The 64,452-nt window shown below is 33.6% G+C and overlaps 1 long non-coding RNA gene across 2 annotated transcripts; it reads right to left on the bottom strand.

Moving 5' to 3' along the window:
• Positions 1-19,038: 19,038 nt before the first annotated feature.
• On the bottom strand, positions 19,039-38,627 carry LOC112662028 (uncharacterized). 2 transcript variants are annotated; one of them, XR_003138176.1, is made up of 3 exons: positions 38,523-38,627; positions 22,261-22,359; positions 19,039-19,319 (listed from the first exon to the last, which is right to left on the bottom strand). It is a non-coding gene; the product is annotated as an uncharacterized LOC112662028 (long non-coding RNA). The 2 variants fall into 2 exon arrangements; XR_007401831.1 differs by lacking the exon at positions 38,523-38,627 and adding an exon at positions 25,320-25,437.
• Between the last annotated feature and the right edge of the window lie 25,825 nt (positions 38,628-64,452).

Below are 64,452 nucleotides of genomic sequence, written 5' to 3'. Positions count from 1 at the left end.
TCCAATTTTATTGTTTACAATTGAAACAATAACCCCTTTAAAGGCATAAATAAAATACACTTTGGTTTCTCTTTTGGAAATTGAGGACAGTTTAGCATAGAAGGTAATATTAGAAAGCATCGTAATTTTATCATTAGAGATAATTTAGTAAAAGGGAAAAAAGCAAAACAGGAAAATAATGATAACTTTTCATAATTATATGCTGAATCAATTTTAGTAATGGAATTGTAATCATATTTTGCATTTGCTTACTCAAAGTCTTACTCACTCCATAAATTCTTTGGCTTTTTTGGGGTAGACAAATTAACATTATACTCTCTCCACATTTAAATAGTGAACAGAAAGAATCATCTTCTTATTTAGCATAGCAGAAAATTATTATTATTATCCTACAGGATTGTTAAGACTGTAGACTTAATTTAAAAACAGAGGAAAAATTCACTGCCTTAGATGATATTGTGTTATTCTTTGTGGTGTGTAGATTTGGTTCATGGAAATGCTGAGATGTTTCCTTCTTTCCAATATATGAATCTAGCCATTCATGTGTACCGTGTGTGTGTGTGTGTGTATGTGTGTGTGTGTGTGTGGTCAACATAAATAAATTAGTGAAGAGACTGCTAATGCCCCCACATATTTGTTCTTTCTTTTCCTTACTAATATCCCCCACCTGTTCTCTGGGTACAGGATGGGAAGAATAATAAAGAAGTAACTTGGGTTTCTCCTGAATACTGACCTTCTCAAACTGCCAGAATCTGTTCATCATCCCAACCACACAAACCTCAGAAATAAAAAGAACAAGTAGACATAAAAAGAGACAAACAAACAGACTCTTAAATGCAGAGAACGAACTGGTGGATACTGGAGGGGAAGAGGGGAAGTGTGTAGGAAGATGGGTGAAATAGATAAAAGGAGATTAAGAGTACATTTATCATGATGAGCACTGAGTGTTATACAGAGTTGTTGATCATTGTATTGCACACCTGAAACTAATATGATATTATATGTTAATCATATTTTAGGTAAAAAAAAAGTCAAGAAGGGCAATGTTACACTTACTAATTTCAGAACCAGGCAACTTGGTTAGAACTGTACCCATAAAATATGTCCTGTACTCCCGCTCTCTCCATGAAATTTGGTTCTGAATCAAGAGAATCTCAAGACGGTTTTGGAAATGTAGTTTTTAAAATTAGTAGCCTCTGTATGGGAGAAGAGATCTGCAGTAGCTAATAACAGAAATTTTATAAAGATGTTCAAGGTTATTATGTAAGGAAATTAGACATGTCACACACCATTCTTATGCCATTCTTAATGCCATTCTTAATTTTCCAATTAAGCCACTAATCTCTGTTACCCCACACACCAAATAAGATGAAATTCTGTTTCTAGTGCTTGAGACTGGACCCTTAGAAAATAAAAATGAGGGGGAACACTTACATAGTGAAACACAACTAGCAAAAGAAATGCAGGGACCATCTAGAATTACAAAGCATTTTATTTTGAAAAAAAATTTATTTACTTGTCAGAGAAAGAGAGAGAGCGCACAAGCAGGGGGAGCAGCAGGCAGAGGCAGAAGCAGGCTCCCTGCTGAGCAAAGACCTCCCCCTTCCAATGAGGGACTCAAGCCCAGGACCCTGGGATCATGACCTAAGCTGACAACTGAGCTACCCAGACATCTCATAGAATCCTAAAGCATTTTAAACACCTCCTTCTTAATTCCACATGGTTAATCCCCAATCAGTCTCCACTTCTCTTTGACTACTTTGATAATACTATTATTAAATTTCTTGATGTATTTTATGTCTAAAATGACACTGGCAATTGTACAAATCATGTATTAAACTTACTAAGATGATGAAAATGAATGGGATTCTATCTTATTTAAAGTATAAATGACATCTTCCTAGTACAAAAAAAAGTATGTCAGGAAACGTTTATTATTTACCTAGAAGAGTGAAAAATAGCAAGTGTTTTACTAATTCCTTGATTCTCATTTTTCTTGACTTCTAATTATATCCAATGTATTGCAACAGAAAGATGACCAAATTTAGAAACATATCTATGTCTTTCTCTACATAATATAAAGAACATCTGCCATGGCCCAACCAATTCATCACTTTGACTGACTTAGTGGTTAGTTCTGATTCACTCTAATGCCATATAAAATGTGGCATTTTATATATATATAAAATGCCACATCAGGTTTTTATTTGTCAAGAGATACACAATCTATTAACAAACAACTTTTGGTAGACACCACTCAGAATCTAAAGACACAGAATGAGTGTTCCCCTTAGGTGTTTAGCATTACCACAGCTTCCCAGAAGCCTAGATACTTGGATACTTACACACTGAATCTGAGACTACCCCTCAAAATCTACTTTATTCTGAGGAAACAAACATATTGCACTATTGCACTATGTATTTCAATTATACTCCCCTAAAGCCACATCTTCACTATAAATCACCAGTTTACTACTCCAAGATTCTGCTTTTTTTTTTTTCTCTCAACCTACATCTGGAGTTGTCAATCATTTGTCCAAAATATTACTATTTGAGCATTTGGGATAGAAGTTGAGGGTGGGAAAGAGTACCTGCTGTTTTTTGGAGCCCTCACAGCACACTGCTAATTATTTCTGTTTCTGTCTGTTGCTCTGAACCAATTCACATTAATAGGTGTTCCTCTGCTTTGTTATCTTGCATATGTGTCAAGTCCCAGGAAGGGGAATGGATTAGGGGTTAAAAACAAACAAAAAAAATATTGATATTGGGTTCAAAATCTTTATAGAAAAAAAGTAAATTATAAAAACTTTATAAAAACTGTACTATAGTGCACTACATGATTTTGTTAATCAAAAATGATGCATGTAACAAAAAGATTTAGTTTCTGTCTCTTGTTCCAGAGAGATAAGTTTTTGTGATGATTAATTTTATGTGTCAAATTGGCTGCGCCACCATGCCCAGACATTTGCTCCAACATAACTCTGGGTGTTTCTGTGAAAGTGTGTTTTGAATGAGGTTAAGATTTAACTTGGTGGACTTTGAATAAAGCAGATTTACTCTCAGTATATGGGCAAGTCTCATTCAATCAGTTGAAGGCTTTAATTGAAAAAGATTGACACTCTTGGAGAAAGAGGGAAATCCGCTAGAGTTACTGCATTAGACTCAAACTACAGTTTGTTCCTGGGTCTCTACAGATTTTAGGCTTGCCAAGTTTCCACAATTGCATAAGCCAATTCTTAAAAATAATAAAAAATCTTTAAAAACAGTTTTAAAATGTATGTTTTATTTTTATATGTTTTACTTATTTATATATATACTTTTAAAATATATGTTTTATTTGGTATATCATAATACACATTACAATTTACTATATATTATAAAATATATGCATTTTGTATAGTTTATGTTTTAAACTATATATACATATATTAAATATTTACATAAATATATATATATATATATTTAAAATTGAGAGAGGGAGAGAGACAGACAGACAGACATCCTCTTGCTTCTGTTTCTCTAGAGATCCCTGTCTAATATAACTCTAGATTTTGAAGCTTTATCAATGATAAGAGTTCCTTTGTTATTCTTGGTGGGCCCTCTGTTACACTAATGAGATGATTCATGATGGGGCCCTAGATAGTTTATACTAACCAGATGATGGAGTAGAGTGCTGGCAGAGCCAGAAAGACCAATTGTATGATTATAGAATTCAGGCTTTGAGCCACATGATATCAGCTGGACCTCTAGCTGGAGATTGAGTCACATGGACAATGGTTCATTCAATCACACTTATATAATGAAGCTCAATGAAAATGCTGAACACAGAAACTCAATTGAGTTTTTCTACTTGGCTATATTCTTTAAGTAATGTCACATATTAGCACTAGGAGGGAATCCTTCCCCGAAAATGATGAAAACTTCAAATCTAGAATCCTTCCAGACTTTGTCTATGAGGTTCTTCTTTTGACTAGTTATCATTGTTCTTTTTGCCCAAATTCAATTGTAATTGTGAGGGTAGTGCTTGAAGTGAATCCTGGGTAACTTTCTAGCAAATTATAGAATCTGAGAATAATTGTGGGAACCCCCAAATTTGTAACCAGTTTGTCTGATGTGAGGGTGACCCTGGGGGCCCCTGAATTTGTGGACAGTATCTAAAGTGAGAGCAGTCTTATGACTGATTATGTCATTGAATTTTACTTTGGCAAACTCATTGCAGTCAGAGATATGCTACATTAACTTTTAAGTAAAATATGTTCTTATTTAAATTTCCAAATTATAAAGATTACTTTATGTTTTAGGCTTCAAGGGGCTTACGTTCAGAGATATGAGTTGAATAAGAATTTATAATGTTCTGACTGCAGCATGCCTATAGAATCACTCTTTTAGTTTTCACCTTAAATTAAAAACTTGTCTCTTCCATATTCTAGCTTTCTGACCTTGCTGAAACCATTAACCTATTTCATGCTCAAATTTTTCATGTGTAAAATAAGATAAATATCTACTTCATTTCTATAAGGATTTCATTAGATGATGTATGCAAAGTAATTAACAAATGATTTGGTTCATAATAAGCTCCTGATAAAATAACAACTCTGAATGTTATTTTATTAATATTTAATGATAAATAAAGCTCTAACACACAATTGAAAACTCAAGTTATACCAACATAGCGTTTCTTTATAGGCAGACCTACACAGGAAGTAAACAATATCATTTGATGTTGGCTAAAGAAAATAGAGGAAGTTAAATAATCTGAAACTTTAAAGACGTGAAGTTATGAATAACTAATGTATTTAGTTGAAGAATGGGTGGTATTGATTAAAGGATGATAATACATTCTGCTTTTTGGGACAGTGTATAAATGAATGCTGCCCATATCGCAATGTTTATTTTTCTTTTTGTTATGTATCTATTGTTCATCAATATTGCTCCAGGGAAGATTGACTAAAAAAAAAAAAAATGAAATATACAATCTAATTAAATTGTATGCTAATCTAAAGGTAACTTTCTCCCAATTCAGTTGATACTGTATACAAAATTCCTGCATGTTCTGTTTATCTAAGATAAATCCACCCAGGCCATGCTCTTGCACATAGTTCACACAAGTGGTTTCCCATACATAAAGTGAATTTGGCCATCGAGGGGGAAATAAATATATGTATCTATATGACTTTATTATTAAATTTTAATCTGCATTTGAAAAAATTTAAATAGAAATGAAATATAAGCATGTTAATAAATGATATCACTCAGATTACTTAACAGAGTAGTATATAAACAAGAGTGATTCAAAGTACAAATTAAAAATTTGTCTAAAATCATATTGAATCTGCAAGTTTAGTTAAATTTTCTCTAATATATTTTTTAAGATTTTATTTATCTATTAGAGAATGAGCGAGCAAGTGAGCAAGAGAGAGAGCATGAGCAGGGGGAGGGGCAGAGGGAGAGGGAGAAGCAGACTTTGGACTGAGCAGGAAGCCTCATGTGGGGCTTAAACCCAGGACTCCAGGATCATGACCTGAGCCAAAGGCAGATGCTTAACTGACTAAGGAACCCAGTTGCCCCTTCTTTAATATTATTAAATAAACTAGTGGCATCCCTGTATATTAGATATGCTAATGTGTATTCATACATAAATATAATAAATATTTTAAAGTCAAAACCAATATTTTTCAATAATTATGATAAATTATACTTAAAATAAATAATTCCGTTAAATTAGACTTCACAATTAGTATTGGTTTTAGTACAATGTTAACTTGTAATTACAACAGATAAGTAACAAGAAAACTGATATAGTTTAAATTTAGGGAACATTTTTGCTGATTTTAATGGTAACGCAAAACAAAATGAAATAAGCATACTAAACAAAGCAAAAAACAACTGCCCTGTAAATTTTCAGAATAAACCTTTAAAATTCAGTATCAGAGATAAAAAAAAAATATATGCAAACTACCCCCCTCCCCAAAATAACTCTGGGAGGTAAGAGGACCTTGATCGCTGATTTTTAACATAATAAATGATTTTTAATATAATGTGACTTACTTTGTTTGATGTTTTTCTTTAAGAACATGGATTTTTAAATTATGAAAAATATCTATTGGAAGTTAGTAACCAAATCCAAATAATCAACAGGCATAACATAATACTGACATCCAGTGGCCACTTGGGCTAATTGCAGAATGATGTTCTTTTTCAGATTATTTAAAGCAGAGGGTTATAAAAGATTTGTCATGATTACTTAACTTCATGTTATCCATGTGAAAAGCAATTTCCTTATTGATCACAACATAAGTAACAAATACAAGGTTAAGATTGCTTGATATTAGTAATATGTCTTTTTCGAATAATTCCCAGTAATTAACCAACAGAGTAGTAAAGAAACAAAACCAATATAAAATAGTTAAACCTCCCCCAAGTTAATTCAATATCTACATATATATATATATATATTTGACAACATTTCACTTTTATTAAAAGTGATAAAGAATATCAAAATATTTATTATTTTATTTCATAAAAGAGCCTGTAGATTTTTGTGAATTGATATCCATAGGAATTTTGGGGTATAATAGGCAATCAATTCTGAATTGATTTATGAAATTGATTGTGTGAAAAACAATGGAATTAAAGAATGAAATAAAAATATTGAGTTAAATAAATAAAGTTGGAATTCTGGGTTTTAGTCCACAGCTAAGTACATGTCATTCTGACTGGTAATAAAAATGTATATTCTTACTAGTTAGTTTCATTCGAAGTTTTTTAATCCCATAGATATGTTTTGATTTTCAATTTGTTTTTATAGACTTTTTCACGTTCCCCTTTGAATGTATGTTTCTATTTGTAGCTGAGGTACATGTTTCAGCCAGGATAGGTCGGATTATATGGTTATAAATATCAATGCACACATTTATTCTTTGTTGAAATAACTGATCAGTGGAGGAATTGTGTTCTTTGGAATTACTTATGAGTTTAGACTGAGCAGTTCCCATTATGAAGTTGCTATTTGCTGTGAATATAGAAAGAGTAAAAGAGTGAGAGAACCTTGAAGAGTTTCATCATGTCAATTAAATTTTATCGTTCACAGTGGCCACAGACTGTATTGGTGGGATCGGTGAGCCAGCACCACCAGTAGCAGGGCCCAGGAAGTGATTCCTACCATGTACCCAGACAGGGAGGAAACAATTGGAAATCAGCATCTGTGGAATCCCACTTCTCTATCTTTGTTCTTCTGCCTTCTTTTTTCAGTCCTTCTCCAACATAATTCTAAATGTTCAACGCCTTTGGTTTGATTCCGTACTTTAAATAACATTCACACTGATGACTTTTAAATTTATATTTTAAGCCTATACATTTCTTCAGAACTCCAAATCCATTTAGCCAACTTGATATAGCCACTTGACACTACCAAACCACTTAAATGCAAAATTCTACTATGTTAGTAATTATAGTAACACTCCTGAAACATTTTTTTTTTCTCTTTGGAACTTTCCTATAATGTTAAAAGACATCCTCCATTTGGTTAAGCTGACACCAAATCTAGTAATCATCCTTGAAATCATGGACTAACATTGACTTAAAAAGGCATTTATGGTTTTGTTTTTTTTTCAACAAATGCTTTTTCCTTAGGTTGAAACATAATTCATATACAGTGCTATATGTAACACTTTCAGGATACAACATATTGATTCAATAATTCTATACATTACTCAGTGCTCACTATAACTGTAGTCACCAGCTATCATTGCACATTGTTGTTACAATATCATTGACTATATTCCCTATGCTGTAATTTTCATCTCTGTGACATTTATCTCATAACTGGAAGTTTATACTTCTTAAAATTTTTTTATTTGAATATAGCTGACTAACAATGTTACATTAGTTACAGGTGTATAACATAGCACTATATGTTATGCTACATTCACCATAAGTGTAGTTACCATCTGTTAGCATTTAACAGTATTATAATACCGCTGACTGTATTCCTTATGCTGGACCTGTTATCCCTGTGACTTATTCATTCCATAACTGGAAGACCGGATATCCCTTTCCCCTTCACCCATTTTACCCATCCCCCTCCCCTCCTCCCCTCTGGCAACCACCAGTTTGTTCTCTGTATTTTTAGGTCTGATTTTGATTATTCATATGTTTCTTTTTTGAGATTTCACATGAGTGAAATTATATGGTATTTGTCTTTCTCCATCTGATTTATTTCGCTTAGCATAATACCTTTTAGGCCCATCCATGCTATTGCAATGGCAAGGACTGAAACACTTTCTAACACTGTACACAAAAATAAACACAAAATGGATTAATGACCTGAATGTGGGAACTGAAATCATAAAACTCCTAAAGGAAAACATTGGTAGTAATTTCTTTGGTATTGTCCATAGGAACATTTTTCTAGGTATGTTTCAAGAGAAACAAAAGCAAAAATAAACTATTGGGACTACATTAAAATAAAAAGATTTGCACAGCAAAGGAAATCATCAACAGAACAAAAAGACAAGCTACTGAATGGGAGAAGATATTTGTAAATAATATATCTGATAAGGAGTTGATAACCAAAATATATAATGAATGTATACAATTCAACACCAGAAAAACAAATAATCCAATTGATAAATAGGCAGAGGAACTGAATATATATTTTTCCAAAGACAGCCAGAAAAAAAACAAAAACAAAAACAAAAACAAAAACAAAAAACAAAGACAGCCAGATGGCCAACAGACACATGACAAATGCTCAACATCACTCATCATCAGGGAAACACAAATCAAAACTATGATGATATATCACCTTGCACCTGTCAGAATGGCTAAAATCAAAGAGACAAGAAATAACGAGTATTGGTGAGAATGTGGAGAAAAAGGAATCTCATGCATTCACTATTGATGGGAATGTAAATTAGTGCAGCCACTGTGAAAAACAGTATAGTTTCCTCAGAAAATTAAAGGTAGAAATCCCAGGTGATTCAATATTCCACTACTGACTATTTATCTAAAGTAAATGAAAACACTAGTTGGAAAAGAAACATGCTCCTCTGTGCTTATTACAGCCTTATTTTTAGTAGCCAAGATATGGAAATAATCTAAGTATCCATTGATGGATGAATGGATAAAAAGGTGTGGCATTCACTGTTTTCGTTCACCCTAATGACATTCCCCTATCCACAGGGAGAGATTTGAGGCTAGGTTCATGAAACAAGTTCACTTCACATCCTACTGGTAATGCTAGAGTAGCTAGCTGTAATGACACTTGGCAGATTTGAACCTGGGAGACTAAAACAGCATCGACTGCCATCAAATCTCCACATGGTCTGAAAATAAAATAAATGCATTCAGGTAAAGAAAATCAAGTCAACAGATACAGTGAATCCGAATCTTCCTGTGTTTGTTTCAACACTGAATACAGTCATGCTTAAATGTAACTATAGTCCTGGATTTTCATCTATGTAAGTGAATATATTTCTATTATGTTTAAGGCAGTTTGATTCAGTTTTTCTCTTTTTTTAGATTTTATTTATTCATGAGAGACACAAAGAGAGGCAGAGACATACGCAGAGGGAGAAGCAGGCTCCCTGTGGGGAGCCTGATGGAGGACCGGATCCCATGACCCCAGTATCACAACCTGAGCCAAAGGCTGACAGATGCTCAACCATTGAGCCACCCAGGTGCCCTTGATTTAGTTTTTCTATCATTTGTACCCAAACAAGTTCTAAACGAAATGTTATTCTCACACATAAACACACATATACTTATAGCAGTACTGTAATATTTAAGTAACTTATATATCTATAGCACATAATATTGTGATATACTGCATCTTGTACTATTGTGATATATTACATTTACAAGAACATGAAAGTATTTAGAAAATTTCTATAAAGTTTTACTCGTGCATGTGTATATGTTTTTTAAATAATAGATGGGTTATTTCAAGTTGAGATATATTGGCTATTTATGAAATACCCACAGGATTACAACAGAAAACCAGTTGTGATTACATATATTTAGAAGGGCTTTAATTGTAATTGAGCCTATGGTTTAAGCTTCCACTTTAGCAATCACATGTATAGGATTAATAGTCTCCAAAGTGATCCTTTTCTGTATGTTTCTTTACACACATAATGCTTTTACACTTACATGTACGTCAGGGATATGGTGGTCTCTATAAACCTATCTGTGCCATCACTATTTATCTGAGCATATGACCTGAGGTAGAAGTGGAAGTTCCAGCTGCCCAATAGACATCCACTTTTATATCACTTGAGTGAACCACACAAGGAAATAGTACTCAAATTTCTGAATGAAGTCTGAGGTTTTCTTGTATATCCCTGTTTAAGAATTTATCTTTCCTAACTCCAGTCATTTTGTATTGGTAGTTTGGTTATTGGAAAAAGAGCTAGGCTATAGAGAAAATTTTAAAATGATACTCTGAAAAGGGTTTAATAAGGATTTGTGCAAGTTTTTATTCAAAATGTTTATCATTTAGACAGAAGGAGTTCCTTTACCTATCCCTGATGTGGTGATTCAGCTTCACAAGGAAAATAAAGAACTCACAGCTAGCATACAACAGATCACTTTTGTCTTTTCAGTTTTTTTAAAGTTATCTGAGGGCCACAAATTCCTGGTACCTAAAAAAATATCTTCCTTTGTCTCAAAGTCAGTGTTTCTAAAATTGTAATCCATGGGCCATAGGTCTCTTAGATGCTCTGAGTAGAGTTCAGTTAACTGCATTTTAAGAAATGCACCCAGTAATACTATTTGCCATCAAATTAAAAATCTTATACTCCAACTTAGTTGTTTTAAAGATCCAAAAGAAAAAAATTCTATGTACTCATCATATTTAATATCAACAATATTATTGGTTGAAATCTTGGGAAGTTGAGAAATCTATTTTATTTGTGTGTCTTTCTTTTCTTATTAATTCATTCATACTACAAGTAAAATTCTGACAAGATATAGATGGCACTGATGACATGAAAAAGTTGACAAATAAATAGAACTTTGGGAGAAATTTTACTACTGAATTTCCTAGTACTGTTTTCTTGAGCTGTTTAGTAAAACAAAATTTCATCATAGTAGGCTAATGTGATCAACCATTTGTTCACACCTCCTATTGTAAAACTGATTACCTCTAGGAGTTAAGCTAGAGGCTCAGTATCAATTAGTAATTGTAATTGAAGCTGCATGTAATTAATTATATAATTTGGGGATATTAATGTTAAATCCCATTCTAATTACATGATGAAATTGAATCATTATGAAGAATTTACTTAGGTGTGAGTAAAACTCTGTAAGGGATATGTTGGACATTTTTATTAAGAAAAACAATAAAATTACCTGTAGAATACATGCTCCACTGCAGGCAGTTCTTAATTATAGTAAATGAAATTTGTCTCTCTCTTCTCATATCATATACTCTTCTGTACTCCTTAACTCTTCTTTATTTTATTTTATTTTATTATTTTATTTTTTCATGAGAGACATAGAGACACAGGCAGAGGAAGAAGCAGGCTCCCTGTGGGGAGCTTGATGTGGGACTCAATCCCGGGACCCTGGTTCACTACCTGAGCCAAAAGCAGATGCTCAACCACGGAGCCACCCAGCGCCCCTCCCTAACTCTTCTTAAATAAATTTAAGAAAATATAATTATGATTGAGTGAAAAAAAATTTCCTTTCTCCTTCCTATAGTTAATAATTTTAACATTTTAATTCACATAACTATTTTTTAAAAATAACAGCATATAGTAAGTAGATTAGGTTCAACATACATAATACATAAGAAATCTATGAACACTCACCCATTCTTTACCCATGGCTGATACTACAAGTTTGAAAAGGAGATTTTTACACTGTATATAACATTTAAGTGATATTTTTCATTTAGAGCTCTAAGCAACCACTAACAATAAATTGGACCAAGCAAATTAAATGAAAACTATTTGCCAACCCATCATTAGTTTAATTGCTATTCAGATAAAAGGAAAATTTCCCATTAATTTTTGTATTCTCAATGCCCAGCACATAGGGCCCTATATTATTTATGCAGAAAGATAATATAAGGAGATAGAAACTTATTTTTGCATTATCTGTCTTTTACATAGTCAGATGATGATCACTGAAAGGAAAAAGACTTGAGTGGAAATGATCATTTTAAATACAAATTTAACACAACTACTTCTCTCCCTGTCTTCTTTGGACCTCTATAACTGTTCCTCTTGGTTTATGAACTTTATTCTCCCATTGAAATCACTGGATCTTTGGGTAAGAACATATAATTTACCTGAAATAATAGTGACAAGAATTTTTATTCTTGTTCAATGTTTTTGCTTTCTTTTTTCTTCAAATATATTTTTAAAAAGCTTAAACTCCCCAAATCATGGTTTAATAATGTATGAAAATTAATATCTCTCATTTTTAAAACCATTCTAATACAGAACCAAAAATTAAATATGATAGGTGACAGTCTTAATTTTGTGATTACTTAAGCACTACTTTTAGTTTGAGACTTTATTCAGTGAAGGCCTAAAAAAAATATAAGTGGATTAGTTATAATACAGTTGTTATATCTCCTTACAAGAAAACTATTTTAAAATAAGTATCTATCGTATTTTGTGGTCTGAATCTGAATCTCCATTGCCTGGGTAATGTTGAGGATTACAATTATATAAGATATTTAAGTAGCATATTGTCTGTGTGACTATTGCCTATCAATAAAATATTTTAAAAGATTATAACTGAAATAATTTCCCTAACCACCTCTTTTCATTCTGTATTTTTCTGTATTTTTACTATGCTTTAAATTCCTTCATTTTATAATCTCATATAATACAGAATTATTTATGTATGCATTTCCTCTTTCTCCCATTACAAAGTGAGCTTGATGAGAGAGGCTGTTTATTTTGTCTTTGTTATATCCACTCTGTGTAAATGAAACAATTCCTAGAATATAGTATATGCTAAACAGATAGTTCTTGAAGAAATGTGTAGTTAATGCCAATTTGAAAATGTGCAAAAAAAAAAGTTTTAATTAAAAACTAACCTAATTTTTATCACATTTTTTTAGATATGCCAAAAAACTAAAATGATGAGATTATTCTAAAAATCTACATATAAAATTGGGCTAAAATTTTACAATCCAATTACATAATGATATTTATTAAGTAAGCAAAATTATTATCTTATAAAACTTAAGAGGGGGGCCCTGAGTGGCTCAGTCAGTTAAGCATCAGACTCTGGATCATGGCTCAGGTCTTGATCATGGGGTCTTGAGTTCAAGCCTCACATTGGGCTATATGTTAGATTACATGCTGGGCATGGAGCTTACTCAAAAAAAAAAAAAAAAAAGTCTTAAGAGGAAAATGGAATTAGAATAAACCTCATCTTTGTAGTTAAAATATTAATGTATAATTTAAAAGACACACTAAGGCCATTTTCCCTTTAAACATTTTGAAAAATATATGACTAATCATTTATGTTTTCCATTTCCCTAAACTCATGGCATATGTAAAGAAAAGCAGACACTAAGGTTTGCATGAAATGACACATTCCTATTCTAACTGAAGAAAAAATATTTCTTTAACATTCATTATCCAAGGAGGTAATGTTAGGCATGGCTAACACCATTAGGAGGTTGTTGTGTTGTGGTACAATCCTGTTCAACCAGGAGTTTGGATATTTAACAATAAGCCCTGCAGCAAATTTTCACCTAGGGTTAATAGGATTGTTTTTAAGGAGTAGTTTTAACATGGTCTTTTCTTCTTTCTTTATCACCCTTTGTAGCTTTTGTTCAATACTATTTTATATTCCTGGTTAAAAGCTTCTGGGAAAAAAGCTCTAACACTAGAAAGTTGTTTTTCAACCTGGGTTACTTGGCCACTGCTTGTTCAGACTTTGTGTTATAGTAGGGACAAGAAAAGGAAGACAAGGAACACTTGAGGTTTCCTTTTTAATCCCAAGTGAAGATAATCTTGCTAGCAAGTTCCTTAGTACATCTTGTTACAGAAACCAAAACTTACATTAGCATGTGATCATGCTTATTTCAAGAAGCATGAAAGGAAGTCAGATAAAGTTTTCAAAATTCAAATTTTATTATGATCTTTGTGATGTCTACAGCTACAGACTGCCAAGAAATTAATTCCATCACTGTATTCTGCTCAACAGTTTTGTTGCCACTTATAGGGAATGTGGTAGGCAGAAGAATGGCCCCCTCCAAAGATGCCCATGGGCTAAAACTTGGAAAATGTATGCTACGGTTTGTGGAGAGGGAGAATAATGGTTGCTAGTGGAATTAAGGTTGATAATGAGCTGAACTGGAGATGGGGAGATTATTCTGGAATATCTGGACAGGTCTAATATAATCACAAGGTTTTTTTTTAATAAGTGAAAGAGTATTACAGGTGTGTTAATGACACAGTGATGTAATAGGAGGGATACTTGACCGATCACTATCTGCTTTAAATTGAAAGGGGGCTGTGAGCTAAAGAATGTGAGTAGCCTATATAAATGGATTACGCAAGAAAACAGAATCTCCTATAGAGCTTCCAGAAAGGAACATAGCCAGGCCAATGCTTGATTTTAGCCAGACGAGACCAGTTTTGGACTTCTGACGTTCAGAACTCTTATGATACTAAATTTATTTTAAGCTACCAATGTTATGGTATATTATTACAGGAACAATAGGAAGTGGATATGGATTCTTGATTGAATTGATAGTTTTTCCTGTACCAAAGTTTATAGTATTCAAAAACACAGAGTTCTAAATGACTTATCTTTAACATTTAATCTTTCTTCAAATAGGACTATATGAACCAAATTCTTTTTTAAAGAATGGCAAAAAATCATTGGAATTTATGTTGTGGTGAAAAGTTCCTAGACTTGATACCAAAATCATATCCTTAAATGGAAACTTGGAAACTAAAAACTTTTGCTCTGCAAAAGATCTTGTTACTTGGGTAAAAAGACAAACTATAGACTGGGAGAAAATATTTACAAACCAAATACTCAACAAAGAACTAGTGTTGAGAATACACAAAGAGCTCTCAAAACTCAATATTAACAAAAATCCCCTTGGAAATGAGCATATGCTATGGTTAAACAACAGATCCCAGTATTTGAGCATGATAAAATTTACAATTATTATTTCATGACTACATTTGAAACCTTTAGGTATATATCAATTCAAGATTATTGGTTTACCATATCTTTAGTGCCAAAAACCAACCACAAATACAACCAATTTTGTTTTCTTTAAACACATACACATACTTTTATTGGTTTGGACATGGTTTCTAATAGCATAATTTGGCTATTTTTTGGAGCTGGGCTGCCTCACTGTCTATGAATTGAGGTATCCTTCAAACCTGGTTTCATATCAAAAAAAATATTCTTCTCTGTTCCTAGAGATGTGTGAAGTGGTACTTAATCCATTCTCCTGAGAGTAACTACATTCCTTTCTTTTTTCTATATTCCTGCCTTCCCAGATGGTGGCACTATGGCCTTTTTAGTTTCTTTTGGTTTCACCATTCTTCAAAATCTCCACTCCTCAGTCATACAGATTTAAAAAATATATTAGAGGGATGCCTGAGTGGCTCAGTGGTTGAACGTCTGCCTTTGGCTCAGATTGTGATCCCAGGGTCATTGGGATCAAGTCGGCATCAGGCTTACCGCAGGGAGACTGCTTCTACCACTGCCTATGTCTCTGCCTCTCTTTGTGTCTCTCATGAATAAGTAAAAATAATATCTTAAAAAAATAAAAAATATATATTAGAAATGAGCCCATGATTTAAAATGGGCCAAGTAAATGAAGAAAAAAAAATATGGAAGGCTGGAAAGTGGACCCTCAAAGATATCCACATTCTAACCCTAGAATCTATGAATATGTTACCTTACATGGTTAAAAGGACTTCGTAGATGTAATTAAATTAAGGATCTTGAATCAGAGAGATTACCCTGGATTATCGAAATAAGCCCAATGTAATCACAAATTTCTTTGTAAGACAGAGGCTGAGGGAGATTTGCCCACAAAGAGGAATGTCAGAAAATGCCACGTGAAAAAAGACTCAACCAGCCATTGCTGATTTTGAAAATGGAGAAAATGGCCACAAGCAAAAGAATGCAAATGACTTCTAGAAGCTGGAAAAGGTAAGGAAATAGATTATTCCCTCTTTTGGGTCCGGAGGGAACCATTCCAGCTTCTGCCTTGACTTTGGTTAGCAAGACGTATTTGGGATTTTTGACCTTCTGGTTATACATTTGTGTTGCTTTCAGGTGAGTGTGTGATTTGTTCCAGCAGCAATAGGAAATTACCTGGAAGAATATGATAGAAATAGTTACTGAGGAATTAGAGCTGGGGTGAATTTTAGAAGAAAAAAAGATCCCTAAAATATAATTATTATAATGAATCATCATTCATATTTGTCATGTTTTAATATAGCTCCATATTGTTTTGGTGAATCTAATTCTCAATAATTTATTATAACTTGAAGACAACTTTTTTTTTCAGATTTTAACTAGCAATTTTCTATATTATATACTTGTGAAGGTGTTATTTTCATTTTTTATCAAGTTGTCACACAAGTCAAAGTAAAAAATTTAAGGAAAACAGGAGGTTCATCTTAAGGTAGATGTAACTTTGAAATACCATCATCATCTTTTGGATGTGAGGTTTGTTCATAAAATTTTGCTTTTAATATTTATTCTCCAAATATGAAGATAATTATGTTTTGATCATTTTGCTACTCAAGCTGAGATGAAATTCATGCAGTTAATTTTTGTTTATTATTACACTTGTATAACTGACATAATTGCATTTTTAATAGTGCTATACTAAAGCCCAAAGCTAAAAGAAATCCCTACATAAATAATAGCTTTATATATCTTTAGAGATACTAACTGAATTACATTTGAGTTAAGATATTGAAGCATTTATTTATTGCCATCATAAACAGAATATCTTTAAAAACTCACTTTTAATGAGAACTTTTTAGCATATAGTTGATTGCACATAAAAATATAGCTTTCTTTGCATGAGCATTATAAACATTTTGAATGGTATTTTATAGTGTTTGAAGTTCTTGAACTAGAGTTTCAATAAATTAAATTTTATCAGGGCTTATCATAAAACTATATATTATACAGCTAAAATTCTACAAAATCGTTTTTTACTTTTAGAATTAAAGTGTAATAAACATATTGTAAACAACACACATCATAAGTCTGTTGTAAGTGAACTTTTGCAAAGTGAACACATCCATGGAAACTCTAAATATCAAGATGGAAAAATGTTCTGAATCTCAAAAGCTCTAACTTCTAACATCATAATTTATTTTTGCATATTTAAAAGTTGCATGTGTGAGGCAATTATACAATATATAGATATGTCTGACTTATTTCATGAAACATAATGTTTGTAACTTCATCTTGTTACCCGTAGCAGTAGTTTGCTTTTATTCTTATATTGATCTTATCAATACACTCTTAGGTAGTGGCTAAATCTGCTCTTGACTGCTAGCTGTTCTTTTTCCCCCCAATTTGGAACAACACTACTCAATGCATGTATGTATGTATGTATATATGTATATATGTATGTATATAGGTATGTATTCTTGTGTATGTCTTCTGGAATAATCTTGCTCATCTGTAGGTATATTACTAAAAGTAGAATTGCTTTGTCTGAAGTAGAGTATGCTGATCAGTTTTGGTTGACATTACTAGACAGTTTCCTAAAATGGGGATGCTAATTTATGTACTCACCCACATTACTGATATTTCTAGTTTTTTGTATTATTGCCAAACTTGATTTTGACATTTTCTTCAAAGTTAACTAGTCTATTTGTTAGTATTATGTTTGTTGGAAGGCAATTTTCCATGAATGTGTAGAGGCATTACCCATCTAGGTATTATCTGAAATCTTTGTGTAAGTACGCAGCTCTGGAAACATAGGGACAGGCAATCTCTCTGGAGCAAAATTATTTCTGGACAGTAGAGATAAAGACAGTACCTTCTCCCAAAGATATTTAGAGACATCACTCCTAGAAGAAATTTGCTTATATTTCAGGGCAATTAGCTTAGGCATATCTTCCTTTCCTCCCCAGAAACAGTGTCTTATATTTCAAGATAATCCAAATAATGTTTGTCTTTGCACAGGGCTGGGGAGAAGAGGTGGGAAAGATTGTGAGAAGTTTATGTATAAGATCAGAGTCTTCCAGGCTTGTGGTTTCTATTCTGTAACCTACTGGCACTGTAAGAACAGTTATCAACTATAAATCACTATACCACCCTGTGGGAATTGGGATTCTAAAAATCAGCATTATAATTTTCTCCAGTTTCTGTTTGCTGTAAGTAATAAACTTTGTATTCAAACCAAAGATGTTCGATTTTCTGTCTCTTTCTCTTCCTTCCATGTATGTATGGCTACAGAAAAGAGTGATAAGGTCCTGTTTCCAACATAGTGAGAAGTCATAGGTCTGGGAAACAGATGATGGAATGCCAATGGACTCTCTCATTATACCGAATCATTCATTTAGGACATTTTTGTTCATATCTTCATGGCACTGGGCTCAGTGGGTATCTATGAACCTAAATATTCCTAGTACTCAAGAAATACTTCTATCAGGTAACCTATCAGCAGAATTAAAAGCTTTTTACTACATAGACATCTTAGGCTCTACCGACTCTAGTGGGTAGAATGATTTATCCAAGAGGAAATTGAATAAATGTTACACCATGAGGACAAAAATCCTGAAACCAGGGAGTCTTGTTAACACTCCCATTGCTAATATTGGCTAGTAGAAAAATGCTTAGGACCAGTAAAGAGTTGGATTTTGAGAGTATACATTAGGGTCATACCACTTGACAGCTAACATGTTGCTAGAAGGTATAGGAACGGGAAATGGGTAGTCCAGGCAGGAAACTATGATTATCAACATAATCTCTTGTGACCAATAAATAGAAGATGAGATTAAACAAGCTATACTTTAGGTTAATTCAGTTTTACTCCTCTTAAATCTCACAATATTTCTTGCTAACAACTTATATAAAGGAATTGTTGGTTGTTAACATTTTAAGCTTTAAATGGGATTTTTATTAGTTTATAGGGGTTACCATAACAAAGTACGATGAATGGAATGGCTGAAAACAACATAAATTTGCTCTCTCACAGTTTTGGAGGTTAGAATTCTGAACTCAGTATGTTGGCAGGGCCATGCCCCCTTCAAAGGTTCTAGAGAAAGAAATCTTCCTTGCCTTTTCCAATTTCTGGTGTCCACAGGTGGTCATGGCTGATGGCACATAATTCCAGTCTGTCCCTTTAAAGACAAAAATTAAAAGCAAGGGACTTAATTCCAGTTGAAAATAAAGGAAAAGTTTCTTTTCCCCTCCTTTTCTTTGGCACATCTAATTTAGAAAACTTAAGATTGTAAATATTTTCTCCTCTGTGAAATTTAAAAAGATCATCTTGAAAACTAGAGTAGATAGGCCTCATGTCAGTTATATGATCCAGGAATGTCTATCTTAAATAAATGGAAGCCATCTTTGAAATGTAAGCCTCAGAGAAGATAGTTTGCTTTCCCTCTGGATAAAGCCATTTAGCTGACAGAAGGTGACTTCAATTACCACATAAAGTTAGTATGAACTATGTGTGACAAATCGTACTATCAAGGCTTCTTACTTGAGGACTATAGTTTATCTTGAAAACATGTATATAATGGTTATATCTGCTTGGCTAAATAAAAGAGTGAAATTTCTTTCTGTCTTTGCAATCTCCTGGTAGATTATCTATTTTGCACATCACATTCCTATTTCATGCTCATTCAATTTTTTAAAAATTAAAAAATGTCTCTATTACCTATGTGGAGAGGATTTCTGGGTTTGTAGATTTTTTAAATTATATTTACTCTGCAGTCTTCGTATGACCATCTTCCTCTGTGTCTGTGCCTTCATATGACATTCACTATATATGTTTTTTTTTCTTTTGTACAAATTCCTCTCTTACAAGGACATGAGTCATTTTAGATTAGGAATCTGATGGCCTTATTTAACTTGATTATATCTTTAAAGACCTATTTCTAAACAAAGTCACATTCATTGGGAACCAAGCATTAGGGTTTCAGTATATTTGGGGGAGGGGAGGAACACAATTCAATCCATAACAGGAGTATATCTGAATTGAACTCACTGTATAATGCTATAGTAGCTGATAATATTCTGTGCCTTTGAGATTTGGAGAAAAAGCTTTTCATTTGGACAAAGCCTAACTGTGGAGACTGTGAGACTCATCATGAGAGAGGTGTTCTGAGTATCCTTTTTTTTTTTTTTTTTTTTCTGGATTTGTTCTCTGCTCTGCATCCTTGGCATTTGATTTCTATATATGGCATTATCTGGAATCACATGACATCTGTTTCTAGTCAGGTTCACATAGCAGGAGGAAGTGGCAGGATTAACAATGATGGGAAGATAGGTTAAATTATTTATTACTGTTCTTCCCACATGCCAGTGTCTCTGTTTGTTTACCAAAGTCTACAAATACCATCCAGTAGTCATCTTCTACAGATACGGTTCTTGTTTCATTCTGATGGCTCCTTCTGCATCCTTCCTTTAATTCCAAGAGTGATAAAAGTTTCTCATTGCTGCTAGACTAGAATTCTTAATCATCACTTTATAGTTCTCCTTCACCCTATCCACATTGGTAATCCTCTCCTTTAAAGTCCTCTATCACCCCTTTTAAGCATGATGTTATTTCTTACCAAGATCCTGTTACACTTACCTTCATTTAAATAATACAATACATCTGTAAATCTGCTTCTACTTAAGCTTATCAGTAAATGATTTCTTCATGCCCTAGGATGAAAATAACCTTTCGCCTCTTTTCATAGAAAGACCAAAAAGGGAGAAAAATGTCTTGTAACAATGTTTCCAAACACAGGAGCCTAACTTTCATTTAGGTGAACTACCAATGTATTTCTAGGAAATTCTTGATGGAAGGTTGCAACTGAGTAGAGTTGGCTGCAGTATACTATCTATGTGCGTAACAAACACTGTATAGGCCAAGTAAGCTACTGGATCCTCATCTCTCCTGACTCAGGTACACAATGACTCTTTGTAAGCATTATAAAACAGAAGCTCTAGGCATGTTCTAAACCATGCATGAGAGCCCAATTTTTATTGTAAATTACACAATGGAGTTTTTATTTAAATGAGATAATTCCTTCCATATTTACTTATGTTTTTATGTTTCATGGTCTTTATGTTTCATGGTCATACTATCAATTTCAAGTTGTTTATAAAAACAGATTCTACCCTAGAGAACAAGGAATAGCCCCATCCCCTTACTGTGCTCCAGTATGCCCTAGGATAAAATGTATTTCTCTCTCTCTCTCTTCTCTTTTTTAATTTAAAAATGGTATATAATTTAAAGTGTTTTTATTATGAATGTCTTATATTTTTGTATGACTTTCTCATCTTGTGATTCCCATACTTAACAGACATGGGATTAATACAATAAGAAAACAAGCAGAAGTATCTTTAAAGATATCTCCTTTCCCTCTATTTTATTATTTAAGATTGTTTTTTTCTTCCCATCATTCCCTTGAATCATCTTTTCTTCTACTTTAGTCAACAATAATTTTGAGCACTTCATCTACCACTTACTGAATTTTTAATTAAAAGCTTCTTGTTTTCTGTTTTGTAGACTATGCTTGAATAGCTCTGAAAATTTATATGCAGGTTTTTGATTCATCTCATCCAATTCAAAGAAATAAATTTTAATTTGCATATAAAATTCCTTGATAATGAGATTTTCTTCTATCCATGTTACTTTCCCCATAAGTACTGTACTATCTTACAATGATATTTCATTAATTATGAATATAAGAAACTTCTAAGAACTTTCTATATATTCAAGTTTTTCAAAGATAATACTTTAAAATGAATGTCTTTGTCTATTTATGGAAAATATATATGAAACGATTGTAGTTAATATTTTATTAAAATATTGTTCATGATTTCAATTTTCTATTGAACCACATTTTATGTAATAAATGAGGTTGTAAAACTGTTTACCACTTCATAAACTAGAGTTGTGTCTCTGAGCACTATCATTCAATAAAAGACAATATTTGACCTAGTCTTACGATTAATTTCTCCCTCAAAACAGTATCACCTTGAGAAGCAAAAAAAACTATAGCTAAATATAGAAAGAGAAATATCCAAGTATTACACAATTGGCTAGTATTTTAAAATAATACTGACCTTGTAGTCCTAGTCCATAAAAGTGAATGTATCTTCAGAGAATTTCTTTGTATCCCAAATATTCATCCAGGGAATTGAATTATCTCTGGACAGCTCCTCCTTAAAACCAAACAAGAGTCTTTCTTCAAAATTCAGCCTTAGAATGCCATTTTCTGGAGTATTTCAAAGGTATAGATTATGGATATATTCCTATAAAGACATATACTACCTGCATGTTTTTGCTTCCATAATATCTCTGGAAACATGATGCTTGTTGGGAAAATAAATCTAAATTGATCACAGTCACATTTCCTGGGTTACAGAGCAGCTGACTATCATACTTCTACTTTCCTAAAGTATTTTTCCTGATTTGGTTACAGAAAGAAGAGTCATCTGCTATTATTCCAAATTATTAATTCAATAGGTATTAGTGGGAATTGGGGACAAACATCACTGGGACACAATTCTTTTGAGTGGTTTGCCACAGTATGGAAATTATTTTGAATAATTCAGTGAGCTCATGCAAACACACCATTGTTCTGTTTCCTCTAGGCTGGGAAATCCACAAACAATCAATGTCTGGTCCAGAGCAAACAATCAATAAAAAATTGTCCATGAAAGATGGTAGATTTGTTGTTCTTGTATGACTCTAAAACAATTTCTATATTTAAAATTTTTCTTAGGCTGTTGAGTGAATTTCATCAATTACCCTTGACTGTGCTCCTTGGAGTAGATGCTATATAGGGAACTGATTAAGACTGTGTGCTCTGTAGTTCAACATATCTGAGATTGAGACTGAATCCCTGTAGTATCACTGAAACTCTATTGGGGACAGATAAACTAGATGGAAGGCAGTGGGGAAAGGTAAAAATCTTTCTTGATGCTTTTTTTCATTATAGGCCTTCTGTTTTTATATAGAATACCAGTTGTTTCATGTGGCTAATTGACGCTGAAGAAGATTCAATAATACAAACGTTCCTTTCTATCAAACTACTCATTGATGATGCCCTCATTTTTAAGTTGATCAATTGTGAGCAGACCTAAGGAAAACTGGTGTTCACAACTGTCAACTTCTTGTAGTGAATGCTTTGTGTAAGCAATATATAAGTCAGTACTGTATATCTTTTTTTCCACAATCTCACTAACATGTCATTTATGAAAATGTAAGAATGCCTCAGATGAAATTCATCCAAGCAGGTATACAAGTGTCATAAAAGTTGTCCTTGAATACTCATGAATGTCCCTTTCTCATTGTTTTAAGTACTCTGACAAGAACTTTGCTTCTAGAAATACATAGCAATATACTGAAAGCTGTACCCATGAATTTTCTAGTCTGACCAGAGGAGAATTCTTTATTTTTATTTATTTATTTATTTATTTATTTATTTATTTATTTATTTATTTATTTATGATAGTCACAGAGAGAGAGAGAGAGGCAGAGTCATAGGCAGAGGGAGAAGCAGGCTCCATGCACCGGGAGCCCGACGTGGGATTCGATCTCGGGTCTCCAGGATCGCGCCCTGGGCCAAAGGCAGGCACCAAACCGCTGCGCCACCCAGGGATCCCAAGAAGAATTCTTTAGAGTGGGATATTTAGAATTGAATGAAATTCTAAACCAGTGCTGGCCAATAGAATGTTTGGTGATGATATTATTGTATATTATTCTCCACTTAGCTCTTTATTTTTTTTAAGATGTTATTTATATATTCATGAGAGACACACAGAGAGAGGCAGAGACACAGGTGGAGGGATAAGCAGGCTCACAGGAAGAAGCCTGATGTGGGACTCGATCCCAAATTCTGGGATCATGCCCTGGGCCAAAGGCAGTAGAAACTACCCAAATCAAAGCAAAGAAAGGTAATGGGCTATAAACTACAAATGGAGTCTCAAGGAGGCTGTGACAATAACAGCTTGTTTAAATTATGTGAAAGAGGAGTTCCAAAAGGAAATGAGAAAATGGAAAAATATATCTGGTTTTAAGAAAAATAAGGACTTTTTTTTTTTAGTCTGGTAAAAATCCTAAACTTATACATCCTAGAAGCTTACTCAGCTACAAACAAGATGAATATAAAGGAAGAAAAAAATTCATTCAAAAATAAAGGGCAACTGAAGGTCTGTCTAGGTAAATAAAACATAAGTAAATTCATCTCCAGCAGACCTGCATTAAAAGAAATGGCAAAGGAACTGTCTCAGGCAGAAAGAAAATGAAAGTAGTTGGCATGGCAGGGTTACACAAATGAGTGAGAGGGCCATAACTGGTAGTAGTGAATGAATTAGATTTTACCTATAGTTATGTTAGCTCAATGATTGCTAGAAGAAATGAATGTTAAACAAAAAGATGGGTATGGGATAAATTTAAATAAGCAAGATATATGTAATGCAGATATTAATGGAAAGAAACAGTAAATCAAAACTGTGATACTGTCACCAAGACAGATATATAGATCAGTAGAATAGAATAAGGAAGGATATATATGAGTGAGATACATATATGTATATACACACACAAATACACATATACATATATATACACACACAAATATCTCACTCTAAAGGATTTTCACCTTGGTACCAAGTTCATATAATGGGGAAAGGTCAGTCTTTCAACAACTGAAACTGGGGAAACTGGTTATACATATGAAAAAGAATGAAATTGGACAATTACTTTAAAAAATTACACTTAAAATACAAAATTTAACTTAAAATAAAGATCTAAACATAACAAGTATAACCATAAAGATTTAGAAGATGATAGAGAGCAAAAGGTTCACAACATTTGATTTGGCAATAACTTCTTGGATATTGCATTAAAAGCACAAACAAGCAAAAATTAGACAAATTGGACTTTATCATAATTAAGACATTTTGTGCATCAAAGTGCATTATGATTTGAATAAAAAAGCACACCAAAGAAGGGGAGAAATATTTACTAATCAGTATCTGATAAGAGATTAATATACGGACTATTTAGAGAACTCCTAAAACTCAACCATAACACCACAACAAAATCAATTTGAAAATGCACAAAACACTTGAATAGAGATTTCAACAAAGAAAATATGCAAATAGCTAATACTCACTTGAAAAGATGCTCAACATGACAATCAATAGAGAAATGCAGATCAAAACTACAAGGAGATACTACTTCACACCATTAGCATAGCTATTCTTCCTTTCTTGTCCCCAACCCCTACAAAAAGAATTTAATAAGGTTTGGTGAGGATATGGAGAACCCGAACTGTTGTGCATTGATGGAATGAATGCAAACTAGTGCAACCAATGTAGAACACGTTACGGAGGTTTCTTAAAAAACTAAACAGAATTATCCTATGATACAGCAATTCCACTTCTAGGTATATACCCCACAAAATTTAGAGGGGGCTCAAATAGATATTTGTACAGCAAGGATCACAGCCACAATATTCACGATAGCCTAAAGGCACAAGCAACCCACGTGTTCATCAATCTATACACACATATATATGTATATACAGACAATGGAATACTCAGCTTTAAAAAGAAATGGAATTCAGATACATTTTACAACATGGATAAACTGCAAAATAATTATGCTAGTTGAAATAAGCCAGACACAAAAGGAAAAAATATTATATGATTCTATTCATGTGGGATACCTAGAATAGTCAAATACATAGAGACAGAAAGTAGAATGGGGAGGAAAAGATAGGGAGTTACAGAGTTCGAGATGATGAAAATCTCTAAAGAATAGTGGTGATAGTTGCACAGCAGTGTGAATATACAAATGCCATTTAATTGTATATTTTAAAGTGGTTAAAATGGTAGATTTCATGTACATTTCACCACAAAGAAGAAAAGAAAAGAAAACAGAAGGTGTCTTATTAGTATCAGATAAATTCTTAGGCTAAAAATGTTATCAGAGACAAAGTGGTAAATTTTATGGTGAAAAGTATCAATTTATCAGGAAGGACTACATGTTTATCTTAAATGAGAAAGCACCAAATGAGAGATGTTTCAAATAAAAAGTAAAAACTTCCAGAACTTAAAGGAGAAATAAATTCACAATCATATTTGGTACTTCTAAGACTTCTCATTCAAAAATGGATTAAATGAGTACCACCAGTCACTTTCACTGATTTGCCATTTATAGAATACTACCCAACAGCAGCAAAATACATGTTCTGTCCAAGAACTCATTGACCATTGAACTAGATAGACCATATATTGGGCCAATAAAGGAGTCTCCATAAATTTAAACAAACTGAAACCATCTATACTACGTGATTGAATACAGAGGATCTGCATGAGAAAACAATAACAAAATGATGCATAAGAATTCTCTAAATATTGAAAACCAAGCAGCACAACTCTAAATGATACAAACATCAAAGAAAAAAGTTCAAAATGAACATTAGAAGATATTTTTAACAGGAAGCAACAAAACATATCAGAACTTGTGGGATGTTGTAAGGCAGTCACGTAAGGCAGTAATGAAACCAGGAGATGTTTTTGGAGATATCAATAAAATTGATAAAATTCTAGCCAGACTGATCATGAAAAAATGGGATAAAACACATTTCTAATAGCAGGAGTGTAAGAAAATGTCTCTAGGTTGATATGGTCATTAAAAAGATTATAATAAAGATCTGCTTTGAAAAGATTATTCTAATAAGTTTGATATCTAGATAATTGGAGCAAATTCCTTGAAAGACGTAAAACTGAGGGAAAAAAAGAACATCTAGATAGCACTATATCTATTAATAAACTGAATTGGCAATAAAAAATTGACTACACTTTTGCTTATTTCTGCCCCCAAAAGAAAAGATTTAGGTGTTTTCACTGGTAAATCCCATCAAGAAGGGCAGGGCAAGATGGTGGAGGAGTAGGGTCCCCAAGTCACCTGTCCCCGCAAACTTACCTAGACAACTTTCAACCCATCCCAAACACCAGGAATTCAACCTGAGAGCTGCAGGGAGAGCAGCCGGAACACGACAGACGCGGCGGGAAGGGGGCAAAGATGAAGCCGCCTCCAGCGGGGCGGGGCCGCGACGGTCCCCGGAGTCTTCCCGCCGGGAGGGCGCTCGCAGGGAGCTCGGGCGGGACCGCAGGAGGCAGCGGAGCCGCTAGCGGGAGGGCGCCCGGGGGAGAGCGGGCCGAGCTCGGGGAAGGGCCGGAGCCGCGCCGGGGGGCCTCGGGGAGGAGCCGGGGGGCGGGCGGGGGCTCCGGGCGGAGGGGGCTGCCCAGGGCGCGGGGGACACAGCCCGGGACCCTGCTCCCCCGGGACAGGCGGCGCGGGGAGGGCCCGGGACAGCGGGGACGCTCCTGCCCCGGGCCCCGAGCTGTGCGGGGCAGCGCCCTCCGCCCCCCGAGCATCCAGGCCCCTGCGGACTGGGAGCTGCGGTGGTTACGGGGGAGCTGACTCCAGGGCTGGGGGGCGGCCGCCGCCAGTGGTGGTGTCCCTCCTGGTGTCACCCTGTGCCTGGGAGGGGCGGCCGCCAGGGAACAGGGGCCTCGGGGTACACAGCTACCCGGAGGGGGGGCATCTCCCCAGGTGCACACACCTGAGAGTCAGCACAGCAGGCCCCTCCCCCGGAAGACCCGCTGGAAGGACAGGGGAAGAGCAAGTTATTGACCAAGCAGCGCTGGAAAGCTCCAGGGGAAGCCAAGGGATTTATAGTATATAGAACCAGAGGATACCCCGTCCTTGTTTTGTTTTTTCTTTTCTTTTTTTCTTCTTTTTCCAATACAACTCGTTTTTAGCCACTCTGCAGTGAGCAAAATAACTTGAAAGAAGAACTCACCACAAAAGAAAGAATCAGAAACAGTACTCTCTGCCACAGAGTTACAGAATTTGGATTACATTTGATGTCAGAAAACTATTTCAGAAGCACAATTATAAAGCTACAGGTGGCTCTGGAAAAAAAGCATAAAGGATTCAAGAGATTTCATGACGGCAGAATTTAGATTTAATCAGGCCGAAATTTAAAATCAATTAAATGAGATGCAATCCAAACTGGAGATCCTAACGACAAGGTTTAATGAGAAGAAAGAGTGAGTGACATAGAAGACAAGTTGATAGCAAGGAAGGAAGCTGAGGAAAAAAGAGAAAAACATTGAAAGACCATGAGGAAAGGTTAAGAGGAAATAAATGACAGCCTCAGAAGGAAAAATCTATGTTTAATTGGGGTTCCAGAGAGCGTCGAAAGGGACAGAAGACCAGAAAGAATATTTGAACAAATCATAGCTGAGAACTTCCCTAACTTGGGGAGGGAACAGGCATTCAGATCCAGGAGGTAGAGAGATCGCCCCTAAAATAAATAAAAACCATTCAACACCTTGACATTTAATAGTGAAACTTGCAAATTCCAAAGATAAAGAGAAAATCCTTAAAGCAGCAAGAGAAAAGAGATTCCTAAATTATATGGGGAGAAATAATAGATTAACAGCAGACCTCTCCACAGAGACCTGGCAGGCCAGAAAGGGCTGGAAGGATATATTCAGGGTCCTACATGAGAAGAACCTGCAGCCAAGAATACTTTATCCAGCAAGGCTCTCATTCAGAATAGAAGGAGAGATAAAGAGTTTCCAAGATAGGCAGAAACTGAAAGAATATGTGACCTCCAAACAAGCTCTGCAAGAAATATTAAGGGGGACTCTATAAAAGAAAGAGGAAGTCAAGGAAACAATCCACAAAAACAGGGACTGAATAGGTATCATGATGACACTAAATTTATATCTTTCAATAGTAACTCTGAACGTTAATGGGCTTAATGATCCCATCAAAAGGCGCAGGGTTTCAGACTGGATAAAAAAGCAAGACCCATCTATGTGCTGTCTACAAGAGACTCATTTGAGACAGGACACCTACAACCTGAAAACAAAAGGTTGGAGAACCATTTACCATTCAAATGGTCCTCAAAAGAAAGCAGGGGTCCAATCCTCATATCAGATAAATTAAAGTTTATCCCAGACTGTAGCGAGAGATGAAGAGGGACATTATATCATACTAAAAGGATCTATCCAACAAGAGGACCTAACAATCATTAATATTTATGTCCCTAAGTGGGAGCTGCTGAGTATATCAATCAATTAATAACCAAAGTTAAGACTTAGTTAGATAATACACTTATACTGGAAGACTTCAACGTGGTGCTTTCTGCAAATGATAGTTTTTCTAAGCACAACATCTCCAAAGAAACAAGAGCCTTAAATGATACACTGGACCAGATGGATTTCACAGATATTTACAGAACTTTACATCCAAATGCAACTGAATACACATTCTTCTCAAGTGTACATGGAACTTTCTCCAGAATAGACCACATACTGGGTCACAAATCAGATTTTCACCGATACCAATAGATTGGGATTGTCCTTTGCATATTTTCAGACCATAATGCTTTGAAACTAGAACTAAATCACAATAAGAAAGTTGGAGGAAATTCAAACACGTGGAGGTTAAAGAGCATCCTACTAAAAGATGAATGGGTCAACCAGGAAATTAGAGAATTAAAAAGATTCTTGGAAACCAATGAAAATGAAGATACAACCATTCAAAATCTTTGGGATACAGCAAAAGAAGTCCTAAGAGGGAACTACATTGCAATACAAGCATCTCTCAAAAAATTGGAAAAAAAAAAACCCTTAAATACACACACTAACCTTTCACCTAAAGGAACTGGAGAAAGAAGAGCAAATAAAACATAAACCAAGCAGAAGAAGAGAGTTAATAAAGATTTGAGCAGAACCCAATGAAATAGAGACCAGAAGAACTGTGGAACAAATCAACAAAACTAGGAGTTGGTTCTTTGAAAGAATTAATAAGATAGATAAACTATTAGCCAGCCTTATTAAAAAGAAGAGAGAAAATACTCAAATTAATAAAATCATGAATGAGAAAGGAGAGATCACCACCAACACCAAGGAAATACAAATGATCTTAAAGACTTATTATGAGTACCTTTACGCCAATAAATTAGTCAATCTAGAAGAAATGGACGCATTTACGGAAAACCACAAACTACCAAAACTGGAACAGGAAGAAATAGAAAACCTGAATAGGCCAATAACCAGGGAGGAAATTGAAGTAGTCATCAAAAACCTCCCAAGACACAAAAGTCCAGGGCCAGATGGCTTCCCAAGGGAATTCTATCAAACGTTTAAAGAAGAAACAATACCTATTCTACTAAAGTTGTTCCGAAAGATAGAAAGGGAAGGAGTATTTCCAAACTCGTTCTATGAGGCCGGCATCACCTTAATTCCAAAACCAGACAAAGACCCCACCAAAAAGGAGAATTACAGACCAATATCCCTGATGAACACAGATGCAAAAATTCTCAACAAGATACTAGCCAATAGGATCCAACAATACATTTAGAAGATTATTCAGCATGACCAAGTGGGACTTATCCCCAGGATGCAAGGTTGGTTCAACATTCATTAAGCAATCAATGTGATAGATGACATTAACAAGACAAAAAACAAGAACCATGTATGATCCTCTCAATAGTTGCAGACAAAGCATTTGACAAAATACAGCATCCATTCCTGATTAAAACTCTTCAGAGTGTAGGGATAGAGGGAACATTCCTCAGCATCTTAAAAGCCATTTATGAAAAGCCCACAGCAAATATCATTCTCAATGGGGAAAAACTGAGACCCTTTCCCCTAAGGTCAGGAACACGACAGGGATGTCCATTCTCACCACTGCTATTCAACATAGTACTAGAAGTCCTAGCCTCAGCCATCTGATGACAAAAAGAAATAAAAGGCATTCAAATTGGCAAAGAAGAAGTCAAAATCTCCCCCTTCGCAGATGACATGATACTGTACTTAGAAAACCCAAAAGACTCCACCCCAAGATTGCTAGAACTCATATAGCAATTTGGTAATGTGGCAGGATACAAAAATAATGCTCAGAAATCAGTGGCATTTTTATACACTAATAATCCCATTTACAATTGCACCCAAAAGCATAAGATAACTAGGAATAAACCTAATCAAAGAGGTAAAGGATCTGTACCCTAACAACTACAGAACACTAAAAGAAATTGAGGAAGACACAAAGAGATGGAAAAATATTCCATGCTCATGGATTGGAAGAATTAATATTGTGAAAATGTCAATGTTTCCCAGGGCAATTTACACATGTAATGCAATTCCTATCAAAATACCATGGACTTTCTTTAGAGAGTTGGAACAAATCATCTTAAGATTTGTGTGGAATCAGAAAAGACCCCGAATATCCAGAAAATATTGAAAAAGATAACCAGAGCCAAGGGCATCACAGTTCCGGATTTCAAGTTGTACTACAAAGCCGTGGTCATCAAGACAATGTGGCACTAGCACAAAAAGAGACACAAAGATCAATGGAACAGAATAGAAAATGCAGACATGGGCCCTCAACTCTATGGTCAAATAATATTCAACAAAGCAGGGAAGACTATCCGTTGAGAAAAAGACAGTCTCTTCAGTAAATGGTGCTGGGAAAATTGACCAGCCACGTGCAGGAGAATGAACCTGGACCATTCTCTCACACAATACGCAAAGATAAACTCAAAATGGATGAAAGATCTAAATGTGACAAAAGAATCCATCAAAATCCTAGAGGAGAACACAGGCAACACATTTTTTGAACTTGGCCATACCACCTTCTTGCAAGATATATCAATGAAGGGAAGGGAAACAAAAGCAAAAATGACCTATTACAATTTAATAAAGATAAAAACCTTCTGCACAGCAAAAGAAACAGTCAACAAAACTGAAAGACAACCTACAGAATGGGAGAAGATATTTGCAAATGACATATCACATATAAGGCTAGTATCCAAGATCTATAAAGAACCTATTAAACTCAGCAGCAAAGAAACAAACAATCCAATCATGAAATGGGCAAAAACATGAAATCTCACAGAGGAAGACATACACATGGCCAACATGCACATGAGAAAATGCTCTGCATCACTTGCCATCAGGGAAATATAAACCAAAACCACAATGAGGTACCAGCTCACACCAGTGAGAATGGGGAAAATTAACAAGACAGGAAATAAGAATTGTTGGAGAGGATGTGGAGACAGGGGAACCCTCTTGCACTGTTGGTTGGAATGTGAACTGGTGCAGCCACTCCGGAAAACTGTGTGAAATATCCTCAAAGAGTTAAAAATAGAACTGCCCTATGACTCAGCAATTGCACTGCTGGGGATTTACCCCACAGATACAGATGCCGTGAAATGGCAGGACACCTAATATCCCTAATCAATCTTTTTATTTGAAAATAGATTATTTATAGGGTACCTGGGTGACTCAGTTAAGCCACCAACTTTTGATTTCAGCTCAGGTCATGATCTAAGGATTGTGAGATTGAACTCCACATCAGGTGTGGAGCCTCCTAAGATTCTCTCTCTCCCTTTCTCCCTTTGCCCCTCCCCTTACCCCATGGCTCACTTGTGTGGTGCTCTGTCTCTCCAAAAAAAGAAAAAAAATAAATAAAAAGGAAAAAAAATAGTTTCTCAAATGTAGACTAACATAGAGAAGACAAAAAAAATTGGCAGGAGAAAATTAAGAATTTTTAGGGAAAAAAATATTTTCTTCGAAGTAGAGCCACTTCAAATCTCTTTTAAGGCCATCACTGAAGGTATCTCAATTATCTTATTTTTTCTACAAGTATATTTGTATAACATGCAAATTAATATGAACTAAACAATGGATATGTCTTTAACCTTTAAAAATTCAACCTTATTCACAAAGCATATTCAAGACAATTAAAATTTTTGTCCTGTCAGCAAGAGCTACTTTATATTAAAATACATTGTAAGCATTTAATTAAGTCTTGCAGTTGTTATATGGAAATTATAAAGCAGTTACCCATTTTTCACACAGCTGTACTCATCAGTAGTTCTCTACATGCAGATTTATATTTAGATATCTCCTGCTGTTTTGTCTGCAATATTAAAATCTAAAAGTTATACAAATCTATTTGGTGATGTTGGAGATTTTTTATTTAAAATAAAATGTGTTAATGTAAATTAGAAAACCATCTTTTACTCTTCTCCAAACTGCAGGTTTCAGCATTGCATCTCTACTTTTTTTTTTTTTTTTTTTGAGATTTTATTTTTTATTCACGAGAGACACACAGAGAGAGGCAGAGACACATGCAGAGAGAGAAGCAGGCTCCCTGCAAGAAGCCTGGTGTGGGACTTGATCCCAGATCCCGGGATCATGGCCTGAGCCCAAGGCAGTTTATTTATTTTGCTCAACCGCTGAGCCACTAAGGCTTCCCCGATTTCTACTTCTGTAGTCTTTATTACGGACCTATTTTCTATGTTAAGCCATTAAGATATAATTTCAATATGCCAGGTGTTTAATGTTTTTAAAGCAATAGACTCTACATGTTTTCCCTTCATATTGTTTTTGTCCCTTTAAAAAAATTCCGACTGTAAAATAATAAATAGACACACACACACACACACACACACACACACACAATCATGACGTAATTTTTTTTCACTATAAATATGGTTTAAGAATATTGTAGGTTGGGATCCCTGGGTGGTGCAGCGGCTGGGCGCCTGCCTTTGGCCCAGGGCGCGATCCTGGAGACTCGGGATCGAATCCCACGTCGGGCTCCCGGTGCATGGAGCCTGCTTCTCCCTCTGCCTGTGTCTCTGCCTCTCTCTCTCTCTCTCTCTCTCTCACTCTCTGTGACTATCATTAAAAAAAAAAAAAAATTTAAAAAAAAGAATATTGTAGGTTAAATCTTTACTAACTCATTAATTTATTAGAGATCAGATATTAAATTAATTTTCTAAAGCTAATAATCTATGCTCTATTAAATTTATGACACACTTTGTTGACAATGCAGATAGAGTAAAATATGTTTCATTAATTATTTACACACACACAAATAAAACTTCAATTCTTTTCCTTAGATAATTTGCTGATCATCTCTTTCTTTCTCCAATTGATAGAAGGCATTTCATCACCTGGCATCTATTAATCAACTTAGGCACAATGTTCTATAAAATGTGCTTTTGTTTGTTTGTTTGTTTGTTAAAGAGAAAAAGAGAGAATGTACAAGTATGGGGGGAGCAGAAGGAGAGGAGAATGAATCTCAAGTAGGCTTCACACTCAGTGTAGAACCTGATACAGGGCTTGATCTTGGGACCCTAAGATCATATTCTGAGCCAAAATCAAGAGTCTGACACTTAACCAACTGAGCCACCCAGGTGCCCTTGTTTTTCACTGATTTAAATTTACACATATTTTATGGTTTAATTTTAAATACTCATGTTAAATTCATTTGGATTTAAAAAATACATGTAAAGAATTTGAACACTCAAAAGTAGAAAGAGTAGGGATGCCTGGGTGGCTCAGTTAGTTAAGCATCTGCCTTCCTGAAGCTCAGATCATGGTCTCAGGATCCTAGGATCCAGCTCTGCATTGGGCTCCCTGCTCAGGGGCCAGCTCCCTTTCCCTTTGTGATCTCTCTTGCTCTCACTCTCTCAAATAAATAAATAAAAATATTTAATTTTTTTAAAGTAGAAAGAGTATAATACTCTCATATGGTCATCATTTAAGCTTTAAAAATTATCAGCATTTTGCACAAACACTTTTTATTATTATACTATTCTTATGGTATATCTTTCCCAATATTTTCCCTTTGTTCTTTCACTAAATATAAAGTGACATAATATATAGTAACTTAATATAATTTTTCCCATAAATGTTTAGTAAAGTATTGCTGTATTTTTTAGTGTGAGTTGTTCCATTATTTTAATTCTATAAGTAACTATAATAATATTTATTATTTCTACTTTTATTAAAATATATGATTTTTAGAAGATTTTATTTATTTATTCATGAGAGATATATAGAGAGAAGCAGAGACATAGGCAGAGGGAGAAGCAGGCTCCCTGCAGGGAGCCCCATGTTGGACTTGATCCTGGATCCCCAGATCATGCCCTGAGCTGAAGGCAGATGCGCAAACGCTGAGCCACCCAGGCTTCCCAAAATACATGATATTTTGACATGTACGTATACACAACATAGCAAATGCTATTTCAGATTTTTAAAAATTATTTAAATTTGATTTAATTTAATTTTTATTTAATTAGTTCTGTTTTAGGGGATTCAGTTGTACAAGTGAAAATGCCATTGGTTCTTGCCTAGATTATCTTTTTTTTTTTTTTTTTATTTATGATAGTCAGAGAGAGAGAGAGAGAGAGGCAGAGACACAGGCAGAGGGAGAAGCAGGCTCCATGCACCGGGAGCCCGATGTGGGATTCGATCCGGAGTCTCCAGGATCGCGCCCTGGGCCAAAGGCAGGCGCCAAACCGCTGCGCCACCCAGGGATCCCTTGCCTAGATTATCTTAAAATCATCTAAAAGCTTTTTATATATCTCCAAACAAAAACCAAAGTCCTGGCTTCTGACCTCTGATATTTCCTCTTCTTCCTCTTTTGTATTATTCTGCATCAGTCTCATGGTCTTCTTGCCCTTTCTCAAACTCCAATGTTCTGAATCAGGACTTTTTCAGTCCCTACTCTCTCTACTAAGAATGCTAATGGCTTACTTCCTTACCTCCTTCAAATCTTTATTCCAATTAATATCCCCCATTGAGGCCTTCTTTCAAAGTAAGTTAAATATAACTCCACATCCATTCCAGAACTCCAAGATATTTTATCCTCCTTCCCTGCCTTATTTCTTTTTTCTTGTCCTTGTCACAATCTGACCTACTATATTGTTTATTTGTTCTGCCTAATGTCTACTTCCTCCCACAAGAATTTTGGAGGAAGTGCATATTTATTGAGTTTTTTTATTCTCATGACTCCAGAATGTTACCTTATGGCTCTTCCCACTAATTCTCACTCATATCCACACAAAGTACTCATATTTCCAGTTTTTTCAATTGTTTTGAAAATACCTGGGCATGATAGGCAACCAATAAATAATGCTTAAATGAACTGAGTAAATAATCAAACTTAGTTCTCCATTTAGGTATTAAATTTGAGATTATCAAAACTGTGGTCCCTTATGATGGAGAGTCTTTGCAGATTATGTTGATTTGTAGAATTGGTTGTTTTCTTCATTTTTACCTTAGTGCAGAGGCAGAATGCTACCACCTTGCTTCTGTTGGTATGATTTTTCTTTTCAATTTTTCATTATGAGCAGAGTTAAAGGAAATTTACTGTGAATACTTTTAAAATAACCACCTTGATTCTACCACCGATATTTATCTTTACACTTCTGTTAGCAAGTATCTACCTAACCATTTCTCTATACGTCTATTCATCCATCTTACAACCTGATGTATTTGAAGTAAGTTTCAGTAAGTTTCTGGAAATACTTCAGCATGCCTATCATTTACTAAAGCTCAATATTTTTAACATATTCTTCCATTTGACGTGGAATTTACATACCACACATTGAGCAAAGATTAAGTGCATATTTAATGAGTTTTTATATACTCATGACTCCAGAATGTTACCTTATGGCTCTTCCCACTAATTCTCACTCATATCCACACAAAGTACCCATATTTCCAGTTTTTGAATATACAATAGCCTTCTCTGTTCTAAAATATCATATAAATAATCAGCTTATACATTTTTTGCATAAAGTTTATTTTACATAGCATAATGTTTTTGAGATTCATCCAGGTTTTGGGGGTGTATCAGTATTCCATCTCTTTTCATTGCTGAGTAATAATTCATTATATGGATATACTACATACTAATTTCCAATATTCTATTAATGGACACCAGGACCAGTGCAAATTTCTGTCATGGACATCTATCCAAGTCTTTTTGTGGGTATATATTTTCTTGTCTCTTATATAAATACCTAATAATAGAATGGTTGGGTTATACTCTATGTTTACTTTTATAAGAAGTAGCCAGAGCTGTTTTTGGTTTTACTGTTTTGTATTCTCACCAACAATATATGATCTTATCTTTGGCAACATTTGATATTTTTGGTCTTTTTAATTTTAATTATTTGACTACTCATGATTTTTCTCTTTTTCTGATATTATTTGCATTTTTCTGATGTCTGATTATGTTGAAAATCTTTTACAAGTGTTATTTATTATTCATATATCTTCTGTTGTGAAGTGTCTCTTGAAATTATTTGCCTTTTAATTGTTGAGTTTACGAGTTCTTTCTATGTTCTGAGATAAACGTTGAATAAGTATTCTCTCCTAACTTGTGGCTGTTCTATTCATTTTCTTAACAATTGATTTTGACAAACAGAAGTTTTTAAATTGATGAAGTTTCATTTATCAGTACTTCCTGTTATTTTTATTGCATTTTATGTGTTTCTAAGAATCTTTGCTTACCTATAGATCATAAAATTTTTTTTTCAGATTTTATTTATGCCTTTAGTTTTTATGTTTATGCCTATGATTAATCTTAAGTTGACTTTTGTTCATGGTATGAGGTAGAGGTCAAAGTTCCTTTTTTTTTAAAAAATGAATATCCACTTACATAAGTACCATTTCTTGAAAGGACTTTCCTTTTCTCACTGAATTGATTTGACAGCAATTAAAAAAATAAAATGATGATACAAATGTGGTTGATTTATGAGAAATATATTTTACTTATCTCTTTGTTAAATTTTATGTCAAAATTACACCTTGATTTCTTTGGCTTCTTTCTAGCTGCTTCTTCTTCTTCTTCTTCTTCTTCTTTTTCTTTCTACTTCTAATTTATGCTTTTAGTTTGAAGTCAGACAATGAATATTTTCTACTCTTTTCTACTTTTCCAAGACTGACGTTGCTATTCTAATTCTTTATTATAAATCTTAAAATTGGCTTGTCAATCTCTACAAAACCTATTAAAATATTTTTTTCTTTTTTTTGTGTGTTTTTGCTTTAAAGAACTTCCCAAGATTACAGACTTACATTTCCATTTAATTATTAACCTGGTAGAAAAAATATTTAATCATAATTTCTTTTTTTTTTTAATTTTTATTTTTTTATGATAGTCACACACAGAAAGAGAGAGAGAGGCAGAGACATAGGCAGAGGGAGAAGCAGGCTCCATGCACGGGGAGCCCGACGCGGGACTCGATCCCGGGTCTCCAGGATCGCGCCCTGGGCCAAAGGCAGGTGCTAAACCGCTGCGCCACCCAGGGATCCCTAATCATAATTTCTTAGTAAACTTTATGTTTGTGGCTTTAGCTTATATTAAGAGTACTTTGAAACTAATGGTCTTGTTATTTCCTATTAAGTAATATAAGGAGATTTTAAGCTACCAAATATAAGAAAGTAGAATCTCAAAACATATTTAATAAAAAAAAACTTACCCACAAAAGCCATTTTTTGATCCAACAGCTGCCTCAGTTCTCCAATGTCATTTCTTTCTTTTTTTTTTTCCAATGTCATTTCTTAATACTGAAATTTTAATTCTGGAGATTAAAATTAAAAGCCATAAATGAGCTATTAAATATATTGAGATCTATTTCAAAATTAGCTATTGTTATTTTGTTTCTCTGCCATTTGCAAATGATATCTGTTAATGATGTCAGGATAAATTATTCTGCATCTGAGTTATATTTTATTGTAAGTCACCATAGTGATATTGAGAATAATAAAGAATTTAATAAGTTCTCTCATAGCTACCTTGTAATTTTTTTCATCCTAAGGTGGATCATTTTATAGAGTTATAATGCATACTAAATAATGGCATGGTACCTTTCCAATTTACATTTTACTAGAAGTAAAATGATATCCATTTTTGTCAAATACTCATTGATATAAAAAATCACTTATTTTCATTAAAAAAGAATATTCTCAATTACTTAAAATTGTTTTCAATTATATGGAATCATTGGTACATTAACTAGGTTTGCTAGTTTTGCTATCATGTGACTGCTATCAAAGGTATAATTAAATCTTTTCTAAAGAGCAGAAAAACCTCATTTTAAGAAACTATGAAAATAATTGTATTTAGGGAAAGGCAATTGTTTGTTTGCTTTTAGCTTTGTAATGTTTGATAGATACATTTTAAATTTATTTATACTTCTATCTTAAATATTTGAGAAATGTCAAAATCATCATATAAATCTATTTCTATGGACTCAAATTGTTAGTAACATGAATATGCTAACTAATTTTACAGTCTATTAAGCTCTTATTATGCACTGTGTTCAGCTTTTTTTTTTTTCAAACATGAATAAAGTAGTATGGTTGGAAAGAAAAATACATAAAGCAAAGATAGTACAAATGGCAGACTGTGGCGTATGTAATATGAGTAGTGAAAAGCTGAATTCTAGGATGCCCCCACTGATTTCACACACTCTTGTGTACCTGCCCATATAATTCCCTGGCCTGTAAAATGATAGATTTTACTTCTATGATGAGATTTTATAACATGGCAGCAATGAATTTTAGAAAGAGAGGGACTATAGCTTTTCTAATTAGTAACGCCAAGCTGGCTGTACAGGGATGCATCCTAAGTTTTGCTATATCATATTGCAAATTTTTCCTGGATTCTGATTATATGTCACCAGTGGATTTTTGCCTACTTAAACATGAGGCTTAGGAGACAGAGAGCTCAAGGATCAGATTCTCTCTACTGGAAGTTGATATCTGGACCTTCTAAATCTCTGTTTACACCCTAATCCAATGCACAAGGAGGCAGGCACTTGGCTACCTACCTTGTACCTGTCTCACTGAGTTTCCCTCCAGTAAATTCTCAAGTCTGCCTAGTGCATTTTCTTTTGTCTGCATTAAATTAAAGTTCAAAACTCATAAGAAAAATTGATGCTACTCTCTGAACCCCAGAAACACTGCAACACATGTTTATTAAAGATAAAAAGAATTGGATGAATAATTTCAACTTTACAAAAATATTAGATCAGGGGTAAATGAAATAACTGTATTCACTTATGCATAAGTCCTATAAATACCAATCAGTGATGTCTCAAGACATAGGTTTTGTTCCTCCATGTAACTTGTAGTAAATAGAGTAATCTGAAAATGTGGAGTCAAATTATGCCCAGAGCAGTGGACCTAGAGGCTCTCTATATTGACCACCTGCCAGAAAACTTCACTTCTATAATACAAACACCAAAGTTAATCTGTCACCTTTTTATCATGGCTCACTGCTTTGCTCTTGCTAGATTATAAAGGAATATGCAACTTCTCTTTCAAGTAAATGTCTCCTGACATGTTTTATTTTACATTTTACTTTTACATTTACATTTGTATACTTCCTGAATGTCTCATCTTTTCTTTATAGCTAAACTTTCATGATCTTATCTCCTGATGGCTCCGTGTTTCTTTTGTTCTAATATCTCTGTTTTCTCTGTCTCTCTCTCTCTCTCAATCTCTCTGTCTTTTCTAATTTATTTGACTCCTGACCTCATCACAGTCCTAAGAGTTTGAACCTTCTGTTATCTAACCACAGTCTATTCTGACTGTCTATTCTGACTTCTAATTCCATTTTTTCTTTAATCACTGTTTTCTGGGCACATTTCCTTTGTAACCCTTAACCTTCATTTTCATCCTTGTCTTAGCTCCAGGTGTCATACTTTGTCTGATCTGTAGTCTGTATGCCATATATGATATGGGTTTAAAAGTAATGTACAGAGTTGTCACTGTCACCAAGTATTTCCCAGGGGATAAATCATCCTCAATAGAAGTCATTTCATATCTTCATTTTAAAAAAAGCAGCAATAAAACAGAAAACTTCTACAAAGACATCCTTAAGATATATTATAGTATGCATGAAGAGTGAATGAGGTTAATAAAAATGCCTTAAAAATTCGATGATGGATGAAATAATTCAAATAATTTAATGCATTCTTAGAAGAGAATCTGAAATTATCACTGACTACTGAGTGTAAAGATAAACAATACCTAACATGAAAATGTATGTTTCTGAAGGGGTAAATGGAAGGAATTAACTTTTTTCTTCAAATAATTATTAACTTGAACCTAAAAAAAAAAAAAAAAAAAAAGATCCAAAACCAAGTAATCAAGTCAAAGAACAGACTCCCACTTTTTACCATAAAAACAGGAGATGTTGTGTACATTTTAAATTATTATTTCTATCAGAACTCCTCCTTCTTTAATTTTTTTTTTTACCTCCTTCTTTAAAAACATAATTTTACCTCTACACAACATTGGTAAATGATTTTATGCAGATAATAACTATGTGTTGGAAATTTGAAGTAATACTTCATTTTAAAAATAATTTTATTAAGGTTGCATGTATTAAACTGAAATTTTGGAATATATAATTTCCTAAATATTGACATATGTATACATTATGAAACCATTACCACAATCAGGTAAATGAACGTATGCATCTTTAGCAAAGTTGTTTTCTTTGATTCCCTTTTGTCCCTGTACTAGGCAGCCATTGACCTGCTTTTGTACTGATCACCATAGATCAGTTTGCATTTTGTAGAATTTTATATGAAAGGGATCATACTATACAATATACTATATAATCTTTTTTTTGGTCTGGCTTCTAAAACTCATAAAAATTATCCATGTCATTGCATGTATCAGTAATGTGTTCATTTTTTCCTGATAAATCAAATTCCATTATATGTATATGTCATAATTGATTTATCTACTCAGCTGGTTTTGGTTTTTTAAAATTGTTTTCATTTTCAGCTATGATAAATAAAGTTACTATGCACATTCACGTATAAATCTTTGTGTGGACATTATATATGTATTATATTACATATTATATTACATATATACATATACATATAACATATGTATATGTTACATACTTAGGAATAGAATGGCCAGATCATATGGTGGGTATATTTAAAATTTTAAATTTAAAATATATTATATTATATTATATTATATTATATTATATTATATTATATTTATATTTAAAATATTTAAATTTATATTTAAAATTTTTAAAATTTTTAACAAACTACCATTTGTTTTCCAAGGTTGTACATTTTACGTTCCACCAACAGTGTATGGGTGTTCTAATTTTCTAACAACCAAGTCAATGGTCAGTCTTTTTAACTTGGACATTGTAATAAGTATGTAGTGGTATCTCTCAGGGGTTTTAATTTGCATCTCCTTTATAATGAATGATGTTAAAACACTTTCAAGTACTTATTTGCCACTTGACTATTTCTAGAGTAAAGCAATTCTTAAAATATGTTGCCCATTTTTATTGGATTATTTGTTTCCTTACTGAGTTTTGAAATTTAAAAATGTGTGCATATATAAAATATATATTTAAATATTAAATATGTCTTTTATTTTAAAAGCAATAAATATGATTTTTTATATTTATATGTATTTGTGCATGTTAAAACATAAATGTGCCTGTGTGTTTATGTTTTATTCTTTTGCAAGCCAAATTTGCTCAATGAATTGTGCAAAAATTTCTCATAGGGCTCTATACAGGAAAAAGAGGATACTATATATAATGTCTTTATCAGTAGTGCTCTTTATCAGGCACTCAGTAAATGCTTATTTTTTGGTTATTTTTGCTATTGTTGCAAGTAAACACAAATTCTAAATGTCACTACTATATTGAAGAAAAGTAAGCAATTATTGCAAGTTTTCTATGCTGTGTTATGAGAATAAATGGTTATACTTCTAAAAGGAAAAAAAAGGAGAACTGAAAGCCCACTTGAAATCCTATATATAGAAAAATATTTTAGGGATTTTAAACTGATTCTAGGCTTATCTTTTCCTCCAAAAGTTATAACATTATAGTGGAAAATTAAGAAATATTAGGAGAAATCAATACATCTACATTTTACCTAGAGAAAAAAAATTAGGCAGAGAATAGGATAGATGGTGAATGAGAACTCTCTTACTCTGCTACATTTGACTACAAAATGAGTATATGAAAGTGGAATTCATATTTTTTCATTATCTCTAATTTAGAGAGTTATTTTTATATAATTTAATATGGTGTAAAGACTGGCTATTCATTAGGGAGCTATTTAGCTATATCTATTTAGTGCACTTGACATTTTAAATAAACTCAAATTCATACATTTTCATAGAACATTCTCTTGCACCAACAATAAATCTAATTTATATCATTTTGCTTCAAGTGAGTTAGAAGACATAATTTAACTCTCATCACAAAAATATTTTCAAAGAGTATATCTATCATGATGGGTGCTGAGGAATGTATAGAATTGTTGAATCACTATATTGTGCACTTGAAACTAATATAACTGTACATTAACTACATTGGGAATAAAGTAAAAATAATAAAAAAACTTAGCTAAATTATAAAAGAAGAGGTGAAGTATAAAAAAGGAGAGCAGCATAAAGGAAGTAAATACATTTTTTTATTGCTTTAACTTTTTTTGGGATAATTTTTGGCTGTAAAAAAAATTGGGCAATTGTACAGAATTCCTCTCTATGCTTCACCCTGTGTCCCTAATGTTAATATGTTTCATAACTATTTTAACATTACCAAAATGAGGAAATTAACACTAATAAAATATTGTTAAACATTCTAAAGATCTTGTTCAAATTGCAACAGTCTGGTATTGTTTTCCTGGCTCAGAACCCAATCCAGGTTCCCATTCTATGTTAATTTTCAATTTTCATTAATATCTTCCAATCTGAAAGAGTTCTGCAGTGCTTTATGATCTTGTTATTCTTTTCTTTCATTTTTTTAAGATCTTAATTATTTATTCATGAGACACAGAGAGAGACAGAGACACAGGCAGAGGGTGTGACACAGACAGAGACACAGGAAGCAGGTTCCAAGGAGGGAGCCCAACGTGGGACTCAATCCTGGGTCTCCAGTATCATGCCCTGAGCTGAAGGCAGAGGCTCAACCACTGAGCCACCCAGGCGTCCCTGATCTTGTTATTCTTGAAACAGAATGTCCCATTACTCTATAGAATATCCCTTAATTTGTGTTGTCTAATATGTTTCATGATAAGATTAAAGATATTAAATTTGGGGCAAGAATACCAGAGAAATAATGTTCTGACCTATTATACCAGGAATTACATAATTCATTAATGGTGATGATATTCATTTCTTGGTTAAGATGCTGTCTGCCAGCTTTCCTAACTATAACCTACTTTCTTTTTGTAATTAATAATTACCTTGTGGGAGGATAATTTGAGCTATATTCTTTGTCATCACTGTTTCATCCAGTAGCAATAGCAATCATGAATAATCATCGCTTTAACAAATCTTACTGCGCTGTGTGCCTTCTGATGAATTTTTATTTATATCTTTCCTTCTGTGTTTTTAAATAGGAATTCCACTATTAGGGAGAGCTATCTCCTCTGTCCTAATTAATTAATTATATTTCTGTAGATTTGAGAACATTTATTTATTCTATATATTATAATCCATTAATATCCATATTTATTCTGCTGCTGAATTTGTTATAGGTTTAGCCATTGGAAATTAATTAAAGTTGATTCTTTTGTCCTGATAACATTTCTTGAACACTATGTTTATGCCCTTATAGTATGCCCTCATCCTGCATTTTTGTTACTCCAGCTTATCGGTAATTTTTCTAAGGGTTTATTTAGAAAATATTATTATTTAGATATTAAAATCTGGGGGCACCTGGGTGGTTCAGTTGGTTTAGCGCCCAACTTTTGATTTCAGCTCAGGCCATGATCTCAGGGTCCTGAGATCCAGCTGTCGTCAGGCTTCAGCCTGCTTGGGATTCTTTTTCTCTCTGTTCTTCTGCACCCTCTCCACACCCCTCCCATCTCTCTCTCTTTCAAAAAAAAAAAAAAAAAAAGAGAGAAAAAAAATCTGGGCATTAAGTGTGCTTATTATTTCTGGAGTATAATGACTTCTATGTCCTTATGGTGAACAGAATGGGAAATATATTTATATATACGTACATCTATCTATGTCTATTTCCATACTTATCTGTGTATTTATTTTCTTGAAGCTATGTATTCATGCTAATACGTCTAATTTGAATTCAATGCCACAAGCTTCACTATGGCCATCATCCTTTCCTTATCTTTTTCTTTTTTCACCCTTTCCTTATCTTACATCCTTTCTTCACAAGTGAGATACCTGGCACTCATTCTTAACAATAAATATACTGATTCATTCAAACTAAAATACACATAATTCAGTTTAAATTTCTTAACCCACACTACGAAGGGGAATTTGCTAACTAAAGTTTTACTTTTAATTGGGCATTGGATTCTGTTTACTGAAATTTTATTTAAAGTTTTGCATTAATATTCATAAACAATATTGGTCTTTTTTGTACTATTTTTGCACTATATCGTTTTTCAGAATATGATATTACACAGGTTTTATAAAAAGATTTGGAACATTTTCTTTCATTTTCAATATCTGAAACAATTTGTAGAGTATTGGAACCATCTGTTTTTTACAGATGTCTTCTGTGAACTATCTAGGCCTGGTGATTTTTGTGGGTGAATTAATTTTTTGAATTGTGGAAACTAGACTATTTAAATTTTCTATTGTGAATGACATTTGTTGGTTTTTTTATTTTTGTTTCTGTTTTTCTTGTTAATGAATGATCTATTTCTTTGAGTTTTTCAACATTTATTTATATAGATATTTGCAAATGAGTAACTTATCTATTATTTACTCTTTCAACAGTTATTTTCCACTTCATAACTCTTATTTTCTGTACATTTGTGATTCTATTTTTTACAAAATTGTTGATCAATGGTTTACAAAAGACTCCATAATTCTGTCTTATTAGCTGTGACTACTTTTCTTCTATTCTCTTTCTCATTATTTTCTTTCTTTTGCATTCTTTATGGTTTACACTGTTATTCTTTTCTAGGTTTTTTTCTTTTCTTTTCTTTTCTTTTTTTTTTTTTTTGCAATGGACATTTACTTAATTAATTTTAATTATTTTATTTATTTATTTGTTTATTTATTTATTTTTAGTAATAAAGTTATTTAGAACTATGCATTTTCTTCTGGGCATTGCTTTAAACTTATTCCATAGATTTCAATACATTTTTTTTATATTGCATTTTAGGAAATCTGTTACTTTAATTCTTATTTCACCTTCTACCCTAGAGTGTTTTGATAAAAGGTTTAATTTCCATAAAGCAGAATCATGTTAGTTTTATTTTAATTAGTGATATCTTTGTTGAATTAAATTATTTCCCATAAATTTGATTTTTTTCTGGAAATCTACATATGACAACTCCATTTCAGCATTTTTTAAGCTATTAAAAATTGTGGAAGTGATATGAGGTATTGACTCTTATAGGCATGTTAAATTTTTGGCACAAGTTATATTGGCTGAAGAAAAAACATCAATTAAAAAATCAAAAGTAGGGCTCTTCTGACAAAATGTGAGCATTATGATATATATTATCTAACATAGTAGCATTTTCAATAGAAATGAAAGATATAGTGTAGCAATAAATGAAAAAAAAAGTTCAGGTAATAGGTTCCTGGAAATTTTTTTTGTATATTTTTTATTGGAGTTCGATATGCCAACATATAGCATAACACCCAGTGCTCATCCCATTAAGTGCCCCCCTCAGTGCCCATCACCCAGTCACCCCAACCCCCCGCTGACCTCCTTTTCCACCACCCCTTATTCATTTCCCAGAGTTAGGTGTCTCTCATGTTCTTACAAGAGTGTGTTTTCTACAAGAGTTATTCAATACAGAGGTTCAGTCAGGACTATCTAATGCAAAAAGAATCTAGTCATCAGAAGTTAGGTGTGCAGTCAAATGGGGTTCAAGGCTATCTTATAATTCTGAAAGAAAATAGAGTCCTAGCCAAGAAAAGAGAAACAGAATTCCAAATTTATAAGGGGATAACATGATCCATAAGAGAAAAGTCACCAATGATATTAGAAAAGGCTAATTCTGTATATCAAATATGTGCTTGTGCTTCCAAGTAGTTTTAATACAATCCTATACAAAGTCTAAAATTGAACTTTCTAATGTACTTTATGTGTTCTTCAAGATGACTTAGATATTTTGGTAGAGAGATTGCAGAGCTGAAGAGTATAAAAAGAAAGAACAAACTCTGCAAGTTAAGATAAAACATTGGGCCAAAAAACCAGCTCGTCCCACTAGACATATTTCAAGGTCTCAGTTGTCACAGGTGAATAGTGGTTAGAGTAGACAATATCCACTATTATAAAAAGTACATTGGACAGATCCATTCTTGATCATTAATAAAATAGATGACATTCAGGGTAATAATCTTAAGTAATCATAGACATTATTTCTGGCATGGAACTGCTAAATTTGGCAATAGTTACTATTCCCATTTCCCCACTTTCCCTCCATTCTCAGACTAGATATTGATAATTTTGCTGATATGTTTTTCTTTCATTCCTTTATAACTTCAGTGGCAACTTGTTAAGTCATGGGTTCTACATGAAATATATTTGTGGGTATCATTAAAATTATAATGTAATGTAATGTCATAATTATAATGCAAATGTGTCTTATGTAAATCCGTAGTGATATATTTCTAAATAAGATATTAAATTTGTCTTATTCAATTATTATAATGCCAGAGTATAATAAAATGCAGTCATTTAGAAAATGGAGTAAAAGTATTTCAATATACGACATAGGGAATACAGTCAATAACACTGGGATAATTTTGTATAGTGACAGGCAGTAACTAGACTCACTGTAAGGATCATGATCATTTCATAATATATATAAATATAAAATCACTATGATGTACACCTGAAACTAATGTTAATTATACTTCATTAAAAAAGAATTATGCAAAAAAACTATAAAAATAGTTGTACTCTATAAAAACTGCACCATAGAACAATTATTCTTTTTTTTAATATTTATTTATTTATTTGAGAGAGAGAGAGAGGGAAAGAGAGAGAGCACACTTGAGTGTGGGGACTGGCGGACAGAGAGAGAGGGAGGGAGAATCCCAAGTTGACTCTGTACTGATGAGGGCATGGATCTCACAACTTTCAGATCATGATCCTGATATCAGTACCTGAACTGAAACTGAATCAGATGCTTAGCCAACTATGCCACCCAGGTGCCCCTGTAGAACAATTATTCAAAGTTAATTCTATCATCAACTTATTTCATTTTATAAACTTTAATATTATCCACTTAATTACAAGTACAATTAAATTCTAATTGCTCAACCAATTATATTTAGCAATATTTTCTTTCATTTAATATATAGGAAAAGTATAATAATGATGCTTTTGTATATTGATATCACTAGCTCAGAGCTTTAAAATGTGATTTTTAGTCAGTTATTCTCAGATGCTAAGCATACATGCTAAGAAAAATTTATTGAAGTCATACCATATGTTCCTTCATAAATAAATCTTAACTAGAAAATATATAGGATTATAACAAGCTAAGGAACAAGAAATAATATTTTTTATTTTTATAAATCAGTAGGTACATATAAGTAAATGATATCATAGAATTTTAAGTTTTACTACCATTTGTTCTTATTCCTTGTTATGAATATTAAGAATATTGAATTAAAAAATGAACTCAGATTCTTTCTGAAAGATTGGACAATTGTTGGCAAAGGACAATTAGGTTTGCTTATTAGATATTTTCTAGATTATTATCCACAAATTGAATTAGCTAAATCTGTGTAGCTCCAAGATCTTGATTGAAATAGTTATTTTAGTATATGATAAACTGAAGGCATTTAATAAACAATATTAACATAGAAAACATTTTTACATTTTGTATGGTCAAAGAAAAATAATTGAGAAATGCTAACCTCTTTCTCCCACAAATTAAGCTAATTTAATATTTATGATTACCATAATTGAATTAAGGAACCATTATGTTTATGGAAATTGGTTACATCAGGTAAACTATACAATTTTTAAATAGGCTGCATAAAAATGTTTCTTATTAGAATAAATTTACCAAATTAAGTGACTCTTTCCTGAGTAATATACTATAAAAATCAGTGACACTGTGTCTTGAAAAATTATTTTATTTAATTAGTTTCCCAGATAATTTCTTTATGAGAACACAACTTCCAGGTATAGTGAGTCTTTGTCATCCAACATCATTATATATTCAGTTGGATTTCCTTGACAATTCATTATTTTATTCTGTCGATTGTCAGATTATGTGAGATTTTGCTCTTCTTTCATTCCTAAAGCAATTTAGAGTAAAATAGTTATTATTTCCTTGATCTCATATTCCTAATAGCTGATATCTTTTATTCATTAAGTTTTCAATACTGTGTATAATTATCTTCAAATGGCTTTGTAATAGGTAGACATTTAATTATTGAAGTAACACACAACTGAAAAAGGTTAATTGTATCAAATAATTTGTTGTATTTTTTAAAATAATGTATATAGTTATTTTAGAGAGAGAGAGAGAGAGAGAGAGCATAAGCAGGGTGAGGGGCAGGGAGAGAGGGAGACAATCTCAAGCAGACTTCCTGCTGAGCACAGAGCCCACCAGGGGGGCTCTATCCCAGGACCCTGAGATGATGACCTACCCCCAAATCAAGAGTCAGATGTTTGAGCCATCCAGGTGCCCCATAATTTGTTATATTCCTGAAAAGATTCTGTAATATAGAACGCAGTGTATGTGTGATTATGTAAACTCCCACATTGATGTTCTTATTCACTAGAAATACTTCATCATACTATTTTTAAACGGATATAGTTCAGATTTGGACGAAGATGTATTTTCCCCCAAATTAGGAGAATATTGGCTTTTATCTTTCCTCTATGACAAAAGCTCTACATAGCTCTGTAGTTCAAGATTTCTCAAAATGAATTCACAAAAAAACTGAAGTGAGCATTTTCTCACAGTTTCATCAGAATGTTTCTTCCCATTAAGCTTTAGGAAAAAAAGAATTGTGTTTTGGATGTTATCATTTACTTTAGTTTTACACTTGATTATTTCTGATAGAGAAATAATTTAAAATAAAAATGTATGTTATTGTTTTATGCACCAGTGCTTAAAAATCCTTAGGGTTTATTATAAAGCACATATACATAAACATAAATGCCTTAAGTCACTGATTTGCTGAACAGGAACATGAATCCAAACTCCTGACTAGGAAGAGCAGAAAAAATGAGGAAAGTTCTTCTGGACAAATAATAAATGGTTTACATTGCACAATGATTTTAAAAAAGAAAAAATGAAGAAACTCACTGTATGAAGACTGAAGACATTCATTCTTTAAATATGAAAAAAATATTATTTCCAGATATTAAGAAATTTTAATATCATTTCAGCTGACAATATAGATAAATGTAGATTAGGGAATGGAGAATATTAAGGAAATCTCAGTTCAGTTAGCTGTTACAGAAAAGGAAAGTTTTCTCTGCTTTGTCTGAAAGCACTATGAAATTTTTGAGCGATTGTACTTCCATGACTGAAATAGCAACATTTGAAAATATCTTTATCTGTAATAGAGAGAGAATAACAATATTTGCCTCATGGACTAGTTGTATAATTTATTATTTTTTTTATTTTTTATTTATTTATGAGAGAGAGAGGCAGAGACATAGGCAGAGGGAGAAGCAGGCTCCATGCACTGGGAGCCTAACGTGGGATTCGATCCCGGGTCTCCAGGATCGCGCCCTGGGCCAAAGGCAGGCGCCAAACCGCTGAGCCACCCAGGGATCCCTAGTTGTATAATTTAAACAAAGTATTGCATGCAAAATTATCTATGGAATTGCTTAAATTGCATATTAGTATCAATATTATTACTATGGTAGTTGTTTTGGTTTAAATTATTATAAAACTATTACAACATTCACTTACAACATTAAAATGAGAGTCTTTTATTTAGAGTACTTCAAACATGTTTTCAGAGGAGTACTCTCTCTGGTGTTCTGCAAACCTCACAACAAATCAATTAAGATTCTAAACAAAAGGTTATTGTTTAAGGAAACTCAGAAAGGGCTTCTTGCTACAAAGTAGGCATTGATACTGACTTGACTGTGGTAGTACTAGAACTGTGCTTGAGGCAGCAAATAGTGTTTTAACTCCTGGCTTTGAAGTAGACTGGCTCAGATTTCTGCTACTCATATGTGACCTTGGATCTATCATCAAACCTGTTGAACTCATTGTTTCTTTATCTATGTAGATCACACTCACAAAGGAATCTTTTGAATATATAAATTACTTATCACAGTGCCTGTCACTTAAGTGAGCATGCAGTATTTAAAAAGAAATAGTGTATATTATTATTTGAAAGAAAAGAGACTACTTAATATTTCAGAGGTATCCAAGGTGCCTTAACATTTTTTACTCCATAAACTTTAAATTCTCCATTTATAAATACCAGAGGAGTGGACTATATGGGATGAGTTTTAATGTTTGAGATTTATCTACACCTTCTGGTCCTCAGATATATAAGTTTTGGTTTTAGATCAGTACTTTTTGGTTGGCAGGCCACAGGTAAGAGGTCATATAGCAAAAAATTGTGTAAATTAGTTTAAATAGTTCTAGAAACTACAGACATTAGAAATTGCTCTTAAAGTATCATAGGCAATGTATAAACCACTACAATGTAAGCAAATTATTGGATTCACTCCTTCCCAATATATGTAAGTAATATTTTGCTTATGGTGATGGGTATAGTCTCAGAGAATGGGCAAATGTCAAAGAATCCACAATAAGACCTAGAGATCCTTATATCTATTAGAGAAGGTAAAAACTCAATTTTGGATATAATGTGCTTATTATGTTAAAATAATGTAGACATTTACTTCAATCACTTCTGACATACAAATATGGCTGGAAATGTGTATTCATTTGTGATATTTAGTTATTAATCTTTAGTATCCTGCAATGAGCTAGTCTATTAGATCTCCTTATAACAAAAATAGAAATGTGATTGTAGGGGTACCTGGGTAACTCAATTGGTTAAGTGTCTAACTCTTCATTTCAGCTCAGGTCATGATCTCAGGCTTGTGAGACTGAGCCCCTTGGTAGACTCCATACACAGTAGGGAGTCTGCTGGAGATTTTTTTTTCTCCCTTTCCCTCTGCCCCTCATCTGTTCACACATGTATATTCTCTCTCAAATAAACACATTAATCTATACAAATTAAAAAGAAATGAGATTGCATGTGAATAAAATGTAACTTGAACAGGCTTTGAATTGGTGAAAGTGGAATAAGATAGAGCCTATGAATTCATTGCTAATTGAAGGACAAATCTAGGTTAGACACCATACTGTGGATTGATAGCATTGTACAGAGTTGAGCAAATCTTCTGAGACACTGAGAAGACAATGTTGTATCTATTTAAACAAAAATTATTGAACTTAAATTTCGAACTACTGAGTTTAATATTTCCCTCCACATTTAACCTTCAAGCACTCAACCCTTTTGATAATCAATTTCCTCTTGTAAAATATAAAGGCATAGTTAACCCATGAGGCCATTGTAAGTATCAATGGAGATAAATAATATAAAATTTAGTGAACTTTAAAGAATCGCGAATTTAAATGTAGACAAATTCATAACAGAAAGATAGCTCACATTCTTTTGTGTCAGTTTTTGGATGCTGAACAATATCATATCACTAGCAAATATAGAGTTTGTCTAATCTTGAGTGAATAAAAACTTTAACAAATTTGATGTTTTCTTTGTTAATGAATTCTTATTTCTTCCTAAATTCAGTAGTTTATAACATTATCAAATATCTTTATCCTTCTAGTAGATTATTCTATTCTCTTCTAGGAATAATGTTTCCAAATTCAAAGGATGATTTGGTGGATACTATCTTTAAAAAGAATGTTACATTCACTTGGATTTGAGGCACTTTAACAAAAAAAGTCCCTAAAATGTTTACTTAATTATAGGAATAATTATTATTATAAGTAATACATTTCATGAAATTCTATGAGTTATAGCATTTTCCAGTGGGTATAGAGTGATTATAAGCATATTAAATAATTTCTTATAAATTATTTTGTAAGGATACCAAGATGATCACTAGTTTGCTTATTAGATTGTAATTCATATGATAATCATATAACTATCCTTGGGCTCTACCACTATCATATTGAGGAAATCATACTGTATTATTACACATCTCTCATTTCTTCATGCTGTTCATCAACCTGGAAGGCTCTTCATTTATTCCCTTCCATGTAAACACATAATCAATTTTCAAGACTCATTTTAAGTATAAACCTCTATTTAACATTTTTTTCTGAATGCATATGGGAAGATTATCTGCTATTTCTTTTGAGATTGCACCATAATCTCTGCTTACTTCTCTTGCCATTGTTATGGTATCTTTCAGTATTATTGATATATATACTGTTTCTCAATTGTGGACCTACTAAATTCCTGAGAACAGGCTTTGATCTTATTCTATATTATTCCTTGCCTTAGTATTTACTTTTTGAAATATAGAAGCTATTCTGCGATTGTTTGAGGAATAAATGATTGATTTTGCCTATTATGATACTGTGGGAAATACTGTGTGGAATGTTGAAAATAATGAAATAATTTTCAAGATAAATTTCCATAATGGACCAGATTTGTGGCATATCTAACATTATGTTGAATCCTTCATTTCTAACAATATTTATCTGTGCCCTTTGTTGCCTTATAGTATAAATTGTTCTGTACTTATATTGAGAGAAATTCTTTCTTGCAATGAAATGAAGGCAGCAGTGCCTGAGGTATGTGTGATAGTAAGGAAAATATCTATATTTTCTTGACTTGTGAATTGTGATAAATTATGGGGTTAGATAAACAAGTATGGAAAAATATTTTTTGGAAAATACACCACAGTAATTTATCAACATTATTTACTTTTAAAGCACAGATTTAGCATCAATATTCATGCATCAAAAGTTAAAATTAAAACATTTGCTGACTAGTATAAAATGTAAATTAACATATTAAGTAATTTATTAATAAAAGTGTAAAGTAATATTCTATTATTTTGGTCTTATATGTGATAAAATATCTTAGCAAATAATCCAAATTGTAGTCTGGATCACTGATCAAAATATTCTTTCAATTTCCAAAACATATATAAATTTTAGAAATTGCTAATATTATTAGCTTAAGAATACCTCCTGTTTGAACCATGATTTGTTAAAAGATACATCAAACATTTTCAATAAATTTCAATTAAATTACCATTTTTAGTACACTAGCATTTGGAGTTTTCATTTTAAGCAGGTGAAGCTGAGAATCAGAGCTCTCAAAGCTGATGTGTCAGTCCAAATGAAAAATACTGACACCAATGATACATGGATTGCTACCCTACATTGCTCTAGAGTGGTGGAAGAGATATGCACTTGCCTGCCACTGTTACTGCTGTCTACTCAGGAGCTCCAGGGAGCTACTAGTATGTAACCTTGAACCTTATTAGTTAATTTGTGATCTTAGCAAATTACATTTACTTTCCAGAATGAAGATGTTTGAATAGCCTAACTAATCAGTCTATACCTATGAGTACTGAATAAATATAAACGCTATTCTAAAATAATTGCCATTTTCAGTGGCAGTATCCCTATGGAATTCTGAAGAAGAAAAATCATCTATAAAATGTGGGAGTTGAATCAATTTATTGAATATCACTACTAAATTTGAGAGAAAACTCTATTTAGAGCATGGCATTATAAAATAGTCATATATATGAATTTTTATTGCAAAATTGTATCATTTTTTGACATTTTTGAAACTTTTCATAAATATTAAGAAAACCAGACAAACCAAAAGAGTATGCCTTTGAATTTGATAAATACATCTTTGCTTAAAAGGATTTTTTATAGAAGAATGTTTTTCAAAATGCTAAACTAAATGGAAAAATGCTGTTTTCATTTTGTATTTTATGGAGCATTTGCTACACCTTTGAAAACCTATGCTTTCAAAACATAAGTATTTTCATTAATTACAACAATCATTTATCAAATGCCTATCTGATGCATCTGATGTGCCAGGGGTGGTTCCAAGTGCTTTGTATATCACTTACTTTTAAACAGAGATTTTAAAAATAGAATCTTACCCATTGAAAATCCTTGATTTTTGAAATAAAATAAATATTATTTTCTTAAATATTTAGAAGGACATATGAATAAATTTAAATAATTACAGTCTGTTCATTGGGGGAAATTTTTTTCTTTTTACTTATAACATTGTTAACCTATCTCTACAGTTATGTGAAAATACGATTTTAGTTTTTTTCTATTCTTAAGTTTAGAAAACTACTAAAAATGTTTTTAATCAAAATAATTCTAATTGTAAGATATCTAAAAGATAAGACGCCCATACAAAAGAAATCTTCAGAACTAGAATTGATTAGCAGATCTCTCTTAGGTAGCTTAAAAGAGAGAGAGAGGGAGAGAAGGAGAGAGAGAGAAGAAATTCTGGATTTTTGATAGTCTGTTCAATGACTAATCCCAAAACTATGGGCATTAGGTTAGATTTCCCCCTTTATCTTGCCCAGGCCATCTAATTGCTATTATCTCAATTCTATCTCTTTACTATGTCCTTAACAACTCTAGGAATAACTTTCTCTTTCATATCCACATTGATACCGCCTGCATTCAAGTCATCACCATTTCTTATTGGGTTTGTTAGAAATACACCCTTACTGGTTTTTCTGTCTCTAAATACACACCTGTTCAGTTCATCCTCCAAACCAAGCCAGATGGATCATTCTAAAGAATAAACGTGATTATAATATTTACCTGTTTGAAATTTATTTATTTATTTATTTATTTATTTATTTATTTATTTATTTTTATTGGAGTTCAATTTGCCAACATATAGCATAACACCCAGTGCTCATCCCACCAAGTGCCCCCCTCAGTGCCCATCACCCAGTCACACCAACCCCCCACCCACTTCCCCTTCCACTACCCCTTGTTCATTTCCCAGACTTAGGTGTCTCTCATGTTTTCTCACCCTCACTGATATTTTCACTAATTTTCTCTCCTTTCCCTTTATTCCCTTTCACTAATTTTTATATTCCCCAAATGAATGAGACCATATAATGTTTGTCCTTTTCCAATTGACTTATTTCGCTCAGCACAATACTCTCCAGGTCCCTCCACGTCGAAGCAAATAGTGGGTATTTTTCATTTCTAATGGCTGAAAAATATTCCATTGTATACATAAACCACATCTTATCCGTTCATCTTTCGATGGACACTGAGGCTCCTTCCACAGTTTGGCTATTGTGGACATTGCTGCTATAAACATCGGGATGCAGGTGTCCCGGTGTTTCATTGCATCTGTATCTTTGGGGTAAATCCCCAGCAGTGCAATTGCTGGGTCGTTGGGCAGGTCTATTTTTAACTCTTTGAGGAACCTCCACACAGTTTTCCAGAGTGGCTGTACCAGTTCACATTCCCAGCAACAGTGCAAGAGGGTTCCCCTTTCTCCACATCCTCTCCAACATGTTTGAAATTCTACAATAGACCACTATCACCTAATAGATAAATTTCAAACAGTTTAGCTGGCCACACAGACATGTCCCTGGTCAGGTCCCCAGAAACCACTGTAGTTTCTCCTCTATCTAGTTTTCCTTATATTCCAAGAATGAGAACTTACTGTTTATCAAATACTATACATATTTTCAGGGCCTTTTAAGCTTTACTATGCTTATTTTTCAAAGTATAATTTCCTCATCACATTCTCTCAGGGAAATACTTAATAATATTATGTAATGTAAATCCAGCACCATCTCAACCATGAAAACTTAGGGGCCATTATTCATTTTTACAAGAATGAATCATTCACATTAATTTTCCAAACTGAATGCTATATGGACAATATTAATGTGTGCAGCATTTATACCACTTTATTCCTTTTTCCTCAATGCTTTTTCTATAGGCAGTTATTCTGTCTTATTTTTTGTATTTCCAGAAACTGATGCAATCAAAAATCATTAAATAGACTAACATGTCTAAATAACATACAGGTATTCCTAAAGAGTGATTTTGTAACATTCCTTTCTCTTCCTCCTCCATCTATGTCTTAAAAAGTAAATAAACAATTGGCTATAGTAATGAATAATTAAAAGTTAGGGATATGGGAAGCTTTCCTAAAAGGATATGCTTTTTATCCCCATGTCTTTTCTATTGAATTATTCCATAACATCCTAATTCTCCAGGTTTTTTAGAACCATTTTTGTCTATAAATATTTTAAATATAATGAAGGAGCATTTCAGTATCTAGTAATGATGCATCCAGTATTTAATCTTCCTACAGCCAACAGCTATACTATCTGAAGGCACTCTGGGGCAGAAAAAAGACAAAAACTGGGAAAGAGATTATCCTTAAAGAGTACACTTGCAATAGGTAGAATGATCATGTATGCAAATATTTCTTTGAAGGCACCTTGAGAAGCCATGCAAGATGTCTGGAAGTCCAATAGGAATCTGTAGTGCACCACCCTGAGGAGTTGGAGGACAAAATTAACACAAGAGAACATTTGGAATGTAGGGGATAAACACTCTGAAAGAGGAGTTAGAGAGAAAGTCTCCAAAATCTGTGTGTAAACTCCCTTCACATCTTTAAGTGATCCTGATTTATGTAGAAGTGTGGGATATTTCAGAGAACTCAGTGGCAGAGAACAATAGCTAGAAAGCTAAGAGAATTTAGCAAAATCCAGAGTATCAACAACCAAGTATCTTCAACATCAAGTATGCAATCAGAATTCGTTATATTTGTGAAGAAACATGAAAATGTAAACAATATTCAATTCATTTTAAAATAAATGAATTTTAAAAACCCCGTGAGACATGAGGATTTACAAATAGAGAATTTGAAGCACTTATTTTAAGTATGCTGAACAAGTCAATGGAAAATGCAGTCACTGAATAAATGCACAAGTTAATTATGATTGTGAAATAGATGTAATGCAAAAGAAGCAAATGGAAATTCTTCCATTGAGAAGTAAAATATCAAAATGGATGAGCTTGACATCCTATTGTAGATTTCACAAAAACATGATTGCTATCCAATGTAACAGTCTTGTTATCTCCTAATCCAAAACAGACCACTAGAAGTTTTAGGACCAGGAAAGATCTAGCAAGATTTTTTTTTTTTTTTTTTTAATGAATAGACCTTCAGTTTCCTATAGTGCAATTTGAAACAATATGTATGCAATTGGAAGTTAGGGAAAGATGAGAGACAATGAAGCAGGTAAAACAGAGAAAAAAAAGATTAATGGATGCAAATTTTCAAAATACATGAGAACCACATACTTACTGATCCAAGTTTAGTGAACTCTAATCAAGATAAAATAAAGAAACCTCATCCAGATAAATTATACTCAAATCTTTGAAAAATAAAGACACATAGAAGAAGAAAGCTTTCTCGAACTACCCTAAAATAAATATTTCATGGAACATTGAAATTTTAGTCTAATCCTGTAGGTGGCTGAATGATCGTATAAATTGAAGTATCAAACCTGCAACATCTGTTTTAGAGTTAAAGTTTAAGGTTAGTGCTTAGTTTAGGAAGGGGTATGATCATTAAGATTGGTATAGGGGCATGGGTAGATTCTGACAATGCTTAGGACCTTTGCTTAGAAAAGCAACTCTTCCACCACATTCTTAAAAAGTTATACTATTCTCAACTGAATAACTTGTAATAATGTCCACTTAAGTAGTTGTTTCACAAAGGTATGATGATCTATCTTAAAACCTATCAGCATTCACTGCTTGGGACATATAATAAGACGTTTACTACATAGAGGCCAATGTAAGCAGCTAATTAAGTGCTGTGTCAATAATGAGTTTTGAGAAATTCAGGTATCTGTGAAAGCACAACAAAACATAGTAGGATTTAAAACCCCAAATTTTCTTTATGCTCTATCACAATTGATTTCTCTATTCCCTTGGGGCAGGAAAACATAGATATCCTTCCTGTTTCAATAAATATGCTTTTATAGGTTTTTATAAAAGATAAATTAAAGGGGGATCCCTGGAGGCTCAGTGGTTTAGTTTCTGCCTTCAGCCCGGGGCATGATATTGGAGGCCTGGGATCGAGTCCCACATAAGGGTCCCTGCATGGAGCCTGCTTCTCCCTCTGCCTATGTCTCTGCCTCTCTCTCTCTCTCTCTCTCTCTCTTTCTGTACCTCTCATTTTTAAATAAATAAAATCTTTAAAAAAATTAAATTGGGTTTACTTTTGTTTCTGGCTTTGTTGATCAATGTTATTTTTCAGAATCATCCATATTGTTTGATTTTGGTCCTTTGGTCCTTTTTTTGCTGAGTAGTATTCAAATGAATGAATATGTCATAACTTTTTATCCACTCACATATTAATAAAATATTTTTTCCAGTTTTGCTTTTAGGAATACAAATACTAAGTACATGTACAAGATTTCAATGGATGTTCGTTTTTATTTTTTCATGTATGAATGCCTAGGTGTAGAGCTTTGAGCTGTATACAAAGTATATGTTAGCATAATAAGAATACTTTCTCAAATTGTTATCGTTTTCATTCTACTAGTGGTATGTGAAAATTCTAGTTGCTACATATTCTCACCAGCACCTGGAGATCATCATATTTTAAAATTTTATTCTTTTTTTTTAATTTTTATTTATTTATGATAGTCACAGAGAGAGAGAGAGAGAGGCAGAGACACAGGCAGAGGGAGAAGCAAGCTCCATGCACCGGGAGCCCGACGTGGGATTCGATCCCGGGGTCCAGGATAGCGCCCTGGGCCAAAGGCAGGCGCTAAACCGCTGCGTCACCCAGGGATCCCTTAAAATTTTATTTTTCTAAACGATGTGTAGTGATATCTCATTGTGGCCAAAATTTGTATTGCTCAATAACTAATGGTCTTAGAAATGTTCTATTAGTTTGTTGGCCATTTTATTTTTTATTTTTTATCTTTATTTTTTTTTTGTAAGCCATGATAAGGAGTTTTTATTTTTATTTTCATTTTTTTGTTATGTTGACATTTGTTTCTTTTTTGTTTTGTTTTGTTTTGTTTTTAATTTATTTTTTTATTGGTGTTCAATTTACTAACATACAGAATAACCCCCAGTGCCCGTCACCCATTCACTCCCACCCCCCACCCTCCTCCCCTTCTACCACCCCTAGTTCGTTTCCCAGAGTTAGCAGTCTTTACGTTCTGTCTCCCTTTCTGATATTTCCCACACATTTCTTCTCCCTTCCCTTATATTCCCTTTCACTATTATTTATATTCCCCAAATGAATGAGAACATATAATGTTTGTCCTTCTCTGATTGACTTACTTCACTCAGCATAATACCCTCCAGTTCCATCCACGTTGAAGCAAATGGTGGGTATTTGTCATTTCTAATAGCTGAGTAATATTCCATTGTATACATAGACCACATCTTCTTTATCCATTCATCTTTCGATGGACACCAAGGCTTCTTCCACAGTTTGGCTATTGTGGCCATTGCTGCTATAAACATCGGGGTGCAGGTGTCCCGGTGTTTCATTGTATCTTTGGGGTAAATCCCCAACAGTGCAATTGCTGGGTCGTTGGGCAGGTCTATTTTTAACTCTTTGAGGAACCTCCACACAGTTTTCCAGAGTGGCTGCACCAGTTCACATTCCCACCAGCAGTGCAGGAGGGTTCCCCTTTCTCCGCATCCTCTCCAACATTTGTGGTTTCCTGCCTTGTTAATTTTCTTCATTCTCACTGTGTGAGGTGATATCTCATTGTGGTTTTGATTTGTATTTCCCTGATGGCAAGTGATGCAGAGCATTTTCTCATATGCAGGTTGGCCATGTCTATGTCTTCCTCTGTGAGATTTCTGTTCATGTCTTTTGCCCATTTCATGATTGGATTGTTTCTTTGGTGTTGAGTTTAATAAGTTCTTTATAGATCTTGGAAACTAGCCCTTTATCTGATATGTCATTTGCAAATGTCTTCTCCCATTCTGTAGGTTGTCTTTTAGTTTTGTTGACTGTATCCTTTGCTGTGCAAAAGCTTCTTATTTTGATGAAGTCCCAATAGTTCATTTTTGCTTTTGCCTTCGTGGATGTATCTTGCAAGAAGTTACTGTGGCCGAGTTCAAAAAGGATGTTGCCTGTGTTCTTCTCTAGGATTTTGATGGAATATTGTCTCACATTTAGATCTTTGGATTAAACGTGTATATTGCCCTGGGTAACATTGACATTTTCACAATATTAATTCTGCCAATCCAAGAGCTAATCAGGCAGAAATTAAAATTCAATTGAATGAGATGCAATCCATACTAGAAGTCCTAACGACAAGGGTTAACGAGGTGGAAGAACGAGTGAGTGACATAGAAGACAAGTTGATAGCAAAGAGGGAAACTGACGAAAAAAGAGACAAACAATTAAAAGACCATGAAGATAGATTAAGGGAAATAAACGACAGCCTGAGGAAAAAAAAACTTACGTTTAATTGGGGTTCCCGAGGGCGCCGAAAGGGACAGAGGGCCAGAATATGTATTTCAACAAATTTTAGCTGAAAACTTTCCTAATCTGGGAAGGGAAACAGGCATTCAGATCCAGGAAATAGAGAGATCCCCCCCTAAAATCAATAAAAACTGTTCAACACCTCAACATTTAATAGTGAAGCTTGCAAATTCCAAAGATAAAGAGAAGATCCTTAAAGCAGCAAGAGACAAGAAATCCCTGACTTTTATGGGGAGGAGTATTAGGGTAACAGCAGACCTCTCCACAGAGACTTGGCAGGCCAGAAAGGGCTGGCAGGATATATTCAGGGTCCTAAATGAGAAGAACATGCAACCAAGAATACTTTATCCAGCAAAGCTCTCATTCAAAACGGAAGGAGAGATAAAGAGCTTCCAAGACAGGCAGGAACTGAAAGAATATGTGACCTCCACACCAACTCTGCAAGAAATTTTAAGGGGGACTCTTAAAATTCCCCTTTAAGAAGAAGTTCAGTGGAACAATCCACAAAAACAAGGACTGAATAGATATCATGATGACACTAAACTCATATCTCTCAATAGTAACTCTGAACATGAACGGGCTTAATGACCCCATCAAAAGGCTCAGGGTTTCAGACTGGATAGAAAAGCAGGACCCATCTATTTGCTGTCTACAAGAGACTCATTTTAGACAGAAGGACACCTACAGCCTGAAAATAAAAGGTTGGAGAACCATTTACCATTCGAATGGTCCTCAAAAGAAAGCAGGGGTAGCCATCCTTATATCAGATAAACTAAAATTTACCCCAAAGACTGTAGTGAGAGATGAAGAGGGACACTATATCATACTTAAAGGATCTATTCAACAAGAGGACTTAACAATCCTCATTATATATATGCCCCGAATGTGGCAGCTGCCAAATATATAAATCAATTATTAACCAAAGTGAAGAAATACTTAGATAATAATACACTTATACTTGGTGACTTCAATCTAGCTCTTTTTACCCTCGATAGGTCTTCTAAGCACAACATCTCCAAAGAAACGAGAGCTTTAAATGATACACTGGACCAGATGAATTTCACAGATATCTACAGAACTTTACATCCAAACTCAACTGAATACACATTCTTCTCAAGTGCACATGGAACTTTCTCCAGAATAGACTGCATATTGGGTCACAAATCGGGTCTGAACCTATACCAAAAGATTGGGATCGTCCTCTGCATATTCTCAGACCATAATGCCTTGAAATTATAACTAAATCACAACAAGAAGTTTGGGAGGACCTCAAACACGTGGAGATAAGGACCATCCTGCTAAAAGATGAAAGGGTCAACCAGGAAATTAAGGAAGAATTAAAAAGATTCATGGAAACTAATGAGAATGAAGATACAACCGTTCAAAATCTTTGGGAGGCAGCAAAAGCAGTCCTAAGGGGGAAATACATCGCAATACAAGCATCCATTCAAAAACTGGAAAGAACTCAAATACAAAAGCTAACCTTACACATAAAGGAGCTAGAGAAAAAACAGCAAATAGATCCTACACCCAGGAGAAGAAGGGCGTTAATAAAGATTCAAGCAGAACTCAATGAAATCGAGACCAGAAGAACTGTGGAACAGATCAACAAAACCAGGAGTTGGTTCTTTGAAAGAATTAATAAGATAGATAAACCATTAGCCAGCCTTATTAAAAAGAAGAGAGAGAAGACTCAAATTAATAAAATCATGAATGAGAAAGGAGAGATCACTACCAACACCAAGGAAATACAAACGATTTTAAAAACATATTATGAACAGCTATACACCAATAAATTAGGCAATCTAGAAGAAATGGACGCATTCCTGGAAAGCCACAAACTACCAAAACTGGAACAGGAAGAAATGGAAAACCTGAATAGGCCAATAACCAGGGAGGAAATTGAAGCAGTCATCCAAAACCTCCCAAGACACAAGAGTCCAGGGCCAGATGGCTTCCCAGGGGATTTTTATCAAAAGTTTAAAGAAGAAACCATACCTATTCTACTAAAGCTGTTTGGAAAGATAGAAAGAGATGAAGTACTTCCAAATTCATTCTATGAGGCCAGCATCACCTTAATTCCAAAACCAGACAAAGACCCCACCAAAAAGGAGAATTACAGACCAATATCCCTGATGAACATGGATGCAAAAATTCTCAACAAGATACTGGCCAATAGGATCCAACAGTACATTAAGAAAATTATTCACCATGACCAAGTAGGATTTATTCCTGGGACACAAGGCTGGTTCAACACCCGTAAAATAATCAATGTGATTTATCTTATCAGCAAGAGAAAAACCAAGAGCCATATGATCCTCTCATTAGATGCAGAGAAAGCATTTGACAAAATACAGCATCCATTTCTGATCAAAACTCTTCAGAGTGTAGGGATAGAGGGAACATTCATCAACATCTTAAAAGCCATCTACGAAAAGCCCACAGCAAATATCATTCTCAGTGGGGAAGCACTGGGAGCCTTTCCCCTAAGATCAGGAACAACACAGGGATGTCCACTCTCACCACTGCTGTTCAACATAGTACTGGAAGTCCTAGCCTCAGCAATCAGACAACAAGAAAGACATTAAAGGCATTCAAATTGGCAAAGAAGAAGTCAAACTCTCCCTCTTCGCCAATGACTTGTTGACCATTTTATACCTTCTTTTGTGAAATGTTTGTTGAAACATTTTGCAAAATATCTTGCTTGTTACTATATTATAAAATTATAAGAATATTTTTATAATCTACATACAAATTCTTTATCAAGTAAATGTATAGAAATAATCTCAATCATTTGAGAATTTCTGGGTCAAAGGAGATAAATGAATCCATCATTTAGTAGTATAGAAATAACTGTTAGACCAACAAAAAAAGACAATCAGTGAAATGTGTTTCCCTTTGAGGATAAGGAGATTTTTTAACAATGTTTATAGT

This window comes from Canis lupus, chromosome 13 (assembly GCF_003254725.2).
Source record: "Canis lupus dingo isolate Sandy chromosome 13, ASM325472v2, whole genome shotgun sequence".
Taxonomy (NCBI): Eukaryota; Metazoa; Chordata; class Mammalia; order Carnivora; family Canidae; genus Canis; species Canis lupus.
Note: the sequence above shows the minus strand (reverse complement) of the source record. Positions and strands in the feature narration are given on the sequence as shown.